The sequence below is a fragment of the Quercus robur genome, chromosome 1 (assembly GCF_932294415.1).
Source record: "Quercus robur chromosome 1, dhQueRobu3.1, whole genome shotgun sequence".
Taxonomy (NCBI): domain Eukaryota; kingdom Viridiplantae; phylum Streptophyta; class Magnoliopsida; order Fagales; family Fagaceae; genus Quercus; species Quercus robur.
The window spans coordinates 39589539-39661627 of record NC_065534.1 but is presented as its reverse complement, the minus strand read 5'-3'; the positions used below and the strand labels follow the sequence as shown (position 1 = coordinate 39661627).

General features: G+C 36.2%; 1 protein-coding gene, 1 long non-coding RNA gene and 1 pseudogene across 6 annotated transcripts; all 3 read left to right on the top strand.

Moving 5' to 3' along the window:
• Positions 1-26310: 26310 nt before the first annotated feature.
• Positions 26311-28182, top strand: LOC126689702 (uncharacterized). Its single transcript, XR_007644590.1, has 2 exons — positions 26311-27107; positions 27519-28182. It is a non-coding gene; the product is annotated as an uncharacterized LOC126689702 (long non-coding RNA).
• A 6538-nt stretch (positions 28183-34720) lies between these two features.
• Positions 34721-56364, top strand: LOC126689654 (uncharacterized). Of its 5 annotated transcripts, none has more exons than XR_007644575.1 (13): positions 34721-35313; positions 35635-35782; positions 36315-36469; positions 37419-37601; positions 40072-40147; positions 41755-41832; positions 46380-46465; positions 51252-51325; positions 52870-52915; positions 53955-54064; positions 54372-54546; positions 55485-55656; positions 55991-56364. XR_007644575.1 is itself a non-coding variant. In XM_050384882.1 (13 exons), the coding sequence occupies exons 1-12, from the start codon at positions 35050-35052 to the stop codon at positions 55628-55630; spliced, it is 1479 nt and encodes a 492-aa protein (XP_050240839.1). In that variant the 5' UTR covers positions 34722-35049; the 3' UTR covers positions 55631-55656; positions 55991-56364. The 5 variants fall into 5 exon arrangements, 3 of the variants coding, with proteins under 3 accessions (XP_050240839.1, XP_050240834.1, XP_050240846.1); XR_007644569.1 differs by having other exon boundaries at positions 55476-55656; XM_050384882.1 differs by having other exon boundaries at positions 34722-35313; positions 55547-55656.
• A 154-nt stretch (positions 56365-56518) lies between these two features.
• Positions 56519-58745, top strand: LOC126689690 (glycosyltransferase BC10-like; annotated as a pseudogene).
• Positions 58746-72089: the final 13344 nt, after the last annotated feature.

The following is a 72089-nucleotide window of genomic DNA, read 5'->3' as shown; positions in this document are numbered from 1 at the left end:
TCTTGGGCCTGATGCTTTAAGGGACTAGGCTTGGTTCACTACAACTAAATTGGGCTGATTTCAAACCAAGTGGTGCACAAAGCGCGGATCATACAACACATACATACTAACATACAGAAAACATATACGCATTAAACAACAAGGAACAATAAAGAATGAAATAATGAGGAGGAAAAGTAAAGTAAAACATTCGAGATCCTTAGGATAATTTGGGATGCTTCATTATTTTCTTAAGTTTTACTACATCATGCTCACTAGGATGTGTTACAAGGTCCAAATAAGTTCAAAAATTATAGACCTAGATAGCTCTTTAGGCTTCAAAGATTTGTGAAGTTTGAATCTCTTTGAATCCAAGTGTATTCTCTAGTGGCTGTTTCAGGATCCTGGATGGTGTTTTCCCTCTCTTCTCACTTTTTGAATTCTAAAGGAGTTTTCTAAAGGATCTTTTCCCTCTTATTCACTATTGCTAAATGCCCTTCACTGTTGGTTGCCCCTCCTTTTATAGTGCCATCCTAGGGTATCTAGGGTACCATTGATTCCTTCTATTTGCTCCCCTAGGTACCAGAACTAATGTTGTGTCAGCAATATCGGTGGCTGGTCTTTTCCTTATTCTTCACTATTTCCCTCTTTTGAGGTCCCCTCTTCAAAAGCTCCTAGCCGACTTTCCCGTTCTGAGGGTCCTAGAGGGCTGACCTTTGATCTTTCTTTTTCCAAGGCTTCTAGATTCCACCTTTTCTGACCCACCTTTTAGCTGCTTTCCCTTTTGTCATTTTTCCCAAATAGGCTGATTCCTTTCTATCAGGCTGAAACATCCCCAGCCACCTTGCTTCATGGTTCATCTTCTTGGGTTCCCCGAGGTACTAGAACTTTATTCATGAGTTATTGGTTCCCAAGTCTTCTGATCATTTTCTACATCATTGGGTGGCTGATGGGACGTATTTGCCTTCGTTCTTCGTGTTTCTGGGCTTGCCCCTCTGAACTATCTCAGTCCCAACCTAGCCTTGCTACACATCCTAAGGATCCCAGGCTCCTTGGAATCCCTAGGTATCCTGGTTCAATTTTCTCCCTAGGCTCCTCAATGATTTTCTTACTTTTGAGGGTTGGGCTAGACTTCTTCTTTCCAAAACTTGCCCATTCATAGGCTTGGGTCCCTTCCTATGGGCTCTTAATGGATTTGGGCCTTCCCTTTTTTATTGAAAGCCTGAATGTTTTCTAGATTTCAATCCTTTGTATTGTTTTGGGCTTTAATACAACATCGTGATATTTTGGACCTCAACATTTAGCCTCTTGAGCTTGTGGGTTGCCTGCAGCCCACGCATGAGTAGACGAGATTCTTGGTCTCAGTAAGGATTTTTTCATTTATTGTCTCAGTCAGCTTCGGGATCCCCTTTCTCTACTTCTTAGGATCCTACTTTTCCACATTATCGTTTGACACCCTGATTTTTCACATATCCCACTTCTTTTGTAACTCCCCCTCTTTCCACGAAATGTGGCAGTTAAGTGTCTGAGTAAATTTCCCCCTCCACTTTTTACGTTTTCCGTAACTCCTATTAATAACTGATAATAATTTCTCTTATAAAAATTGAATATTGGCAACTGGCACGTTTTCCAATACATCATCTTCTTTAGCTTTTCTCTACACCATTATTGTAGTCTCTTTAAGCCATCTTTTCACTCCTAGAGATATTTTTTTCAAACTCACTTCTTCCTTCCTGTTTTTTCCTTTGTCCCTTCTTCTTTGTCCTTCACTCCCTTAATTCTCTTTTTTACTACACTGTTATTCTATGGCTTCTTCCTCTTCACGAAAAAGGAGGGAGTGTTCTCCCACTCCTTCTGAAGGCAAGGGTTCTTCAATAGGGTCAACACAGGGTGAGGTGCAAGAGGTTGTAGATCGCGCAGCTTTCCCTTTACGAGACCCCTCGTACACCCTAGCTTATTCTTTCCTTAGGTGTCCTATGACGAAGCTCCTCTTTCCCCTCACGCTTGGGTATTTTTTGGTCAACTTAGGTTTGCCAATTCCCCCCAGATTCCAGACTAAAGGGAGAGTTTGGATTTTCAGATCAGACGGGGAACCCACGAGGCAGTTCCCATCTTCTTCGACTTTGTCCTTGGGAAGACTACTAGTTGGTCCAGTTGGGTGGACAAGGAGCTTTCTGATGGTGAGTTTGTCAGTTGCTTGAAGCATGCCAGGATCCTGAAATCAGTAGCAATTTCTAGGAATCTTGAAGGTTTTAGGGACACCAAGGGCCTTAGACACTTGGTGTGCCGTTGGTGTCCTTCTCTCCACACATTCTTCTTTTTTGTTGGTGAGCTCACCATCACTTTGGAGGATGTGGTTAATAATTTCATCCTTCCAATGTTTGGTGATAAGAATCCTTTTGATATCAGCCTTTCCAGTAAGGATCTCAAGATTGAAGACAAGCTTTTCAGTCACTTTGGCAGGCGTACTGCTTCTTCCGAGGGGAAACTGGCTAGAATGGGCAAGTGGGTAATGACCCTTTCTCAGGAAAAGGACAAGGCGGTTAAGCAAATCAGGTTCCTGACACTATGGCTCAGTAAGTTTTTGTTCAGCGAGTTCCCTAGGTATGGGATTAAATCTGTTTTCTTTCCTCTTGCAATCAAATTGGCCCGGGGTGCCCAGTATCCTTTAGCCCCCATGTTTTTAGGCCATGTTTATTCTTAGTTGGATTTACTTCATGGAGATGAGGTTTAAGGCAACTCCTGCTATACCATTACTTCATCCTTCCATTGTGCTATTCTTCAGGTGTTCATGTGGGATTGTTCTTCTATTACTTTGGCGAAATGTAGGAACTTGAAGTATGTAAAAGATAAGTTCCAAGGATCCCCAGTCGTGATCAAGGGTCTGTGTGGTAGTTCTACTAATAGTCACCCTATCATCTTCCGCTGGTTTAACTTGAAGGGTGGTAGCCTTAATCTGGTGGAGTTGTTTAATCAGGTGGGGCACTTGAATTGGCATTCTCCCCGAGAGTTTAGCCCCAGGTTCACATGTGATTCTATGTTGGTTTCTTTCCTCAACTCCCCAGGACATACCTTTGACCTTTGTTGAGGTCTGAAAAAGAAAAGGCCATAATAAAATAAGCCCAAAACAGAAGAACAAGTCAAGCCCAAAAAATTCAGGCTAAGCCCAAAGCAATAGATACGGATGACCCATGGGGGAATAAAAGGCCTAGAGGATCCTGGAGCCCAGAAAAGAAAGAAGCGTCCAAAAAAGAAAAACATGGCAGAGTGTAAAGAAGCAAGGATCCTCAATAAACGCAGATCCCTTCAAGCACAAATAAAAAGGAAGATTGGGACAAATCGATAGAAAGAAGACAGAAGAAGAAAAACAAGAAATAAAAGACGCGAGCGACCTCTCAATGGCACAGACAGAAAAGGACCTCGGGGAACCAGGACAGGGAAGAAGAATGGTAACAAATGACTTTCAAAAATGGCAGAACAGGATTCCGCCCAAAAAGGAAAGAAAGGGAAAAGAGGAAGACGCCAGAAATGGGGATGCCGAGAAGGGCATACCTCAGCACGTCCCAAAGAGGATAGCCAACCAAAAGCTTTAGAAGGAATCAAAACCAAGAGAAGGAAAGAATGAGAGAAAACGGAAAAGAGACTTACCGAGGCGATGGAGACAGAGCATGCTCTGTTTACAAAAGAACAAAACAGGGGAATCAACGGTTCCCCGGGACGCCCAGAAAACTCCACTATAAAAGGAGGGGATGGGTTGTGAAGAAGGCATCGAGTAAAAAAGAAAGAAACACAAGAAAGAAGAAATTCTCTAGGAAAAACTATTAGAAAAATCTGTGCAGAAAGAAAATACTAAGGGAAAACAAATACTGCTTCCCGATATCCTGTAAAGGCCACTATGGTACATACTCGGATTCAACGAGAATCAAACTTCGCAAGTTTTGAAGGCTGAAATAGCCATTCAAGGCTGCAATTTTTGAGCTTGATTGGACCTTGTATCACGTCCTAGTGAGCTTTCTGTAATCAAACAGATAATGTCTTAATGAAATACTGTTTCATAATTCCCAGGATCCCTACATCACTCTTTTTTTTTATCGTCTTGCTAATCCTTTTTTTTTTTTTCTTTCTTTCTGAACTTACATTGTTAATTTTTTGGCACTCTTCGATATCCTTGTTTGTCATGTTGTCAGGAGTATTCTCTGCATTCACTTGATTCTTAAACAGCTTGTTAGCTGCGGTGAATCAAGGCCCGGTCCACCAAATCCTTCCCTTTTCATTCAGGCTCGGGATCCTTGGGCCTGAGTATCCCGAAAAAGACACTCTCACAACCTTCATTAGGGAGATGAAGGCAGCTTGGCATACTTGGCCTGTACTAGCCCTTCATGGCTTCCAGTGCCTTCATCAAGTAGTCCAAGGTACACTCATTACTCAGCACACTGGGTACTCAGGCAATTTGGTTTTGATCAGGATATCCCACCAGTGTTCAAAGAGGTAATGCCTTCTCTCCCATCCTTGGATCCATTTCTAAGATTTAGGCCTTTTCTTATTGGTTACGAAGGAGCCCCTAGTTTGTGGTGCCAAACTCTTTGCGGGGAGTCTTTACTTCCAATGGCTTCGTTGGTTACTGGAAAAGGGTTCAGAAGTCCTTCTTGGACTTTTTTGGCTCTGGTAAGATTGTGAGGGTTCCTGATCCTAGTCTCTTCTCTACTCCCTCTTACAACAAGTGTTTGGCTCTCCCCATTCCTGGCATTATGTCTACTGCAATAAGCAGTAAAACAGGATTTACAGAGTGGCATGCTTCTAGGGGCGGTTGGGTGTGCTACGCCAATGACTTTCCTGATGCTTGGTCAGGGTGCGACCTCATTATGGGCTCTTCCTCTAGTGTGCCAATCAATAGATGAATGGTAGAGGCAATTGGTGCTATAACCCTTGCGGGCAAAGTCAAGGAAAAGAAGATCAAGCAGAAGGCTGTTAAGAAGGCTGAGGTTGAAGGTAGTGTTAAGGGTACTGATGCTGGCCATAATACCAAGAAGAGGAAAATTGCTAAGTCTCGCAAGCAGCTTGTTATTTCCGAAGAGCTTGATGGAGTGGACCCTTCTAAAGTTGGAAAGGAGGTTAGCCATCCTCTTATCCCAAAGATCAAAATGAAGACTAAGGTAGAGTCGTCTGTCCTTTAGGTCCCTGTGGGGGTTCCTTTAAAGGAACCTCTTCAGTAGCTATTACTTCCTTAGCCTATGGTTCTTTAGGGTCCCTTGACATCATACCCCAATCTCCCTTAGAACCCTTTAGGTGTACCCGTAGTAAGCAAAAGACTGTTGAAGAATCTGTAGAGAAAGACAGAGAGAAGGGCAAAGTCTCATTTTTTTTTTTTTTTTTGACATTTCCTTACTCACCTCTGGTTTGTTGTCCTATTGTGTCTCCCTTCTTTTTTTTCTTTACTAATGAATGGTCTTTCTTTTATTTTGTAGTCTAAGTGCAAGTCAGACCCTAAGGAAGCAAAGAGTTAGTCCTCTGGTGATGATGTGGTATGACCCTTATTCACTCATTCCCTTTTACTTTCTACTTTCCCTTTTTCTTTGGAATTGTGTATATATTTTTTCTGTTCTGCCAATTGTTTCTTCCTACTTTTCTTTCTTTCGTAGGTAGAGGTGCCTCCCCCTGTAACTAGTGGTGCCTTGGTGAAAATAGTGGTGGTAGCTCAGCCCCTAACTACCTTAGGCGTGGAGAGGGAGCCCTCTATTGGTGGCGTGGCTGAGGAAGCCAATTAGGCAGTCAAGGATGCCAAACCCATTTCATCTTCTGCTCCTTGGCTATTCAGGATCCTGAAGCCTTTCAACCTCCTGTTCCCTAGGATCCCAAACCTGTGCAAACACCCAGCCTAACTAAAATTGTAACAATTGAGCTCACAACTGAACTTGCGTTGGGTAAGGAGTCTCTAGGGGGTGCATCTTCATCTACACGAGTAGGTAAACTTTATCCTATCCTTTATTAGTGCCTATTTTCTTGTCTCCCTTATCCTTTCTTCCTAAAGGCTTTTGTTTTCTTTTCTCCTTTTTTTTTAGGCCAACCCAGTGCTTAATTTGCCCTTGAAGCTGCCCATTCCTTGGAGTTAGAGGCTTCTAAAGGTGTGTACTACTCATTATTGTTACCTCTCCCCTTTTTAGTTCATATCTTCCCTTTCTCTTTTCCTATCCTTCTTCCTAGTCTTTTTTTATTTTTTTTTTATTATTTTTTTTTATGGGGAAACCCTTGGCGTCCCTCCCCTCCTTTAGTAATTTTGTCAAGATTTCTTCGCCTTTCTTTCAACATGCATTATGTTCTTTCACAGAGTCTTTTGAGAGGTCAGAGGGACAGAAGGACAAATCTTCCATGATAACTGAAGTAGCTGCCCAGGCTCAGAAGGAAGCTCTACCACAAAAGGCTTGTACCTGTTTTTTACCTTTCCCTTTCCCTCCTCTCTTTATTTCTTTCTCTTTTCTTTTTTTTTTAATACCATGACTTTATTTGTTCTTGCAGGTGCTGACGCAGGTACCAAGGAACCTAAGCCTGTGATTTCTGAAGAAGCTAAGGGACCTGCTCCTAGTGTCTAGACTACTGAAGCTCAGATAGGGATCCCCTAAACCATCCAAATACTTGAAAGTCCTCCAATTCCTAAAGGCAGAGACACAACAATGGAGGAAGCCCCAGAGATGGCTGTCTCGTATCCTAGCTTAGGGCTCCCTGCTTTCTTGGCCCGTTTTGATTCTTTGGAGTTCAACAGCCTCCCTGCGAGCCACTTTCACCATTTTGGGCCTCCCTTTGGTAGCTTCCTGTGATTCTCTATGCCTGCTGAGGGCTTGCCACTCTTGGAGGGACCATTCAAAGCTCATAGGGACTTCACTAGTGGGTTTAAGGGAGGCGTGTTTCTGAGCAACATCTTGATGGAACTCCTTTGTGCTGTGTTGATTTCACTAGGGGACTCCTCTCTTGACTCCTTATCCGAGGAGAGGCTTTTGGGGTGGAGGAGAGTGGTGCTTATAGAGGCCAAGTTCAATTTGTCCTTTTTGCTGGAGTACCTGTGGTTTTTAGCCCACACACTATTCCAGAGGAAGGCTTCTAAGGATCTTGACACTGAAATTATTGTTGTTGAGGAAGCTTTGGCTTGTGCTCACAAGGCATTGCGAGATTTGAAAGTCAAGAAGCAACTGGTTCTTTCTTCCTCAACTGTTCATGCGATTCCCTCAGAAGGCTCTTTGTTGGCTGGCCTTACATCTTAGCTTTTTTTTTTTTTTTTTTTTTTTTTTTTTTTTTTTTTTGTGGCAATTCAAGGTGTATAAGTTTATTTCATTTTTTTTTCAAACAATTTAAGATGTATAAGTTTTATATCTCTCTTTTTTACTACTTTTGACTGCCTTTGTGTGATAAATGGATCTGTGCTTTATGTATTTTTTTTTGGGTCATATTTGCCTTTTATTTCTTTTTATTATTATTATTATTATTTTTTGAACTTAGTCCTGGGCCACGGCCCCTAAAAATTCTTGTCGTAGGTCCTGGACCAAGTACCTTAGTGATTGTGTCCCTGCGCGAGTACTGAGCTGGTACATTGGATGTTGTTTTCCTTTTTTTTTTTTTTTTTCCAAGTCCTAGGTCATGAACCAGACAGACCTATTTTGGGGCAAGTATTGGGCTAGGTACCTCGGGGTACTTATTCCTGCCCAAAGTCCCAAACCATGTACTTGGACTGATCGTGGTGTGAGTCCTGAGTCATGTGTTAAGATTTCATCTCTCTTTCTCTTTTTTTCTTTTCTTTTTTTTAGTGTTGGCCCAGGTACCTAACCCAGATTTGGCCAAATTTGGGCTGTGTCATGTAATATTATCTAAATACAGTTGTACATCTTACTTGAGGCTCCTTTTAAAAAAGATTCCATTGAAATACATCATAACCACTAGAAAGAACATAGGCTAATGACAAAAGATAGTAAGGGTCTCAACATAAAATGACCTCCTATCATAGATTCCTAAAGGAAATAGCTAAATAAAGTTCTTGGTAAAGAAAAATAACATGGCGAAAAAAAAAACATAAAGAGTGACGGGACACTTAGCTAATTGGAGAGTGACAAAAGGGATTCTCTATGTATTGGAACCTTTCTCTTTTCACGCATAGTACTGCTTCAGCCATTTTCCGTTTATGGGATCTGCTAAGGCAGTCTAATCTTTCTTCACGAGGTAATAATATCCACTATCGTGGGCTTCCTTGATGATGTAGGGCCCTTCCCATTTTGGGTCAAATTTGGAGGGTCTTGGGACATTCTTCCTTACATGCTCCGCTGCTCTTAACACCGGTTGCCCTTCTATGAAGGCTCTTGGGTGTACTATTTGCCCATATGCCTTAACCATTCTCTGCTGGTACCTCTGGCTCCTCCTTCTTGCCACTTCTCGCTCTTCTTCTAACCCTTCCAAATCTGCCAATCTTTTCTCATTATTTATGCTATCATTATCCTCTTGGATTCCTTCAAGTACTACTCTTGGTGTGGGGATAACTATCTCTACTGGACTGATGGCTTCTGTCCCATAAATAAGGGAAAATTGTGAAAATCCTGTGGCTGTTTTCAGGGAGCGTCTATATGCCCAGAGTACATCCGTCAGATGGGCACTCTATTTCCCCCTATACTCATGCTTCAACTTCTTAAGGATTTTTAGTATCACCTTGTTAGTGGCTTCCGCCTGGCCATTTCCTTGCGGGTAGTATGGTGTGGACCTCTCGTGTTTGATGTGATATGCCTTGGTTAGGTTTTTCATGTCCCTATTTATAAACAGGGTACCATTGTCGCTAATTAGTCTCTTGGGTATCCTAAACCGTGTAATGATGTGTTCCCGAATGAAGTTTGCAACAGTTGCTCTAGTGGTCTTCTTTAAGGGGATGGCTTCTACCCATTTTGTAAAATACTCAGTGGCTGCTAGGATCCATATGTGGCCATTGGAGGGAAGGTTTATGGGTCCTATAAGATCAAGCCCTCAAGTGTGGAAAGGCCATGGTTTAGTCATATCTTGCAACACGTTTGAATGAGTATGAATTGTGTCTCCAAGTACTTGGTATGCATGACACGTTTTAACTAGCTCCTTAGAGTCTCTTTTCATTGTGGGCCAGTAGTACCCCAGTTGCAATAGCTACCTGTAGAGCCTTCCTTCCTTGGGTGGCTTCCGCAATCACCAGAGTGGACTTCTCTTATTGCTTCTTTGGCTTCCCTAAATCCCAGACATCTTAAGGGTTCCCCACTATACCCCTTTTTGAACAGGATCCCATTCTATAAGAAGTACCTAACAGCGAGCTTCCTGAGTTGATGGGCCAGTGTCCTGTCAGTTGGCAAGATCCCTTGAGCCAAGTATTCCATGAATGGGGTCCTCCAATCTTCTGTTATGAACACAACATAACTATCTTCTTCGTCCACTGAAAGCCAACACTTTTGACATTCTTCCTGTACAATTGCAGCATCTTTGTTAATATTTGGCCAGTAGTAATCCATATGCTGCATTCTTCTGTATAGACTGATATTTTTTGCAATCCCACAGGCCTAGCTGTGTAATTCTTCTAACCTCATCTTCCTTTCTTTTTCATTGATACATCTAGACAGGATACCCCCAAGTAGCCTCTTGTATAGTTCTTCCTCTATCAAGGTCTAGTCTTTCAATTCTTTGATACTTCCTCCATGCTCCAACTTTCCTATCTTTCCTTTTATCTCATCTCTCCAATCTTTTTGCTTTGATTCTTTAGGGAACATCCTCTTGAGGATCCCTATGATGGAATTTTCCTGCTTGCTTATCCTTATCAAAGTGCCTTTTCCTTTAAAGGGTATCTGGGATCCCAGAGTGGCTAGTGCGTCAGCAAACCAATTTTCACTCCTTTGGACATACTCCACACTAAAGGTCTGGAATTTTTGTTCTACCTTCTGTGCCTAAGTTCTATAAGCTGCCAAACTCTATTCTCTTAATGCAAAATCTCCCTTTACTTGAGAAACCACGAGGTTAGAATTTCCTAAAACTCTAATATGCTTAACTCTTATACTGAGTGCTACAGCCAGTCTAGTCAAGTACGCCTCATATTCAGTAGCATTATTTAAGCAGGGGAACTCGAGCTTGAAGGATAATGGCATGGTATCCCCATCTTCGCAACTTAGCACAATTCCTAGGCCATTTGAAGTTGTTATTGCTGACCCATCAAACCTTATGGTCCACTTCTTTCCTGAGAGCTCTGCTGCTGCTACTTCTCCTAGGATCTTATCACTTAGTGAACACTCTTCTTCTCTTGGGAACTAGGCTAGTAGATCTGCTATGACTTGGTTTTTGACAGCCTTGGGGGTCCTCAAACTGATGTCATATTAAGAGAGCAAGATCAGCCACTATGCTATTCTTCTCGTTAGGAGAGGTTGATGGAGAAGTGCCTTTATGGGATGAGACTTGGTCACCAGAAGGATCTGATGGGCTGAAAAGTACCATTTTAGCCTTTGGGATGCATAGATAACCACTAGACACACTCTTTTTATCTTGGGGTACCTGATCTTTATATCTTTTAGTGTCCTGCTCAAATAATAAAATGGGTTGCTCATTCCCTTCATCATCTTCCTGCGCTAGTAGGGAACCTATAGCCTGGGAATTTGATGCTAAATATAGCAACAGAGATTGCCCACGTACTGGTGCTTACATGGTAGGCAGATGATTCATGATTTACTGAATCCTTTGAAAGGCTTCGTGCTGCTCAGTTCCCCAAGTGAACTCAACTCCCTTTTTCAACAGTTTGGATAATTGACTTGTGACCGAAGCTAATCCTGGCACAAACCTCTTGATGTAGGAGACCCTTTTCAAGAAACCTTTGAGCTCTTTAACCGTCGTAGGCCTTTTCATTGTTGCGATGGTTGTGGCCTTAGCTAGATTCACACTTATGTCTCTGTGATGTACTAGGAACCCAAGGAATTTCCTAGCAGACACTCCAAATGCGCACTTCATGGGATTCATGCACAATTTGTACATCTTGCACCTCTCAAAAACTCATTCCAAGTACCTTGAAGTGTCCTGCCCTAGTTTTTGACATTACCATAATGTCATCTACATAATCTTCCATTTTCTTGTGCATCATATCATGGAAGATGGTTGTCATGGTTCGCTGGTACATGGCCCCTGCATTTTTAAGACCAAAGGGCATCACAGTGTGATAAAAATTTCCAATCGGGGTCTTGAACGCTGTCTTTTCTGAATCTTTGGAAGCTATCCGAATTTGGTTATACCCACTATATCCATCCATAAACGAAAACATGGAGTTTCCTGTAGCTAAATCTACAAGGAGATCAATATTGGGCAAGGGGAACTCATCCTTTGGACATGCCCTGTTTAGATTGTGAAAATCCACACAACATCGGATTTGGCCATTCTTTTTCTCCACAAGTACTATGTTGGAGGGCCATTTAGGATGCTGGATTGGCTTAATGAACCCAACTACCAGTAATTTCCTAACTTCCTGAGTTATTTGAGCCTCTAACTCGATGTGGAAGACCTTGGCTAGTTGAACTACTAGTTTGACTCTTGGGTCCATATTAAGAGAATGGACTACTAGCCCTGGATCCAGGCCAGACATCTCATCGTATGTCTATATGAATACATCCACGTACCTCTTGAGTGATGCTACTAACTGTTCTTTTTCTTGTGCTGTTAACTGATTGCTGATAAAAACAGGTTTTGGGAATCCTAGACCAGCCTCCAAGTTTACTTCTTTCAATTCCTCTTCGAGCTAGATCTGTGCTTCCTTGTTTTGGTCCTCTAGGATCTCTTCTTGAGCCATCATACAATCTAGCGGTTTAGGACCTTCATACACAACGCATTTGGGTCCCGTGCACCTTCATAAACGATATATTAACCTTCTTTCGAATTTCCGTACTACCATGCACTCTTGGGATCCTAAGAAGTTGGTCTCCTTCTTTTTCCTTTTCAAGAGGTTCCTAAAATCATAAGTTCCCCCTCCTCCTTCTTCTTCTAAGATTGGTGCTCTAGGTGTCCTTGGCCCCAACTCGTCATAAAATATTGTTTCTATAAAGTTCACTTCTCCTTGGCTGAATGGGTTTGGGTTGGTAGGGATTCTTATGGGTCTCCCATTTAATCTCCCTTTGACACATTGATGGTATGTGGAGGGAATGAGGCGATGGGATTCCACTGTGAAACACTTTACCCTTGAATCTGCTACTGTACTCATGAGGGATTTTATGGCAATCCTTTTTGCTTCTGGCCCAAATCCCAGTTGGTTTAATAGTGATCTGAACTTAGGGCTCTTTTGAAAGGTCTTGACTGTGCTTGGATGGAAGGATTCTTTAGATTCTTTTACTTCTACTGGGTACCCATGGATCATCACAACCACTACTCCTTTTCCTTTGTGGTTGGGTAAAGGATTTCTCTACAGCTCAGATTCCCGTTAGGTGAGCTCTAGGGTCTCCTCCCTAAACTTTTTGTGAAAAAGCCTTTAAAGAGTCTAACAATCCTTAATAGAATGTTTGACATAGTTATGAATCCTACAAATCAAGGGATTCTTTCTTTCTTTCTCAGTAGGTGGCCTAGATATAGTGAATGACCTAACAATTCCGTCTCTAATTCATTTATCCAAAACATGGTTAAACTCTTTTGCAATACACGGGATTACAGGTGGTTCCTTAGTCACTTTTCCTTCAAGTCTCTTTCTTTTTTCTACTACGAACATTGTCATGGCTTGGGATACCGGTACTCTCTTTGTCTTCATGGTTAACATTGTTCTCCTGGTCCTTTGTAGTAAGTCAGCAAACTGGGTTATGCATAAATTTTCGAGATTAAGCCTATAATCAAAGAGCATGTTGGATATGCAAGTCTCTATGAGCTCTTTTCTTCGTGATCTCCATAACAATCTAGAGAAATGTCCTCAAATCTTTTGATGAACTGGATAGGATCTTCTCCATGCCTTTGCTTTATCATCTGAAGGCTCTGGAAAGTGACTTTATCTTCGCCTAGATAATACTTTGCATAGAATCTTTCCATCATCTCATCTCAAGTCTTAATGAACCCAGGCCTCAAGGTAGTGTACCATGTGTATGCTCTATCTACTAGGGACTTAGCAAACTCTATTAGACATAACTCCTTGTCTGTTGCGTAAAGGCCCATGTGTGAATGAATCTGCTCACATGTTCCACAGCGCTTTCATTCCTTCCATCAAAAGGGTGGAAATTTGGAGGTTCATATCCCTTGAAGTAGGGTTTGCCAAGGAGTTTTGGTGGGAATAGGGGATCCCGAGAGAACTGCTTGGGGATTCTAGAGAGCTTCTCCCTTTCTTGTTCAAGAAGAGCATTGACATCTGCCAATGTAAGATATTCGGGGTTGGCTCCTCCTTCTACTGCTGACCCTTCCTTCTATTGGGCCCTCTCTTGGTTGACCATAAGAGGAGCATTATCCCTAATTTCTTGGGTTCTTCCCTCTTTGAGGAGACGAATCTCCTATTGAAGGTCCTTCATCATTTCTACCATTCGAGCCATGGGGTCTAGCTTTTGCACCTCACGCCTTTGTCCTGATATAACCTCATGCTCCACTAGGGGTACTTCATTCCTTTACCTAGAAGCTACTTCATTCTCTCCCATGGGCTTAGATGCTGCGGGTGGCACATTGGTGCCCTTATTGTTCCTTGGTCTTGGAGCCATGCTTTGTGAAGGGGCTGCTTCTTCCCTTTCCTTTGCCCAGTCCCCAATGGAGTTGCCTTAATGTGTGGGTTTTTTGTTTTTTTTTTTGTTTTTTTGTTTTTTGTTTTTGTAAAACAGCACACAGGCCCAAGTAAAGAAGCAAGGATTCTAGGCTTGATGCTTTATGCTTTAAGGGACTGAGCTTGGTTCAACGCAACTAAATTGGACTGATTTCGAACCAAGTGATGCACAAAGCGCGGATCCTCCAACACATACATACTAACATATAGAAAACATATACGCATTGAATAGCAAGGAACAGTAAAGAACGAAATAATGAGGAAGAAAAGTAAAGTAAAACATTAGAGATCCTTAAGATAATATGGGATGTTTCATTATTTTCTTAAGTTTTAATACATCATGCTCATTAGGATATGTTACAAGGTCCAAATAAGTTCAAAAATCACAGACTTAGATGGCTCTTTAGGTTTCAAAGACTTGTGAAGTTTGAATCCCTTTGAATCTAAGTGTATTCTCTAGTGACTATTTTAGGATCCCAAACAGTGTTTTCTCTCTCTCTTTTCCCTTTTTGAATTCTAAAGGAGTTTTCCAAAGGATCTTTTCCCTTTAATTCATTATTGTTGAATGCCCTTCACTGTTGGCTGCCCCTCATTTTATAGTGACATCCTAGGATTTCTGGGGTACCATTGATTCCCTCTATTTGCTCCCCTGGGTACCAGAACCATTGTTGTGTTAGCAACATTGGTGGCTGGTCCATTCCTCATTCTTCACTATTTCCCTCTTTTGAGGTTCCCTCTTCAAAAGCCCCTAGTTGACTTTCCCGTTCTAAGGGGTGCTAGAGGGCTGACCTTTGATCTTTCTTTTTCCAAGACTTCTAGATTCCACCTTTTCAGACCCGCCTTTTGGTGCTTTCCCTTTTGTCATTTTTTCCAAATGGGTTGATTCTTTTCTATCAAGCTGAAAGATCCCCAGCCACCTTCCTTCATGGTTCATCTTCCTGGGTTCCCTAAGGTACCAGACCCTTATTCATAAGTTGTTAGTTCCCAAGTCTTCTAATCCTTTTCTGCATCATTGGGTGGCTGATGGGACATATCTGCCCTCGTTCTTCATATTTCTGGGCATGTCCCTTTGAACTATCTCAGTCCCAACCTAGCCTTGCTGCACATCCCGAGGATCCCAGGATCTTGGGAATCCCCAGGTATCCTGGTTCAATTTTCTCCCTGAGCTCCTCAGCGATTTTCTTACCTTTGAGGGTTAGGCTAGACTTCTTCTTTCCTTTGTTTTGTAAGGTCCAAAGCTTACCCATTCTTGGGCTTAGGTCCCTTCCTATGGGCTCTTAATGGATTTGGGCCTTCCCTTATTTATTGAAAGCCTGAATGTTTTTTAGATTTCAATCCTTTGTATTGTTTTGGGCTTTGATATAACATCGTGATATTTTGGACCTCAATAGATACTCACGTGAAAATTGAATTAACTTTGACAATAAGGGGAAGGCTGTGAAGTCATGGAGATTTCACATCACTTTAAATATCCATTGTTTTTACATCACTCTTTTTATATTTAATCAATTTTCTATCTCCATTCTTTGTGGAGTGATGTTCATTATCATGGTTTTGGATGCTCAAATCTTGGTCTCATGGCTACCTGTTGGATCTACACATATTGGAAAATAGATCTTTCAAAAAGTGAATAAGATTTTGTTAAAATTAATCTATTAGTTTTCATGGAAGATATACAATTGATTCTGAAGACCATAATAAGCATATAAATTAGATCAAAGTTAACAAAAATAACTTAAACAAAAGGCAACCTACACACAAAACATATTCAATTTGATGAAAAAAAAAATAAATAAATAAGGGAAATTTATTAAAAAAAAAGGCAAATACATACATGCAAGTTTCATAGGTACAGTAAGTATGAGAAGGAAAGAATATATCAAGAGTACGGTAGGAAAATGGAAAAATATACTAAATCGTATATATACCCCCACTTTTATATTAGATAATTTTAAGTTATGAAGAAGTTGATAACTTGATATGAACAGAAAGAAAAATGAGTTTACGTAATTAAGAAGTTTATTTTAATTACATATTATTTTTTTTATTACTTTATCCCAAAAAAATAGTTAATGTTATTAGATTTTTTTTTTAGTTTACGTTAAAGTTAATACATATATTAGCTATTTTTTGTTATTTATTCCAAAAGAAAAAAATTTTGAGAAGAAAAAAATAATAGTTTTAAATTCGTTACTTTATTATTAGGAAATAGATGATGTGGGATAAATGTTTATCCCAAAAAAAAAAAAAAAAAAATACTAACATAAGCTAGTAAAATTGTTACTTTATAAAATTAAAAAGAAGAAGAAGAAGAAGAAGAAGAAGTTCATTAGAACACTTATTCTTACTTTATCTAAAGAAGTTGATAAAGATAAATTTTTTTTATCTTTTTTTTTTTTTTCTTAATCTAAAAACTTAAGTGAATAAATTTTTTGAAAAATCTAAAAAAAATTCTTCAATTTGGTAAAGCCACTTGGTGCAACCATGGCGTCTAAACCCAACTTTTATTATATAATATATGATATGACGTGCATTGGGCAATGTTAGAGAGTAGATTGCTACTCCTTACCAAAAAAAAAAAAAGAGAGAGAGAGAGAAGAGAGTAGCCGCTTTTAAACTATAAAATTTGGATTTTGTTTAATGTAATAGTTGGGACATTTGCACCTTGCAATTGCTCTTAATTGTGAGAGGAAAAAAATTTTTAAAAAAAATTCTAATATAAGGATTGAAATTAAAAGTGGGTTATCTAACTTTTAATCTCAACCAATGATTTTCAATTACAACATGCAATTGATTTGATCTCAATCTTGACAATTGTGAAAATATTTTATATCTCTAAACATACAGAAGGTCTAATTCCATATTTAAGAATTCAACTTTTAAATAGCGTTACCTAATATATAGGCAATTTTCAAGTATGAAAGTAGCCATAGTATGAAACAGGTTCAATGTCTAATTACGGAACCCTTTTGAAAAAAAAAAAGAAAAAAGGATGAGCTGAAATTTACACCCTGGGCACAAAAGCATAACCTGTTAATATATACGCTCCAATATATTTATGTGCAGTGTGCTACTCTCTGGTCAAGAAGGGGCGATAGTATATCATGCTGATTTTCCAGTTTTTGTGTGCAGAACACATCTGTCTGCAAAAACTAGAGAATGTAATTGTAATTAAGAAAATCCAATGAACAAAGCTAAGGGCCCCCAATTTCTTATTACTTCAAGCGGCACTTTCCTATATTTTATCAATTTCATTTCCACATATCAAACTCGGTTTTAGAAATTTATCAAATTGAGAATGAAAATTGATCTTTGAAAACTAAACGGGTAATTAAAAACTAGTTTTTATTTTTATTTTTTATTTATTTTAAAAAGTTCTATTGCAGACGCATTTTTGTTTCATTAACAGTATTTGCAAGTAGAGACCTAGATTTGTACTTCGTATTTCTTCACCCCTATAGATTTTTAGGTTCTTCAAGTTTACGACATGTAAAGAGTAAAAGATCTACGGAGTCTCATTTACCCTTCAAAAAGGAAGTACCATAGAGCTACGTACTTGTGGGCATTATTGCAATTTAATTGAACTTATAGGTGTGAAACATAGCAAGGGAAGTGATACAGTATATAAATGGCTGAGCTTGATTCCAATTGCAGTTAGTCATGTCACTAGTTTCAGTGGTAGGCAAAAAATTTTCAAATGAGAAATGCGTGGCGTTCAAATCAAATGATAGATAAGGCATGCGGTATGCAGAGATGACTAGATAATGCATGTTCCAGTTAGGTGCCACTTTAGAGCATTGGAGAAACAGTGACTTTAATTTGACATTGCAGGCCATTTGGGATGCCCAAATTAGGTAAGGACAATCCTTTAAATTCCATGATCGATACTATGGCATTGGGAATCTGAAAGTACTTCATTAACAACAAAAGGACAAAAACCTTTTCAGTCAATTTAGATTGGAGACTAACCAATAATTCCCACACTTTGAAGTCATCCTATAAGAGACTGTATCGAGGGACCTCTTACTGCACATGACTTTTAATGGGATATCCGAAGACTGCCTTTTAATCTACCTCAAAACATCACTGAAACTCTTTGAGCTATAATACTTCTTCCTCAAGCTCATCATCAAACAGTGATAAAAGACTATGGCCTTCACATTTAATAAACTCAGCTTACAATTTTCTGATGTCCTAAGTCCCAATCTTTAGTGCAGGAATATTCTTAGACATGGCTATGGAAAGTTCCTGGACCACCAACAATTACTTGTTTTCATCTGGAAGTGTGTGTGTGTGTGTCCTAACAAAATAGCCACTACACCAGTAGCATTATCTTTCAGCATGCCCCAGCAAATCTTCAAGCCTGTCTTAGATGTGGGTTATTAGAATATCCTTTCCATGTTTTAAGAGACTTCTGCTTTTTGGCACAACACATATGGCTACCTTACTGCCCATGAATTTAGACTTTTTCTCCTGCCTGATACACTGCTAGTGCAAATTCAGCACTTTCACTAAGTTTAATATTTAATAGCTGTAAAGGTGTAGGTGGAGTCAAGATTTGACTTCAAAGAGGAGGAAGGGGTATTTAAATATCATAGATTTTTTTTTTTTTTAAAGAAATAAATTAACTGCTAAACACACATACTTTAAGTATATTCTTTCACTAAATTCAAACACATTACTTAACCCAAAGTACCACAACAAAATGGCCCAATTCTTACAATAATATAGTGAGATTTTAAGTAGTGGAAAAGAGAGAATTTAAATATCATAGAATTTTTTTTTTTTTTTTTGAGAATGTAAATATCATAGATCTGATTGCATATACTTGCGTATATATATAGATACACATTAATTGCATACGCACACAAAATATATATATATATATATATATGACCAATTTTGACAATAAAATGCCACTCTTAATTATGAATGTTAAATGGTATTTTAATGTCAAAAAGTACATAATTAAAAAGATAGAACATTTATTCTATTGTATTTATTTGTTAGGGCTTTTTTTTCTTCTTTTTTCTTTTTAATAAACAAGTTCCGTTGTAGCTTTTCATTGTCAAAATTTCACCTAATTCCCGTTTTAATGATTTTTTCAATAATTAGATCAACCTAAATATAGCTTATGTAGATTTTTGTTAAACTCATAATATGATTATAAAAAAATATAGTGACCATTTGTACATCTCAAATAGGGTTGTTTACGAGTCGATTCAAGTTGGGTTTGTGCTCAACCCAACACTGGCGGCTCTACATAGAGTCTAGGGTGGTCATAGGACTACCCTGACCTGGAAAAAATAACAATTATTATGTATAAATTATAAAAATTTATAATTTTTTAATCCTTAAAATTTTTTTGTGACAACCTTAAATTTTTTTATGCCCAACATAACTAAACTTTGGATAAAATTTGGCAACAAACTTTATTGTAAGTTAAGGCTACAACTCTATTCAAAAATTTTTTTTAATTAATTGTGAATTTTAACAAATCTATTATTTAATTATATCTTCTTCTTATATCCTCCATACTTGTAAAATTTCAAGAAAATCAAAGATCAATAAATACATAATAAATAAGTGTATTGAATAGTAAATAACATCTGATTGACATGAAACTTAATATGTGTTTTAAGAACATAAAGAACATGCAATTCAACGGTTAGATTTGCAAAATATGTAGCTATGTTAGTTTGTTTAGTAAGAGTTGTAGCTTTGTGCTACAACTTAGTTTGTAGCCAAACTTTGTCCTTAAACTTTAGTCTTCTTAACAACACATTAGGTTCTTACATAAAAATAAGTCAAAGAAAAATTTTATTTAACTAAAATTTTAAAAGAGATGTAGCTTGCAACATTGATAATGAGACTATTATGTAGTGATTTCAAAATAAGAAAATTCATAGAAATAAATTGTAAGACTTTAAGTGTTTGCATGTTTGTGTGTGTGTGTGTTTTGTCATTAATATATGAAGTTCTCTTTTTATTAGATCTTATATAATTTAAGTTTCTTAATGACCACCCTCAAAACCATTTCTGGAGTGGCCACTGCAACCTAGAATCGTCCCGCTCACATTGAGTGGTTGATGAAGAGACCTACCACCAACCACCACTAACCACAAGTCGAGTCAGTTTTGGTTTGGATGGACAATGTCTAGTTTCGGTCCAAACTGACAAATGAGTAGCAGTGAGACAATGGTCGTTTTGGTTGTCGGATCTAGTTGGATATCGTTGAGACCTTGCCAAATCTCAAAGAGATCTTGATGGATCTCAATGGATCTAGTTGAGATCTCTCCAAATTTAAGGTGCTGAGAGAGAGAGAGAGAGGGGGGGCGATGGTTGATGGAGATCAAAAGTTTTTGGTGAGCTTTATGCTTTTGGGTTAGTCGGATTAGTTTACTATTTCGAACTCCTAAACTACCACTTAACTTGCTACTTGTTGGATTTCAAACTCCTCAACTACTGCCGACAACTGCACTGAGTGAATTTGTTGAGTCTCGATTCTAGGCTAGATAGTTCTGGCGGGTTGGCAGATTTCGGTTGGATTTGGACAAACCTAATTTCAAACTTTAAATTATAACTTGTGTGTGGGTTTTTTTTTTTTTTTTTTTTAGGATACAGATCTAAGTAGAAACAAGGATCCTGAGCCCAATACTGATTATTTTAAGGGACTGAGCTTGGTTCACCATAGGTAATTGGGCTGATTTCGAACCAGGTGGTGCACAGAGCACGAATCCTACAACACATACATGCTAACAGACAAGAAATATATGCATTGAACAGTAAGAAATAGCAAAGGAAAGAAGTAGTAAAGAAGGACACAAAATAAAGCGTTAAGGATCCTTAAAACAATGTAAGATACATCATTACTTTCTTGATTGTGTAATACACTATGCTCACTAGGACGTGTTAAAGTCCAAATAAGTTCAAAAATTATAGACTTAGATGGCTCTTCAGGCTTCTAAAACTTGCAAAGTTTGAATCCCTTTGAATTCAAGTGTGTTCTCTAGTGGCTGCTGAGGATACCGGGCGGTATTTCCTTCTCTTTTCTCTCATTTTTTGAATTTTGATAGAGTTTTCTCAAGGATTTTACTCTAATTCACTGTTGCTGAATGTTCTTTCATTGTTGGCTGCTTCCCCTTTTATAGAGCCATCCTAGGGTTTCCGGGATACCACTGATTCCCTCAATTTGCTCCCTTGGGTACCAAAACCAATGTTGTGCTAGCAATATTGGTGGCTGGTCCTTTCCTCTTTCTTCATTATTTTCTTCTTTTGAGGTTCCTTCTTCAAAAAGCCTCTTGCTAACTTTCCTGTTCTGGGGGGGTCCTAGAAAGCTGGCTTTTTATTCTTTCTTTCTCCAAGGCTTCTAGATCCCACAAATTTTTTTTTTTTTTAGACCCACCTTTTGGCTGCTTTCCCTTTTGTCATTTTTCCCAGGTGAGCTGATTCTTTTCTACTAGGCCGAAAGATCCTAAGCCTCCTTCCTTCCTAGTTCTTCTTTCTGGGTTCCCTGAGTTACCAGGCACTTGCCCATGAGTTGTTGGTTCCCAGGCCCTCTGACCCCTTTAGCTCCCCAGCAATTTTTTGACCTTGGCGGGTTGGGCTTCCTTCTTCCCTTTGTTTCATGGGATTTGAAACTTGCTTATTCATGGATTTGGGTTCCTCCCTATGATCCTTAATGGGTTTGGGCTTCTCCCCCCTTTTCTTTATTGAAGGCCCAAATATTTTATTTTTTCTATACTTCAATCTTTTGTGTTGTTTTGAGCCTTGGTGCAATATTGTAATTGTTTAGACCTCAACATTTAGCCCCTCGAGCTCATGGGTTGCCTGCAACCTACGCATGAGTAGACCAGACTCTTGACTTCTATAGGAGTTCCTTCCTTACTGTTTCAATTGGCTTCAGGGTCCCTTTTCTCCTTCCCTTAGGATCCTGCTTTTCCATACTATCCCTTTTTTTTTTTTTTTTTTTTACGCGTTACACTTCTTTAACAACTCCCCCTCTTTGTATGGAACGTGGTAGTTGAATGTTTGAGTAAAACTTCCCCATCCACCTTTTTCGTTCCCCTTAACTCCCATTAATAACTACCAATAACTCTCTTTTATAAAAAATTAAATATTGGCAACTGGCGTGTCTTGCTATACATCATTTTCTCTAACTATCCCTGTGCCATTATTGTCGTTACATCAAACCGTCTTTTCATTTTCAGAGATTTTATTTTCAACCTTATCTTCCTTCTTCTAGCTTCTGTTTCTCTGTTCCTTCTCCTTTGTCCTTCACTTCTTCAACTTCCATGTTTCTTATTGCATTACCATTCCATGGCCTCTTCTTCCTCAGGAAAAAGGAGGGAGTGTACTCCCAGCCCTTCTGAAAGTGAAAGCTCTTCTGGGTCTGCACAGAGCGAGGTGCAGGAGGTTGTGGAGTGCCCAACCTTCCCTTTATAGGATCTCTGGTACACCCCTAGCCTATTCTTTCCTCAAGTATCTCATGGCGAGGCCTTTCCTTCCCCTCATACCTAGGTGTTCTTTGCCAGTTTGGGTTTGCTAGTTCCGCTTAGGTTCCAAATCCAAGGGAGATTTTAGATTCGCAAATTAGGTGAGGATCTCATGAGGCAGTTCCTATTTTCTTCGACTTCGTCCCAGGTAAGATTACTAGTTGGCCCATTTGGGTGGATAGAGAGCTTTTTGATGGTGAATTCGTCAGCTGTTTGGAGTGTGCTAGGATCCTAAAATCAGTACCGATTTTCAGGAACCTTAAAGGCTTTAGGGATGCCAAGGGCCTTAGACATTTGGTGCGCCATTGGTGCCCTTCTCTCCACACATTCTTCTTTTTGGTTGGTGAGCTCACTATCACTTTGGAGGATGTGGTCAGTAATTTTCTTCTCCTAGTGTTTGGTGATAAGAATCAAGAGAGGGGTGGTAATGGCAACACCAATTGCCTTTACCACCCCTATCTTGATTGGTGTGAAAGTCCTTTTTCTCTAGCACTCAGGCCCAAGGATCCTGGGCCGAGTACCTGTAGTTTGGTGGACTGGGTTTTGATTCACCGCAGCTAAAGGGCTGTTTAAGAATCAAGTGGTGCACAGGGCATGCTTCCTACAATACATATAAACTAACAAACAAGGATATTTGTATTGAACAACAATCAAAACATTCAAGTAATGCAGAGAACAAAATAGTAAAAGCACAAAGTAATGGTTAGGGATCCTCAAATCAGTAGAGAATATTTCATTGATTTTTTTTTATTATGATTACAGTATGCTCACTAAGACGTGATACAAGGTTCAAGCAAGCTCAAAAATTACAGTCTTAAATGGTTATTCTAACCTTTAAGACTTGCAAAGTTTGATTCTTTTTGAATCCGAGTATGTGTTATAATGGCTTTCTCTAGGATATCGGGAAGTAATTTTACTAATTTTCTCTGAGTTTTTTCTTCTCGATAGAATTTTCACAATGATTCTCCCATCCACAAATCTCTGCCTCTCTTCGCAATCCTTTCCCCCTTTTTATAGTGTTATTCTGGAGTCCCAGGGGAACTATTGATTCCCATGTTTTGCCTTCTAGGTACCAGAGTATGTGTTGTGCCCATCGCCCAATAGGTTTAGTTTCCCTGTTCTTCATTCTTCCCTTCCTTTTAGTTTTGTTTCTTTGAAAGACCATGGCTGACTACCTATTTCGGAATATGCTGAGGTCACGTTCTTCACGATCCAACTTTTGGTCGTCCTTCTTCTTTATCTTTTTCTCAAACGGGCAAAATCCCACTCTGCCAGTTTGAAAGTCTTTTGCTGCTACTCCTTTTTTTATACTTCTTCATTCTGGTTCCTCGAGGTGCTACCCATTTGCGCTATGAGAAGTCGTTGATTTTTCTCTTCTTTTTCTTGCTGGGTCATTTGACACTTGAGAAGGACGTGCCCTCTCCTCTGTTTCTTGTGTTCCTTTTTGTCATTTTCTTTTGAACTGTCTTAATCTTTTCTTGACTGTATTTACACGCCTGGGGGATCCCGAGCCTTTTTGGCAGTCTCTGAGGATCCCGGCTCAGCTTTCTTCTTCAATCCTCTAACATGGGCTTCTTTTCTTTTTTTCTTTCTTCTTTTCTCATAAGCTTCTGGGTTTGCCCTTTTTTCTTCTTGATGTTTTTTGGGCTCCAAGCCTCTTGGACTTACCATTTCTTCTTTTTTTCCGTAGCTCCTTGCGCCTATTTCTTTGGGCCTAGGTATTGTGACTTTTTAGACCTCAACAATTGGCACACCAGAAGAAGTGCCCGCAATAAGGTCACACCTTGACCAAGCATCAAGAAAATCATTTCTGTAACATACCCACCCACCCCTAGAGGCATGCCACTCCGCAAATCCTGTTTTGCTACTTATGGCAATAGACACAATGCCAACAGTAGGGAGGACCGGATGTTTGTTGAAGGTAGGAGCAGAGAAAAGACTAGGATCAGGAACCCTCCCAATCTTTCCAAAACCAACAAAATCTGAGAAAGACTTCTGGAGTCTTCTCCAGTAGCCAGCAAAGCCACTAGAAGCAAAGACTCCCTATTAGGAGTTTGGCACCACAAATTAAGGGCTCCTCCATGACTGATAAGAAAAAGCTTGGGACCTTAGAAATAGATCCATGGAAGGGAGAGAAGGAACTACCTCCTTGAACATCGACGGGATGTCCTGGTCAAAACCGAACTGCCTAAGAACTCGGTGTGCTGAGTAGTGGGTGTACCTGGGACCACTTGATGAAGGTACTAGAAGCCATGAGGGACTGATGCAAGCCAAATACACTAAGCTGCCTTCATCTCCCCTATGTAGATCAAAGGTATTCCCCAGGGAGCTAAGGAAAAAAGCCAACACAGAATCGCAGGCGAACTCGGGATTGAACTCTCAAGGAGAACACCAACTTAGGTGCCCTGTCTGATTAAATAGTTCTACCAAATTGAGGTTGCCACCATACCCTAGTCTCCCTTAGGACCTTTTGGGTGTACCCGTAGGAGACATAAGACCATTGAAAAGCTTATAGAGAGAGAGAAGGGCAAGGCCTCTTTCCTTTTCTTTTTTTTTTGACATCTGCCTATCCTAGTTTGTTGTTCTTGTTATGTCTCTCCCTTTTTTTTTTAACTGATGGATGGTCACTCCCCTTTTGCAGTCCAAGCGCAAGTCGGACCCTAAGGGAGGTAAAAGTCAATCCTCTGGTGATGATATGGTATGGCCTTCTTCCCCTTGTGCCTTTTATTGTTTGCTTTCTCTGTTCCTTTGGTGCTGTGTATATACTTTTTTTTTTTTTTGATGTCTTTCCACTTACTTCTTCTTACTCTTCTTTTCTTTGATAGGTCGAGGTGCCTCCTTTTGTGACCGGTGGTGCTATGGCGAAAGAAGTGGTGACAAATTAATTTGCTACTGCCTTAGGTGTGGAGAAGAAGCCCCTTAGTGGTGGCGTGGTTGAGGAAGTCAGGCAGGCAGTAAAGGATGCCCAGCCTATTCCGCCTTCTGTTTCCTCAGTAGTCCAGGATCCTGAAACTCTCCAACCTCTTACTGCCTAAGATCCCAAGCCCATGCAGACTCCTAGTTCTACTAAAACTATGACACTTAAGCCCATAACTGAGTTTGCATTGGGCAAGGAGTCTTTGGGAGGTGCATCCTCACCTACCCGAGCAGGTAAGCCTCATCCGTCCTTTATTAGCATATGTTCCTATTTCGCTTATCCTTTCTCCCTAAAAGTTCTTCTCCTTTTTCCCCTTTGCTTCTTTTAGGTCAAGCCAGCACCCAGTCCACCCCTGAAATAGCCCCTTCCTTGGAGTCAGAGACTTCTGAAGGTGTGTATTGCTTAGTTATCCTTCTCCCCCTTTTTTAGTTCACATCTTTCCCTTTTCTCTTTCCATACTCTTCCCTTGCCTTTCCCTTTTATGGCAAAGCCCCTGGCGTCCTTCCCTTCCTTTAACAATTTTGCCAAGGTTTCTTCACCTTTTCTCCAACGTGCTTTAGGGTGAGTTTGGTTCAGCTTTTTGAAAAAGTGCATAATGAAAAAGTGGAGTTTTGTAAAAGTGCATAATGAAAAAGTGGAGTTTCAAAAAGCTGTTAAAAAGTACATAATGAAAACGCTGAGTGTTTGGCTAGCACTTATAAAAGTGGTTTTTTGAGGAGTAAATGACCAAAAAGGACAATGTATATATAAGGGAATTTATTTCATACTTTTTTTTTTATGTGAGTTTGTTTCATACTTAAATCAATTACTTCATCATACTTAAATCAATTTTTCTCTTTCTAAAAAAATTATTTTTTTTTTACCAATATTAGCTAATAATAACCTACCACTTCAGATTTATTGTGAAAGTATTGTAAAAATATTGTAATAAAAATTGATAATAATTTTAATTTTAACATACTATTAAAATTATTTTTTTCTCTTTCTAAAAAAATTGTTTTTTTCTCACCAATATTAGCTAATAATAGCCTACCTTAAAATTTATTGTAAAAATATTGTGAAAATATTATGATATAATTTCTTTTTTCTCCCTTTTTTTTCTCTCCACACACGTGGCTCTACTTCCTTTTTTTTTTCTTTTTTTTTTCTCCTCTTTTTTTCTCATCCACCCACGTAACCACACTCTTTTCTTTTCCTTTTTCCTTCTTTTCTCTATCAGTCCAGAACATTCCCATCTCTCTTTCTTTCCCATCTCTCTTTCTTTTCTTTTTTTTCTTTTGCCTCTTAGCACTTCGGTCCAGAGCTGCTCTGCTTCTTCTTCTTTTTTTCATTTTTTTTCCTCTTAGCAGTTCGGTCCAGAACACAGCTCTGCTTCTTCTTCTTCTTTTTCTTTTTTTTTTTTTTCCTCTTAGCAGTTCGGTCCAGAACACAGCTCTGCTTCTTCTTCTTCTTCTTTTTTTTTTTTTTTTCCTCTTAGCAGTTCGGTCCAGAACACAGCTTTGCTTCTTCTTCTTTTTTTTTTCTTTTTTCTTTTCCTCTTAGCACTTCAAATCGGAACACATCGGAACCATCGCCAGAACTCATCCTTTATTCTTTTTTTTTCACACTCCAGAGAAGAAGATGATGATGATGATGATGATGATGATGAAGATGAAGATGATTGAAACATAAGGATTTTGGGATTTTGGTTTTTTTTTTCTATGGATTTTGGGTTGATTTTGAGTTGGGTTTGGGATGAGTTTTCCGGATTTGAGTTGATTTTCAGTTGTTTTTGTGTTGATTTTGAGTTATTTTTGGTTTGGTTTTGTTCATTCTGTGTTCGGAATATCAAAGGTTGAAATGGGTTTTGTTGATTGTGGGGGTAGATCGGTGAAGAAGCAGAGGAAGACGAAGAGGAAGAAGACGAAGAAAAAAGACACAGATGAGAGATGAGGGCGTGAGAGAATTGATGGGTATTTCGGTCTTTTTGGTTATTGCAACGGTAATATACAAAACGCGCATAGCGTGTTTTGATTTATGGACCCCTGAGGGTCCATATTCCTTCCGCGTTTTGCACTCAATTTTTATAAAAGTTCAAAACGCAACTTTTATAAAAAAGCTGCGTTTTTGAGCTTACCAAACGCAAGTGTTGGTTGAGCTTTTTTGAAAACGCCCTTTTTGGGCTCAAAAAGTGGAACCAAACGGGCACTTATGCTCTTCCGCAGAGTCTTTTGAGAAGTCAGAGGGGCAAGAGGAGGAGCCTCCCATAATAGCTAACATGGCTGCCCCTATCATGAGGAGGCTCTATCACAGGGAATTGATACTAGTTTTTTAGCTTTCTCTTTCCCTTCCATCTTTATTTCTTCCTCTTTTCTCTCCTCCTCCCTTTTTTTGACTTTATCTGCTTTTGCAGGTGCTGACATAGGTGCTAAGGATCTTGAGCCCATAGTTATTGAAGTAGTTGTGGAACCTGCTCTCAATGTCCAGGTTGTTGAATCTCAGGCAGGGATCCCCTAGACTATCCAAAGGGTTGAAAGGGTCGCAACATTGGTGTGGGAATGCTGTAAGCCCTGGGCCCGAGGAAGAAAGCCGCCTGAGGAAGGGAAGAAATGGATCAAGGTACTCTGTAGTATTCTAAGAGGGAGCTAGAGTCTGGAGAGAATGGAAGTTAGTGGACAGTAAGGAAGCTTCTGGTTTGGTGTAGCTTGTTGCATTCGCATTAAATGGTAGACAACAGCTTTATCAGCTGCATTTATGAGAAAGTGACCTGAACAGTGTAAGCCACAACTAAGCAGATTCCTTCCACCATCTTCTTCAGATGTTAAAAGCAACAAGTGTCAAAAAAGGAGAGAGGTTAGGTGAGAATGGATGGTGGAGATATGTTGGAGGGAGAAGTATATAAGGAAAGGAGAGAGCACTGAAAAAGGTATCGAGAAAAAAAAGAAAAAAGAAGAAGGAAGAACATTGAGAGAAGAGAATGAACAATATTACTTTTTATGCAAACTTAGTTTCCTCGGGAGAACTTGTGGAGAGCTTGATACTCATTTATTTCTTAATACAAATCTTATTTTTCCCTACACCTGTCCTCGGGCAAAGCCCTCTGTTGTTCGTTTCCTCCTCTTACAAATTTTATTGATTTGGGCCAGGGTTGAATTGCACAACCCACTACTCTAAGTGGGCTTGGCCCACCAAATTTTCTGGTCCTTACACTTAGGCTGTGTTTGAATTGGGTGAAAACCGTTTCCAGAAATCATTTTCCGTAAAACCCACGTGTTTGCTCGCGATCGTCGATCGCGCCACTCGATCGACGAGCGGTGCACGTCCGACGAGCGTGCTCGTCGATCGACGAGCGGCGCGATCACGATCGTCGATCGCGCCGCTCGTCGGACGCTCGTCGGACGAGCGTTTTGTTTCTCTTGTCGGATTTGATGCATTTTCTGTAAAAATGTTTGAATGAACCAAACACCAAAATTAATTTTCCGTAAAATGAATTTTGTGACAGCCAAACACATGAAAACGTTTTCTTTTTCCGGAAAATAGCATTTCCGGAAAATATGTATTTTTCGGAAAACGTTTTACAGCAACCAAACACAGCCTTAGTATTTTTTATTATTATTAAATTCTACAATATGTTTGATTCATGCTTTTGGTCCCAAAGATAAAACATTTATCCATAGGACATTTTTTTTTTATCAAAATTATAATTTGAAGAGCCACTTGCTAAGGCTCTTTCTGGCATTAGTGATGGAGAGTCCCAGGACAGATTCACTGTGAATGATTCAAGTGGATTTCATATTATGGGTTTGAGAAAAGCTAGCATATTTTGGACACATGAAAAGCTTGGAATGCCTTTCCCATAATGGTACTATTCTTATTCTTTTATTTTATTAGAAGTAAAATACCCATCACTAAGTATTCTGAAAAATGAGAGAATTGGATAAGGTTTATCAATGATAATCTTAAGTTCATCTCAAGAAAATTATGTAGTTTAGATAATGGGTAAGGATTTGCTGCAAACTAAGTTGCAGCAACTTTTGTAAATATGCACATGTGTCTAAGGATGTCCAAACAACCTGCAGAACGACCCACCTAGCCGACCAGACCTAAACCATCTGCCACCTAATCCGACTACTCCGGTGGTCGACGGCGGGTCCTTACTTTCCAAAATTGATTCCGGCAAGTTGGCAGCGGGTCTCTTCTTCCAAAACTTAAGCCACCTGACCTGACCGGACTATAAAGTCTCACTCTCTCCTCTAACGATCTCTACTCTTCACTGATCTCTGCTCGTCGCCAATCTTTGCTCATTGTTGTCAATCTTTGCTAATATTGCCTACTCACCCTCACCAATTCAGATCTATGATTCTCTCTCTCTCTCTCTCTCTCTCTCTTAGGTTCAAGCTCTCAAGTTTGATTTCTCTATTCTCTGTTATTTGGGTTTGTAGATTTGTTATTTTATTTGTGTCTATTAATCTATTCTTTGGGTTTTTAGTTGTAGATCTTTTGAATCATTGGTTTTGTTCTTTAGGTTTGTGTTTGATCTTTGTATTTTCGGTCGAAATGGAAGCCAACCGCCGTCCACTCGAGCTCGATCCGACTTGATCGGTGCCTTTTTGCGGTTGACAGCGGGTTTGGAACTTCTCCACCTGATCTGATTGGGTCGGTTGTGGGTTGGGCACAAACCTAACCTAGACCAACTCGTGGACAGCCCTACATGTGCCAATGCCTCAGATAAATACCTATCCAGGTTTATATTTAAATGAAAACTTTCTTGTCAATATTGAATTTTTCACCAAATAGCCACTTGATACGTGTGCATTTTGCAACTTAGTTTGCAGCAAATCCTTACCATTAGATAACAAACTTACCATCATCCTTGTTCCCAATGCTTAGACTCATCAGTCATCCCCTTCAAGGTACTTGAAAAAAAAAAAGAAAAAAAAAAAAACCTGTGCTTAATATGGTATGTTGGGCCCAAGTTTGGAAGATCTAAATCCTAAAAGGTTTTTCTCTTGGGAAGCTTGTGTTGTCTGCCATCATTTCAAGCCCAACCCGAAGCTATTCCAAATAGGAAATAGCACAAGATAATAATAATAATAATAATAATTAATAGTGGGTTTGCTAAGCCCAAAAATAAGTCCATTTCTGTCTTTTATTATAGGGATTTTTCAGAAAATAACTACAAAACCCAAACAATATCATTAGTTAGGAAACGTTTGAAACTAATTTGGAATATAACAACTCGAGTTCAGAGAGGACGATTTCCTGGGTTTTTATTTTATTATTGCGAGAAATCGAGTTGAAAGAACTCGACTTCTAAGCCTGGAAAACAAGTACAGTGTACTCGTTTTCCAGGCTTAGAAGTCGAGTTCTTTCAACTCGATTTCTTTGTATGCAAAACCAGTCCAATTCTCACTCCCATCCCACAGGCGAAGTAGAATTTGTACAACAGAACTCATATAATGCATCCCCTTCTAAGAGTGAGAGAGAGAATGACGGCGACGGTGCCGACGAAGGAGCGACAGGCTCAGAATCTCGTGTGAGAGTGAGAGAGAGACATCTCGTGAGAGAGAGAGACTGAGAGTGAGAGAGGGCAGAGACTGAGAGTGCAGTCAGGAGTGAGAGGGAATGAGAGTTTGAACTTAGTTTTTTTTTTTTGTGTTTGGGTTCCTGCGATGGTTGTGGGTGCTTTTTTTGAAAACAAACCGAGTTCAATGAACTCGGTTTGCAAGAATGGAAACCGAGTTCATTGAACTCGTTTTCCAGTCATACAAAACGAGTTAATTGAACTCGTTTTCTAGTCTTACAAAACAACTCCTACGAACTCGATTTCTGGCATATCAGACCCACCTGGGAGACAGTGCAAAATAGGAAAATCGAGTACACCATACTCGATTTTATAGCATACAAATTGTGGATTCTGAACTCGAGTTGTTATATTCCAAATTAGTTTCAAACGTTTCCTAATTAATGATATTGTTTGAATTTTATTGTTATTTTCTAAAAAAATCCTTTATCTATATATATATATAAAAGCGAAACCTCTGCTGGCACCACAATTTTCCACGTCAGCACAATATTTAAAAAATAAAAAATAAAAATAAAAATAAAAATATTATAACACCTCAAAACCCTAGCAACCTTACCTCTCTCTCAAGTTAAGAAATAAAACCCTAGCAACCTTACCCCTCTCTCAAGTTAAGAAATATAAAGCCATAATTTCTGCAAACTCTCTCTCTCCAAACGTAAATATCAAATTCAACCCTTTTAATTTCTCTTTATATTTTTTTGGCTTCTATAGAGTTATAGTGAGTTATGCTGATTTTGTTTTTTGTGTATGTGTGTATAGATGGTCATAATACTCCGGTATTTCAAGAGAAGTTTGTGTTTTCGTTAATTGAAGGTCTTAGAAAGATAAGTGCTACAGTTTGGAAAAGCAATACAAAAGACGATTTCATTGGCAGCGAAAAGTAATTACTTTGTCTCATATTTTTGTTTTTTGAATTGATTTTGTGTGCTTTTTAGACCCTTTTGGATCAATTTTGTTAATTGGGTGTTTTTTTTTTTTTTTTTTTGATAGGGTCCAATTGGGGAAGGTTCTTTCGAAGGGCTATGACGACCGCACTTGGTGTCTATATACTAATAGTGGGGGGTAAGTACTATAAATTACTAACCCTTTTAAGTGTATTAGTTAGAATTATTTTCAAATGATTGTATCAATAAAAGTGAATGTGTATAAATTTTGTTTAAACCTTACCCCTCTCTCAAGTTAAGAAATATAAAGCCATAGTTTCTGCAAACTCTCTCTCTCCAAACGTAAATATCAAATTCAACCCTTTTAATTTCTCTTTATATTTTTTTGGCTTCTATAGAGTTACAGTGAGTTATGCTGATTTTGTTTTTTGTGTATGTGTGTATAGATGGTCATAATACTCCGGTATTCCAAGAGAAGTTTGTGTTTTCGTTAATTGAAGGCCTTAGAGAGATAAGTGCTGCAGTTTGGAAAAGCAATACAAAAGACGATTTCATTGGCAGCGGAAAGTAATTACTTTGTCTCATATTTTTGTTTTTTGAATTGATTTTGTGTGCTTTTTAGACCCTTTTGGATCAATTTTGTTAATTGGGTGTTTTTTTTTTTTTTTTTTTTTTGATAGGGTCCAATTGGGGAAGGTTCTTTCAAAGGGCTACGACGACCGCACTTGGTGTCTATATACTAATAGTGGGGGGTAAGTACTATAAATTACTAACCCTTTTAAGTGTATTAGTTAGAATTATTTTCAAATGATTGTATCAATAAAAGTAAATGTGTATAAATTTTGTTTAACTATCCCGTGCATCGCACAGGTTAGCGACTAGTTATATATAAAAGGTTTTAATTAGGAGCTCATTCTGACGAGTCCTACACCAAGAAAAATACATCCTCATTTTTTACCGTAATTGCAACAAAAAAGCCATTAATTCTGGATTGCAGATGACTCCTAGCCAAACCTTGGGCGGTTCGTGTTGAGAACATATGGAGGGAAGCCAACAAATATTGCGCATATATGTTGGCAAAAAAGGGAGGTTCTTACTTCTTAGTCTGAGAGAGATATTCTATGATAATGATACATACCCCACATTTTTGCTACAATGCTTCTTTTGGGATTTCATGGGTTTTGTTTCAATCTGTGCGGTGTGCTGCAAATAAGCTTGGCTTACTTTTTGGTGTGGTGAAGTGTATGTCTGTAGTCTCTTGGTCAGCTTGTGTTGTTTAACTTTGTTTTTTGTTGTGTGTTTATTTCTTTTTAGTTTATTTCTTTAAATCAAGGGTCACTCTTGTTTTGTCGTTTAAACTTTGTTTTGTGTTTGTAAGTTTATTTCCCTTCAATAAAATTTCCTTTTTATGAAAAAAAAAAGAAAAAAGAAAAGAAAAAAGAAAAGCCTTTAGCAAAACGCATCTAAACGCATATGTAACATTATAGGAGAGGTTAGTGTTTTCTTAAAAAAGATTATAGGAGAGATCTTTTAAAGCGCGAGAGCGCGCACAGTAGCAAGTTTTCTTTTTGGAAAAAAAGTTAATTAATGTCTTAAAAGTAGGGGGTGTTCATCAAGCTGCATAAACTGCCCATAAAATAGTATAATCGCACTGCATCACAAGTAACAGTGCACTACATCGCATTATATGGTGCAATGCAATTTGCGGTTTTATAATAAGAAAATCACACAAACTACACCGTACTCTCTCTATATATTAATATATTTATTTTTTTAATATTAAATATATTATTAATAGTTCAATAACCCTAGTTTTCAAATAATAATAATAATAATAATAATAATAATAATAATAGTAACCCTAACAAGTGTTGATTAGAAAATTCAGTTCAAAATAAAGAAAAATTAACTCAATAGTTTAAAACTTGGCCCAAAACAAAGAGAAAAATCAGTTTTGAATTGAGCAAGAAAATCCAAAAATTTGAAAAATATACCAGTTTCAAATCGTTTAAACAGTATTTTAAATACCATGATCACAAAAATGAGGTGTAGTACGGTTTTGGTTTTAACTAAACTCTAAACTACACCGCACAACATATGTGACTGCAAAAATAAGGTGTGACACGATTAGGGTTTTGGCTAAACCGCTCTGCAAAGTACGATGCTAAAAATGGTCCAAAATCACATTGCACTACACCGCGAACACTTTTACTTTAAAGTATTGGTTTATGCGAGATTTTTAGAAATTTTTTATTGGAAAAATAAACTAACAATTTATTCTTTTTTTAATTTCCACATAAAAATTATATCAAAATTTTTCTAAATGGTCCAATAATAAATACCTTAAAAATACTCATTAACCAGACTTTATTTATTTTTTGTGGTAAATCAACATCACAAATATATGAACTATATGTTTTTTTTGATAAACCACCGCCTGTGTAATTATTTGGTGTCACATGTCCAACTTTTATTCTAAAAACTAATCAGTACATGTCCGATTATTTAATACTAAAAATTATTCCACCTGACCTCATCATTTCATTAAATCACATAGGATTAAAATTAGAGTAACGCTAATACTACCAAAATTGGCACAATTTTGTGCCACAACTCACCACTAGACGAGTTGTGATCAGTGAATGTGTGCCATTTTGATAGTATTAATTACTCTAAAAATTAACAAAGGTTGACAAAATGGCATAATCTGAAACATCTTCAAAAGTTTGGGAACAAGAAAAATCAACTTTTTGAAATTTAAGATGAAAAACAAATTTTCACCAAAAATTTTATTTTATAATATATGTTATAAATTTTTAAAAGGTTTTACTAAAATATGCCATAAGGTCATATATTAATAAACTATTTTAAAAAAAATTTTCTTGAAAATTGAAAAAATTCTCAAACTTTGGCGGTTTTTCGAAAATTTTTTCATTAAAAATATATAGTTAATATATGTCCTAAATGCATATATATTAACCGAACCCATTTTTAAAACATAAAATAAAAATTTTATTTTAACTTTCTCCTGGAATTGATCCCGACTCTTGTCCCTCCATACACTTATATTTTGGATTATCGCACCCAGAATAATAGAAAGAAAGAATGAAGAATAACATCCTCAACTCAACTGAAAGAGAAATTTGAAGAATAACATTCCTCAACATTTCCTCAAAAAAAAAAAAAAAAAATCCTCAACTGTTTTTGGCACCTAAATTAACATCCTTATCCCTTTTTCCCGCGCAAGGCCAGCGATTTCTTCGGCAAATAATTAACCGCGATGCTTTCTTCAACTGTTCCTGCCCTCCCTACATTACATATTAACGCTCGCTCAGGATGAGTTTTAGTGCCGAAAGCTCATAAAACTCCCGTACGGTGGTACAACCACCCTCTTATTTACCTACCCTTCCCACCTAACCCTTCACTTAAAGTTATAAACCCCATTTTTCCATATCTCTCTCTCCAATTCTCCAATGGCAGAAGCAATTCACAACCTGGCGTTGATCCTGAAAAACCACCCGCAACCACAAAACGACGCCGAATTCCTTCTCGTCAAACAGACGCGCCCGCCCAAGTTCAACGACGAGGAGTACGATTCCTACGTGGATTCTGATCTCTGGGACTTGCCCTCCACGCAATTAAACCTTCTTCACGGAAATTCTGAGTCTCCCATCGTCGTCGAAGGCGCCCAATCCATCAATTTGACCAACTTCGATATCCATTCTGCTCTCACAAAGGTAAACCCTTTTTCCTTTTCTTTTTTTTTTTTTTTTTTTTTTTTTTAAATTTTTTTTTAATTTTTTATTTGGAAACTGTGTTCAAAATGTTTTATTTTCACCATAATGTGATTCAGATTGTAACCATGTAATTTTTGTATTTTGAGTTTACGTTTCTAATAAAGCCATTTAAGCGCTCAATTTTTATTTTTATTTTAAATTTTTTTATAAGGATTTTGGGTTAGTATTTAGTGAGAAGTGTGTAAAATTTAGCTGTATTTGATTTTTTAACAATGCAGAGTTGCTTTGAATTTTACAATTGTGAATTTGGGATATTTATAGGTATTGGAACAAGTGGGGTTTGAGGTAACTGATGGTGGAGAGTGGAAGTTCTGGAAGTATGTGGAGGAAGCTGAGTTTGGACCAGGGCTGCCGGTTCATACTGTTTTCATTATGGGAAAATTGCTGGCAGGGGATCGAAATTTACAAGGTTTGGTTATATATATATATATATATATATATATATCTATGCTTTATTAATTTTTTTAATTATCAGATACAAGTTTAATATTTTTTGCAATGCTAAATATGAGGGATGTCTTCATCGGGTCTGACATTAAACACATTTGAGAAACAAACTAATTTTTTTAGTGCTTGTGCTTTAAGAGCTCGTCTATTCATGTGGATGCTGGGCCTTTGACACTTTTACATCTTAATTTAATTGGGAGAATTTCTTAATCACATGAAGAATTTTGGAGCTGAGTAAAGATTTGTAGAAATTAAGTGAGAAATTATGTCATCTGTTCCGTGTTATCGGACTTTTCTGACAAAATTTTATTGCTTATCTAAAGAAGAAACAAGTTAGCATGTTTTGCTGATCACAATCTTGGTATTTCTAATAAATAATCGTCATCCTTCCTTGATGTGAATATTTGAATCTCATTTTAAGCAGTTTATTACTTTTATAGCAAATGCTATGTCTTGCATGTGATATGGAACTAATATGAAGTATACATTAGCAGAGCGGTGCAAGTGGATGTCAGTCCAAAGCTGTCTAAGCTGGCTTCTGGAAGTGAAACCAAGCAGTGATCGTGTGGGGCCTCTGACAGTTGTTGGTCTTGTAAATGACTCAATTCAACCTGCAGATCAGAAAGTCCCATCCATCTTACGGCATCAGGTTTGCCTTCTTGTGAATTAGTGCCATTTCTAGATGGAGCAAAAATAAAACATTCAGTTGCAAGGAAAGATCTGCTGTCAAATCACTGGGTGTTAAAAATTCAGGGATAATCTGGAAGGCGGAAGCAGTGATATGACCCTGACTTTTGAGGGTCATTAGAATGATTTTGAATGGCCCATAAATTTACTTTTTTCTTTCAGTAATTTTTTTGGAGGCAGAAATATGAAAAGGAAATTTGGTGCTTAGACAATTAAATTCCAACAGAATCATGTTTGAAACCCCTTGGTAGTTCTTTTTATATTTTAGGGGTATCTACATTCTACACCCCTTTGCCATTACGTAAAGAATTGCCCCCCTTCCCCCTTTCCGACAAAGGATGATTTCATATTGCTTCTTGGTATTCTAATTGTAAGTTAGAATTCTTATACTAACGTTCAATATAAAAGTTCTTGACTAGAGCTTTATTGCAAGTCCTATTCCATAAAGTTGCTTCTATTTTTGCCTAAATCTAATACCTGTCTGTCTAAACTTTGAAGATGATGTTCAAGAAACAGATTCTGAATCAAGATGTGTACCATATTCATATACTGATAGTGTTGTCATTTTTAACATTTAGACTTCTACTCAAACATAAGGTTGCATTTGGAAACTTGAATTTGGATTGGATTTTGATTCTAAATCAATATATTTGAAATGCCATGATTTCAAATCCATTTATTTTAGATATCATTTCAAATCCAAGAATTTTAAATGTTTAAAATCTTTGTTGGATTTGTCAAATCCAAATCCTTGACTTTTTTTAAAGCATCCAAACAAGTTATTTGGATTTTAATTACCCAAATCCAAATCCTGTCATCCAAATGCATTGTAAGGGGATTTTCTGTATAGTTGTCCACATGCATCATGTTAATATATCTTCCTTTTTTTTTTTTTTTTTTTTTTTTTTCAGGAGTATCCTCCCGGTGTTAAACTTGTACCAATTGGAAGTAAGACAGCAAAGCCTTTTCGTACAACAAACTTGATCATATTTGCACCTGAAAATGTTTCAAATGAAAGTGAGAACAATAGTTTTGTTGCATGTGGGGATGCATTGATAGTGGATCCAGGATGTAGGTCTGAATTCCATGAAGAGGTATAATTTCTTTTGTTATGCTGAGACGCTGCTGCCTTTTTGACAGATGATTTTTAGTATTTTATTCTGCTTGACATTCTCATTCTCAAATACCATCTATGGATTTAGTGAACTCAATAATGTTTGAAATAGGATATTTTATTGTTGTCCCGTAATGTGGGCTTCTTACATACTTGTGGATTTCCTACTTGAATACATTTTATGGGAAAAACTTGTGTCACTTTCAAATTATAAAATGGGAAAAAAGAAACATGAGGCTAATTTTCTAACCATTGTTTTCTATTTATATGAAAGTAAGAATCCTATTCTCGTTCTTGTGGATTACCTGCTTGGCAGAGTTCCACCATTTTCCCTGTCCTTGGAAGCTATCTTTGCTCTTTCTTGATTAACAGTGCTGTATTATAAAAGAAAGTAAGAATCCTGTTCTCGTTCTTGTGGATTACGTGCTTGGCAGAGTTCCAACATTTTCCCTGTCCTTGGAAGCTATCTTTGCTCTTTCTTAAGTAACAGTGCTGTCTTATAAAATGGAAGCGTCAAAGAAAAGTAGTGGCTTTTAGATAAGTTCCTCCACCTCTGAACCAAATTATAGCTCTGTGTTTGGCACACTTTTGATGTGTCCCTTCAAAAATGGGAGTGCCTAAAAAAGGGAAGTAAGAATCCTGTTCTCGTTCTTGTGGATTATCTGCTTGGCAGAGTTTCACCATTTTCCCTGTCCTTGGAAGCTATCTTTGCTCTTTCTTGAGTAACAATGCTGTATTATAAAAGAAAGTAAGAATCCTGTTCTCGTTCTTATGGATTACTTGCTTGGTAGAGTTCCAACATTTTCCCTATCCTTGGAAGCTATCTTTGCTCTTTCCTAAGTAACAGTGCTGTCTTATAAAATGGAAGCGTCAAAGAAAAGTAGTGGCTTTTGGATAAGTTCCTCCACCTCTGAACCAAATTATAGCTCTGTGTCTGGCATGCTTTTGATGTGTCCCTTTAAAAATGGGAGTGCCTAAGAAAAGGAAGGGTATTGGATAAATTCTGACGGTTTTGATCCAATACAACTCTTCATGTAGGGCTGTCAATAAGCTCCTTTACTAGAGCTCCATCCAATAGAGGATTCCTTTTGTGATCAATTGCCCTTTCTAATAATCCATATAGCCTTTATTTTGTCTGATGTATGGATAGACTGCACTTCCTCTTTTAATTGGCAGACATTTGGTTGTTCGAAAATTAATCCTGACATTCCATCACAACTTTGTTTTATGGAGCCGAAGGCTCATTTTTGTGGCTTTCAGGCCATTAGTGGGTCTTGGAGGATCAATTGGTCTCACATCAGCTGGATGCCATCTGGCTATTGGATATTTGGGAGCTCCAATTGGTCTTATATTAATATTAGCCATCAACAGAATCTATTGGTCCTTTTCAAGAGGTCATGTGGCTTCCCATGGAGTTTGTGTATCTGTCCTTCAGCACATTTTGGTTGATTTGTAACCATAAACTGGGATATGGAGCTCTCCTGGGAAGGATCCTATTTAAAACTTGTCAGCTGTCAAGGCTGTGAACAATAAGAGATCAGTAATCAAATCCTTGGTAGTTTCCATGCTTTCTAAGGTTTTCTTTACTTCTTGTCTTTTTATATTTTGTTATATTTGACAAAATTAAGGATTTAACTAACAGAAATGTTGGTTCTCTTCTGCTATGCATTTAAACTTTTTAATATGAATAATCATTTAATCAGACATAGTTTTGATGATGTATGTTGCTGTTGATTAATTCATATTTATTTTATTTAATTTACATTCATTAGTTAAAATGATCAGTATTCTTACAGTGTTTTGGAGGGGAAGGGGAGTAGAGGGTATGGGGGGTAAATAGAGGAGAGGGAAGGGGAATGGTTATCCCTTCCCTTGTTTGGATGTTTTACAAATTAAGAGGGGGATGGATATCTATACCCCTCCTCTTTGTTTGGATGTATTAAAAATTGAATGGGAAGGAGAACATGATAAACATCATATAAATTAACAATTATAGCCCTCCATGTTCATTAAAAGAAGTAGATATAAATTCTTAAAAAAATAACAGAAAAGAAATAGGTATAAATTGACATTTTAACTTTTTTTTTAAATCTAAGTGGTTACCTTCCCGTCCCCTTGCCCTCCAAGTTCCCCCAGTTTGGGGGAATTAAAAACTGAGGGGTTTGGAGGGGTATCTTACCCCTCCAAAATCCCCACAAACCCCTTCCTACTCCCTTTGAAAAAAAATCCAAGCAAGGTTTATTAAACACCTCCCATCCCCTCCCCTATACTCCCTGCAACTTTCCCCCCATCCAAACGACCCATTAGAGATGTGTCCTTGTACGTGCCTATGAAATGATATGCAGTCACCCTTACAACAGATGATGCTTACTTTCTAATTTTTTTTAAAAAAATATTTTTTCTTGTGGGTTTTGTAATGGTGTTGATAAAATTGTTGTTTACATGATCAGCTCCAAAAAATAGTTGCTGCTTTGCCACGGAAGTTAGTTGTCTTTGTTACCCATCATCATCGGGATCATGTGGATGGTAAGTTTTTATAGTATTAAGTAACATAACTGAGAGGAAAGGTTTATTTTTTGTTTAATTCAGTGTTTTTAAATGCCAATTACAATAGTCTTACACATAAGTAAGGAGATATATTCTTCTCAAAAAAAAAAGAAAAAAGGAGATATGATATATCACACACATGTTAAACACCTGATTATTTTTGCATGTATAACTGTGAAAATTGGGAGATGACTACAAAATTTAGTTCCAAATGGTTTACTAAAAAATAGTTTATGTATAAAATGCTATTAATCTGATAAAGAATAAATAATTCTTGTGATTCTGTGGAGGATGTACCATGTTTTGTTCCTTTGAAAACAAGGTGTATTTTGTTTTCATTTGCTGTTTTCTGTGGGACTCACCAGTGAAAAACTTGTTTGAGTTTGTTTTTTTGTTCTTAGTTTTCACTTTTAAGATCCAAAAATGTGGGTATGATTACAAAAAATGAAAACAACTTTTTGGCATTTTCATTTTCAGCAAATATGAAGTCAGTAGAATTCTCGTAATAAAATGGATAAGAGTGGGACCCATCTGTCACTATCAAGACCCGTGTAAAATACTAAAATAAATCACACCCAACGGCTCGCTCTCATTTTCCTTCACCCCCCCTCTCTCTCACTCACTCCTCTCTGACTCCCTGTTTGTCAGCTCTCTCTCTCTCTCACTTGATTGCTAATTCATATTTTTTAGCTAATTTATGGGGACATTCAAATTGGGAATGTTTTCTTTTCAAGTTTGAAATTTTGGTTTTATTCTGATTTGTGATGATCAATGGGTGGAACTTTTGTTTTGGTTAATGTTTTGAGTAAATTGTTTTAATTGATGAGTTGGGTCATTGGGAATTGTTTGTAATCCTAGTGTTGCCTTTTCACTACTGTTAACTAAGGAAGATGAAATTGAAAGGATGGTGCTAGTGGGAAGCCACACCCTTTTGGCAAATTTCACTGAGCACTTATTGCGGTTTAGTTGTGGTGGGGGATGTGGTGGTGATGGAGGTGGTTGCTGATGGATTTGGTTTTTAGTTTTGTTTTACCATTGGTGTAGTTGTGGTGGTGAATTTTTAGTTGAAAAGATATAAGTGGGGAAAAAAAAAAAAAAAACTAGACCCAAAAATTGGTGCCAAACTGAAAATGAGTACAGGATTTGAGAAGAGAAAATGAGAATAGAAATGAAAACAAACCAAACAAGAACCAAGTAGGGCCATAATAATCATACTTATTTTGTTTTGGGGAGGGATGGACCATTGGTGGCCAGGTAATTGAGTCAGTAAACAAGAAATCTTAGCTTTTCTTCTGAAAAGAAAAAGTAGAAAACGAAGACAGTGAGTTAAAGTTGTGTTTACCTATCAAAGCAAACAAAAAGAGAAGAAAAGGGGGAAAGCAACTAAAGAAAATAGCCTCCCCTTAATCTCTTAGAGTAAATTCTACTCTAATAAAACTTCTCTACTCTATAAAGCTTATTTGATGCTCTCTCAGACTATTACTTTTAGCTGGATATCTGCATTCTAAAATTCTGATTAATGTGTTTTTTTTAAAAAACCGGATGCTATACTGGGTAGTAATTCTCTGTTTCTTGGCTTGTTTCAGGCCTTTCAATTGTCCAAAAGTGCAACCCCAATGCTACTTTATTAGTGCATGAAAATACAATGCGGCGCATTGGAAAAGGTTATGATTCCTAACATTATAGTTTTGTGTCTAATGGTTGAGATTACTGATTGTTTAAAGATATAATGTTATTTCTTAGATCTTGTCTTTACTCATTATTTTGGTGTATTAAATTGATGACCAGTGTTCATAGAATCTTAAACTGCATCTATCAATTAAAAAAGAAGTAGATGCCATGCCCAAGCATTACGGCTCCTGGAAAGATTCTTTTCAAATATTGAAGCTCTTTGAGCAGTGTGGATTTGCAGTAATAATCCTAAAATAATCTCATAACTTAAAGAAAGCCTGTATCAACCTTTCAGGGTCCAATACATGAGGTCTTAGTTAAGAATTGTGTAAGAGGTAAAGTTTTATTAAATTCGTGGATTTAAAACATGAACCCGGCTTCAATTTTGCTAGGATTAAGGCTTAGTTGAGATAAGTTGTATGTAATAAATAATGTTCTTTGCACAGGTAAACTCAAACCAGCTACAGTGAGAAGCTTAAGTTGAATATACTTGACTTAGATGCTAATTATGCAGCTGTATCTCCTTTAAGGAATTTGACTGAACAAACTGTGTTTGCTGCAACTGCCAGCTGCCAGTGCACCTTGCTTGATTGAATTTTCCTGCATTTTTCCAGTTAGTAATCTTCCTGTCCTTTATTGCTTTTAATTTGGGACACACAATTGAAAGATATTTCTGCAATAGAATGGTGACATACTAACATTCAAGTAAGGAAATTTTTCAATCAAAATTAATGACATGCCAGAATGCTCCTAGCTCAATTATGTAAAGAACAAACATGAAAGCATTGTTTTTTTTTTGATAGGTAATAACAAACTTTATTGATAATAGAAGTACAATGAATTTACGATAGTAAACTCACCGCACTGGAAAAAACACAAACCAATCAAATAGAAAGACTAACAAAATTAAGAAATTCAAACAAAGAATGACAATGCGTAAACCCCCAAATACGGGACCACTCAAACAAAGTTCTAAGCAGCAAAGACTTCACACAATCTACAAGTCTCTCATTTTCCTCAAAAGTTCGGGCATTATGCTCCTTCCAAATTAACACATAAGACACACTGGAACCATATTCCACACATTTGAAGTGTGACTCCCCAACCAATTCCACCATGCAGAGAGAAGAGAAACAACGTTCTTCGGCATCACCCATTGAACCCCAAACAAACGAAGCATTGTCTTTTCATGATATTACACCAAAGCCAAAGTGAGAAATTTTTGAGAAGACTTCCTTTTAGAATTTTGGTTTGATGGTGACACAATGGAATGTAAGCTTAGTAAAAGAAAAAATAAAGATGAAGGGGCTGAAAGACTTAATGGTCAAGAGATACCACGGAGTGAGAGCTTTCGATAACTTATATCAATAATTTGTAAGGATGGAAAGATTGAAGAAGATGTGAATCATAGGATAGAGCAGGGTGGATAAAATGGAGAATCTCATTAGAAGTATTATGTGATCATAGAATACTTGTTAAGACTATGAGACTCGCTATGCTCTATGGTACTGAATGTTGGACTATTAAGAAGGAACGTTCATAAAAAAAGTGTAGTTGACATGAGAGCAATAAGATGGATAAGTGGAAATACAAGGAAAGATATAATTTGAAATAAAGGAATTTGCTTAAAGATGGGAGTGACTCCCATTGATAAAAAATGAGGGAGAGTCGCTTGAGGTGGTTTGGTTATGTGTAAAAGTGGGCGATTAATGCACTAGTAAGAAAGAGTGAGTTGATTCGAGTTGAGGGAACAAAAAACCCTAGAGGAAGACCTAAAGTATCATTAGTATAAGTAGTAAAAAATAAGAAACTCTTATTAGTAGAAGTAATTAAAAGGAACATGTTAATTAAGGAGGTAATTGAGAGTATGTCTTAATATTGGATATAATGGTGGAAATAAATACATGTGACCTTGATTAGTCTGTTGTGGATGTATAGTTGATCCTAAATTTTTTAGGTTAAGACTTGATTTTTGTAGTGGTCGAGCCTTCGTGCGATGGCGCCTTTTACCAAAAGTGACAAGTTGTGGGTTTGAGTCTAGGAATCAACCTCTCCAAGCTACCTACCATGCCTCTTCCAAACCTAACAAAAGTGGGAGATTTGTGCACTGGGTAAGACCTTAAGGCTTTGATTGTAGTTGCTGTTGTTGTTGTTTGAGGGTGAGGTTAGCAACTAGAAGGCTATGGAAAAACAAACTATTTATTTATTATTATTATTTATTTATCATTCTTCGTAATAGTAAATTTCTGGCCTTTTTTTATTTCTGTTCTTAAAAGTTTTTGGTATTGAGGCAATTTTTGTAATTCCGAGAAATTCTGGACCTGGGCTGTGTTTTTGTGGCTCATGGGTCTTATTTTTGAGTCAAGTTGTGCTTTTTTGTCCTTATCATGGTACTTAGTGGTTTACAACTCTGTTTGTTTATACTTTCTAATCTGAACTATATGCCCTATTAGAATTTAGATTTACTAGAAATATATATATATATATATATATTAGTTTAATTCAAGGGAGAATATGTTTGGGAGGATATTTTATGAAGCCACAAGGCTTTTTTTTTTTAATATTTTTTTCGAATTGTATGATGTAGTCTTAAACTTGGCCGTGAAACCTAAGGAATCTTGATAGAATGCCTAGAAATTCATCCCCTTTTCTTTTTCTTATATTTAATTCTCTGCACTCTTGTATCATTATTAACCCTTTTTGTCTCTAGAATTTCATTGCAAACCATAAACTCTAACCAACCATAAATATTTTTAAATTAATCCTAAAAGCTTCGAGCACTAAAGTTTGCTAAGTGTGGAGATTCTTGTGTCATACAATGAATGCGGTAATTCACTTAAGTGGATGGTTAGTTAATGTGTGGCAAATATGCTTGTTTTGGATGACAAATTTCTATATCATTCTCCTTAGTATATAGCAAGGGCAAAATCAGTCTGTTTCTCAAAAGCCAAAAGAAATGATTTTGATTTAAGAGAACTTTAACTTAAGGGCATGGTCAGTTAAAGTATGGAAAAAGATGGTTGTTTTGGATGACAAACCTCTTCATCATTTTCTTGAGTATATATCAAGCACAAAAGCAGTCCATTTCTCTAAAACCAAAAGAAGTAATTTTGATTTAAGAACCCAGTGCTTGTGAGTCTATTTCCTAGCTCTTTAATATCTTTGGTGTTGCTGTTGCCTTTTTAAAATATTTTTACTATATTAACAGTCTAATGGTTTGGTTTTTGACTGTGTAGCTTATATTTTAACCAATTTAGCGCTTTGTTCTTTTGGATGACAACCTGGATTCCGTTTATATAGCTTAGAGCATGTGTGTCTTTGAATACCAATGCAATAATGATGTTTATATTAATTTGTAAAACTAAAAATATGATTTAGCATTTTATTACCTTTAAGTAAAAAATATATGTTATGGTCTCTGTTTCCTTCTTGTTAAGGTCTATTTGTAAAAATTTATTACCTCAAAAAATGGAGAAACTCTTAGGGCACGTTTGGTACACTGTAATAGATGTTGTAATGTAATAGCTATTCCTAAGGAGTAGCTATTCAATTGTTTGGTTATGCTTTTATTATAGGAATACTCATTTCTAATGAATAGCTATTTTTTAAAATGAGGAATAACTATTCCTTAACCTATTCAGTACTCTTTTAAAAGAAAATTCCTAAAATGCCCACACAAAAAACTGCCGCTGCTTCTTGCCAAATTAGGTTCTCTTTATATAGAAATTAAAAGGTATGTAAAATTATGTGGCTTATTTTCCACCTATTAACTTAAAATTTCCAACAAAATATGTTCATTTTGCAAAGATCACCCACAGTGGATTAACATCCATGAATTTCTAGAATAAAACCCATATATTTCAATCAAAATTCAAGTCTCCAAAATGCTTTAAAACTATCCATATTCGTATGATAAGCAATTGTTCTTGGTAGATTCTAGAGCTCTTATTTGCCAAACCCTCTATAAAATCAAAACCCAATCCTATAAAATAGTTCAAGACTATTATAGTTCCATGTCGAATAAAAAAATAATATTCTGAAACTTTGTTATCATATCATGAACATCATGCTATTTAAACATTTATTGAGTTACAAATTTTGAACAAAGAAGACGTATATTATTTAATATATATATATATATATATATATTTTTTCAATTTTCACATAATAAATTGTTAAGCTAGAGCTATAAAAAGTGTAAATATAAATTTATAAATAAGGGTAATTTAGTAAATTGGGCTTAAATATAATTTCATTTAAGGTTTTATTCATATGTTGTCACCAAACAAATGAATAGTAATAGTCATTCTATTACAGCTTATTGTATTCCTTGTAATACTAATTCCTAATATATTGTATCATTACATTGTACCAAATGTGTCCTTAGTCCTACAATGCAAAACTGCCACTTGGCTACAAGGGTTGGTAAATTTTTACTTCATTAGGACATGGTTGTTTAGACCTTTAGTTGATTCACCCATCATAATTAGAGATCAATTTTATTATCTATAAAACTTTAACTGATGTTATATAACCACAGGTGACTGGTCTCTTGGCTATACCTCAGTTTCTGGAGCAGAAGACATTTGCATTGGTGGTCAGCGATTAAGGGTCATTTTTGCACCGGTATTCCTCATCTTTTTTACTACACAAATATAAATGATAGTTTTCTTTTTGTTGGAAGCTTAAGTAACATTTGGTGTAAGCCATTACAAACTTGCATGTTCTTACTCATGGGCGACGCTAGCCATGGTCCAGGGGGTTCAAATGAACCCCCTGATTTGGCAAGAAAGAATATATATAATATATTTATTTTATTTTGACCCTCTAAAATAAAATTTTGAACACTTTAGCCCTAATTTATTTTAATCACAACTAAAATAACCTTAAATATAATCCTTTTACCAATATTTTGGCATTTTTAAACCCAAAAAAAGAATCCAACAACAAGCTAATTTAATCTAAAACCTTGAAAATAAAAATTAGTAACTAAATCTGAAGTGCTTTTAATTTGTTATTTGTTGAGTAGGGATTAGGGGTGTGGGACAGGCCAAGAGTGATTGAATGAAAATAAGCAAATGTTAACACAACAAAAATTTTCTTAACATCTATTTGAGAATAGTTTATCTAACTTTTTGCTTAAAGTATAAAATAAGTAGGAAATCATATAAGACCTGCAAATAGTAGGAAAAAAGATGAAGTAATAAGTTGGTTTACGACTCAAACACACTTAATACAGTTACAAAGAACAATAGTTGTCAAAGTTGAGTTGAATTGTTAAATACAAGAATTGTAAAGAGTTAAAACAAACTAATAGATAGAAGTATTCTGAGCAATGATAATTAAAGTTCACTTAGCAATAATAATTAATAATTTTATTGTATTTGAAAACTATGGATGATTTTCAAGATTTCATCTTAGCAATAATAATTACTCTGTTCATTGTATTATGAAACTATATGCCAAATGAACTAATAGTTTATATTTTATTTTCTTGCTAGAATTATGAACAAATTTGTAATAAAGAAACATTGTAGACTACAAGATTCATTTTCAATCTAAGATTTATCTTCTTATTGAACCCCTTAGAAAAAAATCCTAGAGCTGCCACTGTTCTTACTCTAGATGTGCTCAGGCTAATTATCCGTCCATATTTGTTGACAAATTGATAGCTGTCAGAATTGAGGATAGGATTATGGGTGAGACAGAGAAGACATACGTCGGTGGTTGGTAATGAATGGTTGCTATGCCTGGATGATGGTTGCACTGGTGGTTGGAATGATGACATTAGAAATGAAAGTGTCATGAATGGCAAGATGATATTGACAACCAGAATGATGATGTTGACTGTGGTCATCATCACTGGTGATTGATGACGATTGGTTCATGGGGTGTGTCTATCCATAAGAGGTTCATGAGTGAGTTGGCAGTCTTTGGGAATTTTTTTGCATAAATTGGGCCCTTAAATACTGAGTGATAGGTCATTCGGGTTATTTGGGAGCCTCAAATGGGGAAACAAACCCAAAAATTGGAATCTAGGCAGAAAAGGCCTGTTAGAGTACAAATGGTTGCCACAAGACAATTGATGTGGTCAATGTTGGTCAACAATCAAAGTCAACAATGTGGTATGGTGATGTAGCTGTTGATTTTTAGGGTAGACGTGGACTATTTTGACATGTTATCTTTAGATAAGGATACGTCTTTAGCATTAATTAAGATGAGTGACATAATTTGATTTAGGCATGTTTCGGACACTAATACGTGGTAGATGAAGGAGAAGACATGTGGCGGAGTCTTGTGATGACATGGCAATTGCTGCTTGGGACTACATGGCTGTAATGTATGCAGGCTTGTGGCTGGTGCATATATCACACATTCTAGCCCATGGCATGTAAGGTAGTATGACTGATAGCACATTGGGACGCATGAGAGTTTGTGGAAACCTATTGTCGTTGCGTGTGGGTGCGTGAAGGCTGGAGAAGGTGAGTGGGAACATATGTAAAACCTTTGGACAATGCTTGAGGGCGCATGTAGTGGTTGTTAGAGCTGATTCTGATGGTGTTTTGGAGAGTGGCATTCGATTTTTAAATGATGTGGTTTTTGGTTTTAAGAGTTCTTGGAAGGCTTATACGTGAAGAACATAGTGCTAAAGTGTGGTGAAATTGTTGGAAAGCACTGCTTTAGGTAAAGGATGTTAGAGTGAGAGAGGGGAACCGGATAGTGGGTTGGCTCTGATACCATGTTAAAAATGTTGTTGGGTTTGTGAGTGAGAGAGAGAAGAGAGAGAAATAGAGACTTGAAGAAAGGAAAACCTATTTTGGCATGATAGCTTACGTTCACAACAATAAGTTCTGAATGGCTACATCTTTATTATATTGAATCATTTGTACAAAAAAAAAAAAAAAAAAAAAAACTCATTGAAGGGCATTTATAGGAGCATATATTAGGCATATTATGGTAACCCTAAAATCACAGTATCTTGTCGTACTATAAAACTATGGTAGCCTATGGTATTCTACAAAACCATGGTTTATGATATCTATGGTATAGGGTATTGTATTCTAACAAAGGCAAATGATGTGGTTTTTGGTTTTAAGAGTTCTTGGAAGGCTTATACGTGAAGAACATAGTGCTAAAGTGTGGTGAAATTGTTGGAAAGCACTGCTTTAGGTAAAGGATGTTAGAGTGAGAGAGGGGAACCGGATAGTGGGTTGGCTCTGATACCATGTTAAAAATGTTGTTGGGTTTGTGAGTGAGAGAGAGAAGAGAGAGAAATAGAGACTTGAAGAAAGGAAAACCTATTTTGGCATGATAGCTTACGTTCACAACAATAAGTTCTGAATGGCTACATCTTTATTATATTGAATCATTTGTACAAAAAAAAAAAAAAAAAAAAACTCATTGAAGGGCATTTATAGGAGCATATATTAGGCATATTATGGTAACCCTAAAATCACAGTATCTTGTCGTACTATAAAACTATGGTAGCCTATGGTATTCTACAAAACCATGGTTTATGATATCTATGGTATAGGGTATTGTATTCTAACAAAGGCAAATGATGTGGTTTTTGGTTTTAAGAGTTCTTGGAAGGCTTATACGTGAAGAACATAGTGCTAAAGTGTGGTGAAATTGTTGGAAAGCACTGCTTTAGGTAAAGGATGTTAGAGTGAGAGAGGGGAACCGGATAGTGGGTTGGCTCTGATACCATGTTAAAAATGTTGTTGGGTTTGTGAGTGAGAGAGAGAAGAGAGAGAAATAGAGACTTGAAGAAAGGAAAACCTATTTTGGCATGATAGCTTACGTTCACAACAATAAGTTCTGAATGGCTACATCTTTATTATATTGAATCATTTGTACAAAAAAAAAAAAAAAAACTCATTGAAGGGCATTTATAGGAGCATATATTAGGCATAGTATGGTAACCCTAAAACCACAGTATCTTGTCGTACTATAAAACTATGGTAGCCTATGGTATTCTACAAAACCATGGTTTATGATATCTATGGTATAGGGTATTGTATTCTAACAAAGGGAAATTATTGTGTACTTCCGGAGTACTATAAATGCGTATTCCCTCTTCTCACATGAGTGGTGGGTCCCACAATGAATTTAATTAGTAGGACCCACCATTCATGTGAGAGGAGAGAGTATGCATTTATGGTACTCCGGAAGTACCTAATAATTTTCCTCTAACAAGGGTCATTAATTATTCATTTTAGGAAATTTTTTATAGGAAATTGAAAAAGTTATCAAAAAAGTTAGTCACTTTTTCATTTTCCCATAAAAAGTTTCCTAAAATGATTTATTAATGGATGCCCTAAGGGTATACATTAATGAAACCCTCCTAACAATTACTATTTTAATAATTTTTTCCTACATGAAAAAGTTATGTTTAATTTTTTGAGGGGGATTCCGTCATATGGACTTATTCCTTTTAGTACGAGAAATCTTGAATACTTTATCCTTCTAAGAATCTTGCAAATACCATTTTCCTTTTAATTTTGGTTGTCCAACCTAATTGTGGGTTCAAGTTCTTAGGTCTAACAATCCCTAAACTGAGCAATAACTTGATAAGAATTCATGAATTGAATTCTCATGAGTTTGGGTAACTCTAAATAACAAATTGATTTCAAAAGAGTTTGAGCATCACTAAGCACATTGGTGCTTTATAGAATGATATAGATATTTTAAGTTTTTGCTTGCATGTGGCTTTATGCAGCATTTATGACTGTTTGATCATGACCAAAATGTCATGTTTGCTTCTTCCATACTATTATGCACCTTTTAAGTTATTGGTCATGGGTCTTGCAAATTCAAGAAGTGATTTAAACAAAAAATGACTTTGTTATTCCTTACAGACATCATTATCATCATCCATCATGATACATTTAAACCATAGCAATGAGATAATAGGAAAAAAATTAAGGAACAATTTCCCAGTAGGTTCTTTAGTTAGTATAGTGTTACAGCCTACAGGCTAGTGAACCAATATCATAAAGGGAGACCTATCACTGTCAGTTCTGAAGGATGTGTTGATTTTATGGCTTATTTTGATTTTCTTGGTCTTGGTGTTGCTTCCTTAATCAGCTTGCTGCTTATGTCTCCAAGTCACATTAACATTATTGATTCTCAAATTACCCTATCAACTGGTAGTTCACTACAGCCAAGAGCCAGTTCTCAATGTGCTTAAGCAAAAAAGAGGAGGGGAGAGAGACAGAAAGAGGGGCGGGGTGGGGGGAGCTTGCATAGAGTGCTTGGAGAAACAAACACATGAATTTTGATAGTTCATCATCTTATACTAATTTAATTTTAGCCTTTCGTTTCTTTAAATGAAGTTCTAAATGTAGTTTTCCATATAAACCAGCATTATATTGTTGTGTCTGAATATGAAAGATTCTTCTTAATACAGGGTCATACTGATGGCCACATGGCACTGCTTCATATGAGTTCTCACTCATTGATTGTCGGTGATCATTGTGTTGGGTAAGATTCTTAATATAGCTACTCTACTATATTATGGCATCTTTACATGTAATCTGATTGGCAAAATTTTGCAAACAGGACTACGCTCTATTATTATCCAGATTTCTTAATTATATTTAAGAAGAAATGGCTAGAGGGAGAAACACAACAGTTTGGTGTGTCCTGGCAACAATGTTAAGACCTTTACTTTCTAGAGGTTTTTGAGAAAAAGAAGGGGGCAGGGTGTTGGCTCATGGACTAACAACTTAAGCTACCAAATTAAATGATTGAAATTTTTGGAGATTGCAGTCTGACTTCCAAATTAAATGAGTACAACTATATGTTTATACATTGCAGAGTTTTTAAGTTGAATAGTTTAAATTCGTGTTGGCACGTGTCTGATGAAGAAGTGAGTTTTTTTTTTTTTTTTTTCAGCTAATTTACTATTTTGTTTGATTTAGTACAAGGTGAAATATTGTAACAAGATTTTAGAACCTCCAAATGCATACAGTGCTAATTCTATAGCACGTATATTTAAGATCCAACCATTACCATGATACAAGCATTCATTTAAGATGATTAGAAAAACTTCTTCCACGTCTGCGTGAAGCGGTTGGGGGAAGGGGGGTTAAGTGTGTGGAGAAAACTGATTAGTTACTCTGTTATATCCCAATGTACACTTTCCAGTAAGTCAATTTGAATACTATTCAGAGAACCACTCTTTCAAATGAGTCAAGTTGAGTGCAGTTCAAAGAACCACAACACGCTATGATGTTCACTAGGAAATTGTTGATAGGAGGCTTAATGGATGTAGATCGACTTAAATGCATGAAAGAAGCAGCCTCTTTTTTCCAACAGTAAATTTTATTTTGGATTATGGACAAAGCCCTGCTTTTGGCTGGAGGAAAATTTAAAGCACTTAGTTTTAACTTCCTCTTCTTAACTCAGTTATTAACCATCAATTTTGGTTTTGTTCTTGGTATTTATTTTGTATTTATTTTGTTGAAGCAAAAGGGCTTTACTTCAAACTTTGTGCTTGAAATCCCTAGGATCCCAAACCAATAGCTTTTTTACCAATTTTTTGTGATAGTGGAGATGCTAGTACCAATTTATTGTGAAAAACATGCAAAATAATAGAAGAAAAACAATACAAGACACAAAGTTTAATATGGTTTGGCAAACTCTATGCTATAGTCACAGGCAATGCCAACCAGAAAAAAAATCCACTATCAATGATAAAGCTTACAATTACACTCACTAACTCTCACGGACCTCACAAACATAGAAAAACTGAAATCAAAGCTTAGTCTCTAATTCTCTTATTGGAAAAAGTTTTCTAATTCTCATGCACCCTACAAAGGCTATACCACTCTATTTATTGGGGCTATCACACCTCCCTACTTCTTTTCTTATCAGTGTGGTAACACTCCTAATATGGATTAATGCATCTGCTTATTATTCTTCTAGTTAATGTTGGTTCCAAAATCAGCAGGAAAGCTCCAAACTAATTCCTCTTGTGGGCTGGACTTAAAATGCTCTGCTAATTTATCTGTGCTTTGTTTCAGTCAAGGAAGTGCCATCTTGGACATTACTTCTGGTGGAAATATGACTGTAAGTTCATGTGAAAGTCCTAATAATGATATATAATTACTCTCCTTTCCATTATGGACTACTCTTATGAACCAATATTGTTGTGCTATACATTTAAGTTTAAAGTGTTCTCATTGCTATTGCATTTCTTTTTTATTTCCTATTCACTAAATATGGCTAAAGTTGGACCTTCCATAATCAGATTTACATATTATGCCATAATCAATAAAATACAATTGACAAATATCGGTAATACCATTTGATATTTTTCCATCTTTTTAAAAGGTCTGAGTTGGTCTATCTTAGGTTTTGTATTGTCACCCTTCCTCTGCCTCATATAAAGTGGCATTATATGTTGGGGTTTGCCAAATTAATGATCCTTGCACCCTGTAAGAGATTTTAATTTCTTAGAGATCAATGGTTTTGAAGAAATTATTTGTGTATTAATTTCTGTGCCCCAATGTATCAATTTAGTATTAAAGATGTTTTCTTTTTGGAGATGTTAAATTATCTGTTTTAATTTCTTCCAATTATCATAGCCTGGTAGTTGGATTTCATTTTGGCTATATGATGACAATATTATTAGCATAGATTAGGTCCGTGTTTCAGTTTCTATTTGCATTAAGCAGCACTATTTTGAGTGCAGTTCCTGTGTCTTATTGACACTGAAACAAGGTTTGGTAAAAAAAAGGAAAGAAAGTCATTACTGCATCCTTCACATTTGTACATGGTAGGTCATAGAAAATTATCAGTTTCCCCCACCCCCTTCTGTCTAAAACTCATGAAGTGGATTTGCAAACTCCATATGTACTAAATCTATTATATGGAGTAACTATTTCGGCTATTCTCCTAGAAACTAGCATACCTTAATTACCAAAAATGGCACAACTAACACATGCTAAATTAATACATAAATCAATCAGACATATAGATACTCATACTTTACCAATAATGATAATACAATGGTTTAATTATTTGAGTGTTTCTATACATGTAATTATAATTTCTGTTTCTAAAAACCTTAAAGATTGCTGAGTATTTTGTTTGCTTGTTTATGCAGCAATACTTCCAAACAACTTACAAATTCATGGAGCTTTCCCCACACACTTTGATTCCCATGCATGGGAGAGTTAACCTGTGGCCAAAGCACATGCTTTGTGGATATCTCAAGTATGCATGTGTCATTTTCTCTATTTCTCGCTTTCCTAATTTAAGCTAAATTTTCTACAAACTTTTTACCCATCATGGGATCTTAGACAATGACTCCTTTGCAGGTAAACAAAACTTTTCCCCCCCACCCCCCCAAAAAAAAAAAAAAATCCCCCATCACCTTTATCTGCAATAACTCTTTTATTATTGGTATTGTTGGGTCCTAGAGTTTGACTTCTGCCAGCTTTGTCTTCTTACATCTAAGATTTACACTATATGTAACAATATTGTCTACCAAATCCTGACATGGCATTGTTCCTATATTCAGAAACCGCAGAAGTAGAGAAACGTCCATCTTGAAAGCTATAGAAAATGGAGCTGAAACTTTGTTTGACATAGTTGCAGAAGTATACTCTGAATTTGATCGTAGTGTATGGATTCCTGCTGCATCAAATGTGAGGCTTCATGTGGAGCATCTGGCTGAGCAAGATAAGCTACCAAAGGTAACTTTTGCTTGTTTCAACACAGCATTTCCCATGGCTATACATCAACACATATTAGCTTGAATATAAATGTTTTAGTTAGGTAGTTCCCATATATTACTCTTGAAAGGGGTAAAGTTAATTTCCCCTCTCTCTCTCTCTCTCTCTCTCTCTCTTAACAAAAGAAAAAGATAAAGTCATTATAATATCGTATTATCTCCTTATCGGAAAAATGCTAGATTTGCTTAAAGATACCCTTTTTTCTAGGAATTGATCTTTATCTTGAGCCAACTTTTAAAAGGATCAGTCAACCCTTGCCATGAAAAAGTCTTGCCATTAAATGTTGTAATTTTCACTTAATAGAAAGAAGGAATCAAGTTTTCCCTTACATTTAAGGACCCTGCCATGTAAGAGTGTACTGGAATATTAGTAAATGAAGCACATATGATTACCTTGCTTGTGTTATCTTCCCTGCATATTTGCATTTGCTTTATAATTGATTATTCTCTCCTCCCCTTTCTCTTGTGGATAAAATTTTCCTCCGGTTTGGAAGAATCTTCTTCAACTCATTGCAATTATAATAATTATCCATATATACTTTAATTACATGACCCATTAAGTCATTTAAACAAGTTACATAACTATTAAATATTAATAGTTATATGAGTAAAAGCACATGACGATATTCATTTGCATAGCCTTGTAGTGGGTTGGAGGATGGGAAAATTTTGTCCATTCTCACTTGGTGCCTGGGCGCCCTGCATCCTGTGATCCATGGAGCTGCTGTTGTACCTTCTGTCTTAGGCAATTTTGAAATGACTTATACCCTCTAGTGGAATAATTTGAAGGGCCTCTGAATAATTCACTATCTATGTTTGAAATGATTACAAATTGTTTGGCAAGCATACATATTTTAGTGACAAAAAGTGAAATTCCAAAAATTTATCTAGAGTGTGCAGGGCTTCTCTTTAGAAACTTTTAATAGCAGTTTGGATGCATTTGCTGACAAGGTGGGTGAAAGAGTGTGCAGGGCTTCTCTTTAGAAACTTTTAGTTGCAGTTTGGCTGCATTTGCTGGCAAGGTGGGTAGATTTGAAACCAAGTGAGGAAAGCTTCTTTGGCCACTCGTTAGGTTTGGACTCACTTCCCTTGCAATTTCCCTGGAATTTATAAAAGCTCTATATGTAATCTTATTGAATCAGTGAACCATACCATGTCAAAATGAAAGAAAAAAAAACTAATGAGCTCTAGGTCAAATGGCACCTCCTTTGCTGCACTGTGGAGAGAGAGAGAGAGAGAGAGAGAGAAAAAACTAATTACAAAGACCCCAGAACATAAAACTTTAATTCTATTATAATATATTCATTGTAGATCCAGGTATACATTTTCTAAGAACAAATAAGTGTTTGTGATTGTGATTTTTAATTTCTAGTAATGCTGATAGAGCCTGCTGAATTGTTGTGTAGGCATTTTCGATTCAGAAGTTCCAGAAAACTTGTGGGCTGTATTTCCTTGCCCGATGGATTTGGGCATACCTCAGTAAGGGTCTCCAGTTAAATTATCAGAAGCTATGGACATCTAAATTATTTGTATTTGGTGCAGTGGCTAGCTTTGCTGTTCTGTACTCAGTTAATAAGTTCAGTGCTAAATAAGACCCCATAAGGGCATAAAATCTGGAATTCGGTTTCAGATGTAATCTAAGTATATATCAGTAATTACTAATTAGTCTATTCATATTGTATTGTAGAGGATTTTCCAGAAGTTAGTGGAACAGGGTCTAAATGGTTGGTTTATACTTGATATGATGCTATGGTAAAGGTCATTGGTGTTTACAAGTTTAGACGACCTTCATTGTTTTGCTGTGTTGTGAAGCATATACGAAGAGTGAGTCCGTAGATGATATAAATAAGATTGTGAAAATTTATATGTAATTGGTTTGGTGGTAAATTTTAGAGCTCCTTAAAATGGCCTGACACCCGTCTCATAATAAAGGAGTGTTGCTCATTGATAATAAGACTAGATTGTGAAAAGTCAAGAATAGAACTGAGCAGTCTCTCTCTCTCTCTCTCTAAGAAAAGAAAAAGAAAAGAACAGAAAAAGAAAAGAGGTAAAAATCAACACGTAAAACGGCTCTGTTTTTTCTCTTCTAGACTCGTGTTTTATGTTAAACGGGTTCCAAGCTTGATCTTTAATTCTTGGAAGTTATCCAATTGTCTCTTTAACCTGCGTTTCTGCAACCAAACTCGTGATGTTTGTGATCTCTCTCCCCCCTACTTCTCTCGTGTATGTGAGCTTGTGAACTCCAAGGCCCATTATTTCCTCCATACCATAACGTTTAAGGCTTTACCATTCACGCTATTCCTGGCACTTCCCATGTGCCCTTGCTTAACCTTGCTCGAATCAAGCCTTTTTTAGACCCTGTCCATTGTCTAGCTTCATAGCTTAAAAACACTTCTGAAGACTTCCTCTTGCATAAATGAAGAAAACTATTTCCGAGCTTTTGCTTATACTGTAAGCTAGAGAAAGAGATGAAGCAGTGTAAGATCAGTGTTTGTAGAACAACTTTCCACAAGTATTAAAAGAGTTAGGGGAAGGAGTTTAAATATCACAACCACCCATATTCTTATGTTTGTCACTGGCGTTTTTCATAATGATACTAGGAATGTTCATCAACAATCGTGCTAGGAAATTCCTATCCTCAGATGAGATTTACTTCCCCCAACTGTTTGCATTTTATCCAAAGTAGCCCAGGCTTTCATATTCTTATTTTCTTTGCAATTCTTCATCTGATCTTTCCTTGCACCCATTTCAATTATCAAATGGGAGTAGAGGTTTGAGAGATTGGACTGCTCCCAATCAGCCATCACATTTAATGAGCGATAAGGAGCTAATGTGGCTAGCCTCAATGGTGCCAAATATCAAAAAATACCCTTAGAATCGGACGCGAAAGGTGGCATTCATGTTCTTAACTAGAGGAAAATTGCCCTTGGGACCATTATGGGAAAAGTTCTTTAAGGGACATGCAGGGCTCTACTCAATTTACCTCCATACTTCACCAGAGTTCACTGAAGAACCACCAGAATCCTCAGTGTTCTACAAGCGCAGGATACCAAGCGAGGTTAGAAATTTATATTGCCCTATCTCAAATTAAAAACCTACCAAGACATGAACCAAGCCAAGTTTTTTCCTCCATTCATTTTAACTGAAACTGTATTTTGCAGCAAGTGGAATGGGGACAAGCCACAATGGCAGATGCAGAGAGGCGCCTATTAGCTAATGCCCTACTTGATTTCTCCAACGAGAGATTTGTGTTACTCTCTGAAACATGCATTCCTTTATTCAATTTTACAACAATTTACAACTACCTGATCAACTCTAACCATAGTTCTGTTGGCTCAATTGATGATCCAAGAAAGATGGGCCACGGCCGTTACAATAAACATATGTGGCCAATGATATCATTGTTAGATTGGCGTAAAGGCAACCAATGGTTTGAAGTTCACCGGAAGCTAGCCATAGAGATAGTGTCAGATGTCACATATTACCCCATTTTTGAAAACCATTGCAAGCCTCCATGTTACATGGATGAGCACTACTTGGCAACCCTTGTGACCAAAATTCAACCGAGCATGAATTCCAACAGGAGCATTACTTGGGTTGATTGGTCCAGAGGTGGCTCGCATCCAACAAAGTTTGGGAGGAAGGATGTCTCTGAAGCGTTTTTGAATCGGGTGAGACAAGGTTTTAATTGTACTTATAATGGCATCACAACTACAGTTTGCTTTCTTTTCACGAGGAAGTTTCAACCAAGAACCCTAGAGCCTTTGCTAAGAATAGCCCCAGTATTGCTTGGGTTTAATCCATAGAAGAATTTGTACCTTTTTTAGCTTTTTAGTACTAGTAGTTAGTTGTCTAGCCATAACATTTGGATTTAATTGATAGAAGAATTTGTACTTTTTAGTGCTTGTAGTAAGTTGTCTGGCCAAAACATTAAAGAAAAAAATGAAGAATATGGTTACCGCAAGGATATAAAATAATTTGGCTGTACCATGGCATTGAGAGCATGTACAGGTGATGGAAAGGTTTCGTTGGTGTGCCTTGAAGAAATCATTGGCCACAAGAATAAATAGTTTGTTTTTGTTTTTTGGGGAAACAAACAAGGTATAGAACCAAATGAGAAAGAAAATCGTCGGTTGTATCCTTGTAATGTCTTGAAAATCAGGGTTTGTCCCTTACCTTTGAAGAATTTATTTACTCTTACCGGAGGAGTTCTTATTCTCATAGGAGGTGTGGGCTTGATGTAACGACCCAAGGAAAAGCGCTAACCATATCTGCGCTATATCTCAAAAGGACTAGTTACAATTGAAACTCCTTGCAGTTGTTAATAAAACCCAGTTCAACCCAGTAAATACCCGATGTAGGACTCATCACTAACGTTCTCGTTAGTGCCCACTTTGTGGGGTAGTGTCTTTGAGCCCACACGGGGTTATTGGGTTGGCTCTGATACCATATGTAACGACCCAAGGAAAAGCGCTAGTCATATTTGCTCTATACTTCAAAAGGACTAGTTACAATTGAAACTCCTTGCAGTTGTTAATAAAGCCCAGTTCAACCTAGTAAATACCCGATGTGGGACTCATCACACATCCACACACATCACACAATCAATCATATTGGGGCATCACAATATACTATATGTGTGTGCATGGTAAGATGGGAGTAAACAATTTTATGGAGCTACAAATAGGTGAAAAAATTAAAATTTTAGTGCATACAATTTAGTGAGGCAATTAAAATAAATAAATAAAAAGAAAAGAGGAAGATGTTTTATGGGCCTCTTAGAGACTAAAGAGATAAGTTTAAGTGAGTTTTAATCTACAGCCCACTACTCCACTAAGCCCACATTTCAGATGCGTCAAATATAAGATAAATGAAGAGATAAATTAGGGTTTTTCATAGAAAGGGTTTCATCGCTTAGGAGGTCTACTTTTCCCTTGGAGTTTAGAGCACATATAATTGAAGAAGCAATCAGATTGTTCAAGGTATGATTTCTCACCGTTAGAAATAAGAATTAAGGAGTTAGAATTTTTATCATGGAAAACTTTAGTGATGTGTAGACTGTGAGATTGGTAATTTCTTATATTACGATTTTTACACTATATCAATTATTCTTGAATCTTAGAATGCCACTGTTCGGAGTCTGAAAGAACAGCCGAAATTAATTAAAGCATGAATAAGGCTGCATCGTTTTATAGGACTATAAGGGCTTTAAGGTCTATAGGAACTTTTGGGCTATTGATCTATGCCGTAGGGTTAATTATGAATTGCTGGAGAAATTGCAACCGACCCCACACATGAAATCTCATCTTGTCAAAGTCCAAGTCCTCTTAGGGATGATTAATGGCCTTGGTAGTCTTTGCCTAGACTTTGACTAGTCCAAACAAAATGAACCATTCAGTTTCAACACTACTACAATTGTATTGAAGGATATTGATAGACTTGATTTTTATCCGAATTGTAATTGCATCCCAAAATATTGTGATATTAAATCCATTAGGGTCAATGATATTAAGTCCATGAACAAAGTCATATTAGATTCGGCCCACAGTTTTCATTGGGGTTATATATTAAATCCTAAAGTATTGGCTATTGCCTCTAAGTTTTGATAAATTTGAGGAAACACACTTTTGGGTAGAAATGCTTTGCATTAGTGCTATCATTTAGTTCAGCAAAATATTTTACTAGTGAGTCAGTTTGTATAGTTTAATAAGATTCATATTTTATGGAGGATATTAAGTAATTTCCATGATTGATTCTAGGTCCTATCTAAGAGTATTTTGAGACAATTGGAGGGTGTTTCAGCTGGACTTTCAGAGTGATTCAAGTGCTGTAAGTAATTATGCATAATATGCACAAGTTTTGTCCATTAGGTTCTTAGAAGTTAAAAGTTTTCAAAAGTTTTGTTTTTCAAACTTGTATTTCCTAAAGTTCATCAAAGTATTTTTGTATCATTGAAAGAGAAATTTTGACTATTAAATAAAGAGATACTTCGAATTTTAAATAAGTTTTGAATGTCCAAATCTCATTTAAAAGATGATTTCTAAACTAAACTATTTTCCGCAAATAATTGAGTTTCAATGTAAGTTTTCTAAAAAGGTTTTTGTTCTTTAAATTTGTTAAAACCAAGTGATTTCAAGGTCATATTCCTATTCTCCAAATGGTATTTAAAATGTTTCTTTTAGCAAATTTAATTTTCAAATTTACTCAAGAATTGTAATATATTTACATAAACTCCTCAGTCTCTATTCGTTCCCTAAGAGAGTTAAGCATCCTTTGATTTATGTTCAATTCGATATTGTGACCTTTGATATGCCTCTGTATTTGGAATAATTGTTAATATCAAGTAAATTATTATATTTTGTATAAACTTTACTTTTGTGATATGAGACTCAAAAATGAATGTTTTTAGAATTGATTAGATAAATGTGTAAATCCACTCACAGGATTGTATGTGAGAATATGTGTTGATCCCTCACCAGCAGGGATTAGATGTTGGTATCCACTCACAGGATTGTATGTGAAAATATGTGATGTGTATATGTGACACTGTGCTCTGATCAATTATGTGTATGTGTTCTCTAATGATTTTAAGATGTGATTACATATGTATTAAGTGATTCATTATATGTTTTGGAATAATTATTTTTGATATCATTGAATGAGTTTGTGAAAAAAATCAAAATACCCGTGCTTTGCTTGGCTCTATTCTGTTGTGTATTCTGTATAATTACTTACTGGATGTGTGGCTCACCCCATCAATTACAATTTTCAGATTAAAGTTTAGTTGGGGAACAGAACCTTTGGATTGCTTAGTAAGGTGCAAGGTAGAGCGTGGGAGTTTTAGGCGAAGTCAATAATACTTGAAGTCTTAAAATATTATTAGTTATTTCTTTTTATTCCGCTTTAGATTTCATTGTATTTTGGAGATTATTCTAAATTTGTGGAGTTTGGATTTTTGTAAGAGGTTTTTAAGAGTATTGTTTCTTTGGAGTTTTAATTTATTTTGGATTAATTATGTTTAGTAAGTTATATAAGTTCAGCAAGTTAGTCATGTATCTAAATTCATGTTCCATGGATTTGGGTTCCATGGAACATGAATTTAGATGCATGACTAACTTGCTAAACTTATATAATTCTATAAACAATTCCATGGAACATGAATTTAGATGCATGACTAACTTGCTAAACTTATATAATTCTATAAACATAATTAATCCAAAATAAATTAATACTCCAAAGAAATAGTACTCTTAAAAACCTCTTACAAAAATCTAAACTCCACAAATGGGAAATTAATCTCCACCGTAAAAAAAAAAAAAAAAAAAAAAAAAAAAAAAAAAAAAAAAACATGAATCACAAAATAAAGGTAACTAAATTCTATAAGTCTTCAATTTCTATTGAAGTCGCCTATAACTTCCATGCTCTACCTTGCACCTTACAAAGCGACCCAATGGTCTATATTCCCAACTATACTTTAATCTGAAAAAATAGTAATTGATGGGGTGAGCCACACATCTAGTAAGTAATTATACAGAATACACAACGGAATAGAGTCAAGCCAAGCACGAGTATTTTGATTTTTCACAAAATCATTCAATGATACCAAAAATAATTATTCCAAAACATATAATGGATCACTTAATATAATTGTAATCACATCTTAAAATCATTAGAAAACACATACATATAATTGATCAGAGCACAATGTCACATATACACATCACATATTCTCACATACAATCCTGTGAGCGGATACCAACATCTAACCCCTACTGGTGAGGGATCAACACATATTCTCACATACAATCTTGTGAGCGGATTTACACATATATTTGATCAATTCTAAAGACAATTATTTTGAGTCACACATCACAAAGCAAAGTTTATACAAAATATAATAATTTACTTGATATTAGCAATTTCTTTTCAAATACAGAGGCATATCAAAGATCACAATATCGAATAGAACATAAATCAAAGGATGCTTGACTCTCTTAGGGAATGAATAAGAACTGAAGAGTTTATATAAATATATTACAATTCTTAAGTAAATCTAAAAATTCAATTTGCTAAAAGAAACATTTTAAATATCATTTGGAGAATAGGAATATGACTTTAAAATCACTTGGTTTTAACAAATTTAAAGAACAAGAACCTTTTTAAAAAGCTTACATTGAAACTCAATTATTTACGGAAAAATAGTTTAGTTTAGAAATCATCTTTTAAATGAGATTTGGACATTTAAAACTTATTTAAAATTCGAAGTATCTCTTTAAAACATTATTCAATAGTCGAAATTTCTCTTTCAATGATACAAAAATACTTTTGACAAACTTTAGAAAATATAAGTTTGAAATACAAAACTTTTGAAAACTTTTAACTTCTAAGAACCTAATGGACAAAACTTGTGCATATTATGCATAATTACTTACAACACTTGAATCACTCTGATAGTCCAGCTGAAACAACCTCCAAAAAGCCTCAAAACACTCTTAAATAGGACCTATCATCAATCATAAAAATTACTTAATATCCTCCACAAAATATAAAGCTTATAGAACTATACAAATGGACTCACTAGGATTATACTTTGCTGAACTAATAACAATTTCAACACTAAATTAACGTTTCTCTAACCAATAATATTTCTTGCATTAATCGAAACTCATATTGCCATGAGGAAGGCAGTAGCCAAAATATCATTGACCTAGGGTTTAATATAAAACCCCAATAAAAAAGTAAGAGCCATATACCTGAATAGAGATTTGTAATCCATGGCTTGTTCTAGAGACACAATGGCCAACCTAGGATTTAATTAAATAACTCTGATGAAAACGTGAAGGCCATATTCATGAATAATATTTGATCCATTACTATGTTCTTGGATACATACGGTGGCCTAAAATTAGGATTATATATATATATATATATATATCTATATATATTCCAACGAAACAACCTTAAAGTCATCCTAACGTAAACCATCCTCTAATATATATAACCCAAGAAACACGATAAAGCTACCTAATATACAAACATCTTTCTGCCAAAACCATAAATATATCTCAAGGTTTATAACAGTATAGTAATATTAAGATGGAGTTTTCACCTTGATTTTGTTGTCAAACCTTGTGCCCCTAACAATTTTGTCTCCTCCTACTATCACGCCACCTCTCTCTCTCCCTCTCAAATTTTCTTTGGCATCCACTTTTACTAAGAAACCCTTCTAATGAAAACCCTAATTTATCTTTTCCTCTACCTTATATTTTAATGCATCAAAGATGTGAGCTTGGTGGGATAGTGGGCTGGAGTTTAAAATCCACTTGAGCTTATCTCTTTAGTCTCCAAGAAGCCCATAAAACATCTTCATCTTTTATTTATTTATTTATTATTTTAATTGCCGCACCAAATTGTATGCACTAAAACTTAATTTTCTCATCTATTTGTAGCACCACAAAATTGTCCACTTCCATCTTATTGTGCACACACATATAGCACCTCAACTCTATATTAAAAATGACAAGATGCACTGATAATCATAAAAACAAAATTGGGGTATTACACTCTTCCCCCCTTAAAATAAGTTTAGTCCTCTAAACTTGACATACCTTAGTCCTTGAACAAGGAGGGATATTAGTCAACCAAGTTAGCATCACTAAAACTTAGTACTGTCCATAACATGTATGAATGGAAATCTTAAGAATATCTTCCTTCTTAACTTTGAGTTGATGGTAGCCTGATCTATGGACAATATTGGGTAATAGACATTTTTATTTATTTTTTTTATTTTTTTTTATTTTTTTACAATCATCCTATTCGATTGCCTATTGTCTATGCATAATATCCTTTCCACATGAAAATAAATTATGAAATACAACCCTTATCTAGAATCAAAAATATCATGATAACCAATCTACATTATATCATATCAAAATCTCAAATCTTACAGAGAATTAAGTCAGCCATTACTTCCTTGTCTACTATCATAACCATAAAATACTTACATGAACTCAGCAACCATTGCTTCACTTAATAAGAGAAAATAAGGAGATGATACCTGACTTAGTTTCCTCATCACTTTGCCTAGTAATGGCAAACACCCGTCCTTGGATTTTTGGCCTCTGATTCATATCATTAGGCTTAACCATTGGCTCACTCTTCAAAGCTGGGCAATCTTTGATACGATGACCCATTTTTCCACACTTAAAACATGCCCCACTTTCACGATAGCAAACACCGTTATGTTTTTTACCACACTTTGAACAATTCTCTATTACTTGTTGCACCACCGTAGGCTCTAGTTCTATTGTCGTCTTCTATTGTGATGTCCCAATTTGATTGATTATGTGATGTGTGTGGGTGTGTGATGAGTCCCACATCAAGTATTTACTGGGTAGATCTGGGCTTTATTAACAACTACAAGGAGCCTCAATTGTGACTAGTCCTTTTGAGGTATAGCGCAGATGTGACTAGTGCTTTTCCTTGGGTCGTTATATATGGTATTAGAGCCAGCCCAATAACCTCGTGTGGGCTCAAAGACACTACCTCACAAAGTGGGCCTTAACGAGGACATTAGGGATTTAAGTGGGGGAGATTGTGATGCCCCAATATGATTGATTGTGTCATGTGTGTGGGTGTGTGATGAGTCCCACATCGGGTATTTACTGGGTTGAATTGGGTTTTATTAACAACTGCAAAGAGCTTTAATTTTGACTAGTCCTTTTGAGGTATAGTGCAGATGTGGCTAGCGCTTTTCCTTGGGTCGTTACACTTGATGTCGAACCAAATTTGAAAAAATCTTTCCATCCAAGGGTGAGAAAAATCCAAGAGACCATCCAACAATTTACAACTAAACAAAAGCCGAAAATTCCAATGAGGTTTTTTTTTTTTTTTTTTTTTTTTTTTTTAAATTTATTTTTACGGTTACACTTTTGGAAATGATGTTTGAAGGAATTCAAATCCTCCAGATTTCCTAGAGTACTCTACCAAATAGATTTCCTTAAATCTTAACAATTCTTTAATGATTTAATGTTCTGGATTTTGTCATGTCAACATTCCATTAACGATAATCTTAATTGTTTTGTTTATAACATTATTTTATTATTTTAAGAATATTGTTAGTAGAATGCTGACATGGTAGAATCTAGACTCTTAAATCATAAAAGAGTGGTTATGATTTAAAGAAATCTATTAGTAGAGTACCCTAGGAAATCTAGAAGATTTAAATCCTGTTTGAAGATTGTTCAAATTAATTAACAAAATACAAAATAGATTAGAGATATAAGGTGAGTGTGGAGAGATAAATTTATCAATTTGAACTGAGGCACGGAACTTAATCCGTTGTCCTAAAGAAGCGATTTCGCCCCCATTGGAATAACTTCGTCGATCTAAATGGCTCAGGCAGTCACTCTCCAGGATACAATGGCAGCTCTATTAGTGTGCACTCACAAATAAAACTTCGAACTTGTCATGTGATGCCCAATATAAAGATTGAAGAAAAATAGAAGAAATAGTATATTAAATGAACTCTATTTTTTTTTTCTCGCCCGTTTGAAAAGAGGAATGGCTTTTTGGTTATATGGAAGAGCTAATAAAAAAGGATTCAGATCCTCAAGATTTCCTAGGGTACTATAACAGTAGATTTCCTTAAATCCTAACCACTCTTTTATGATTTAAAGGTCTAGATTTCTAGAGGATCTAAATCCAATAAAAAATTAACCAAACTTACACAATTGGCTGGCTTCATTTGTGATTTACTTTCCATAGAGAATTCCCCAATTGCAGCGAGTAGTTTTATGGATGTTGAAAGTAATGAATTTTGCAAGAGTGAATAAGGAAAGAAAATGGATGGTGGACTTAGGAAATTCTACCAACAAAGGATTGATTTGAGGGATTTCATTCCTTTGACACCGAAGCTACCCAAATCAGAAGTTATGAAAGGGAATAGAAGATATTAGGGATTTGTTTCTGCTAAGTCTTCACGTGTTGGCTGACTTGCTTTATCATGGGCTTGGGCTAGTTAAACACATACTTGGGATTCTAAAAAAAGGGTTTAAAATTTTTAAACATATCCAACAATCCCCTACATGTTTAAAAATTTATATTTTATAAAAAATGGGCAGTCACGAGATGAATTAGTGCTGATGTCTTGTGGACTTGAATCAACACTTGGAGTTTATATTTTAGAGTTTACAAATTCTTGGGGATACAAGATCTTGAACTAGATTCATAAACTACCGAATATAAACTCCTTTTTCTTGTGAATCTTTTGACAAGTTCTCGATTTGGCGCGTTTCGGCCATTCACCCTACCTGGATTTTCATGAGTTCTCTAGAAAGTTTTCTCTCACTCTCATAGGAGGCAGCCCCACCTCCATACTCACATAGTTGAATTCATCAAGTGTGTACTACCACACACCACCCTTAAAGGCTAAGAATTCATTAAGAGTTATAAAACTCAAACTCATTAGTTTGGTAGTGAGCACCATCTACACCATAGGGAGGGACAATGAGATCTCATTCTCACTAATAGTTCAATCTTGAATATCTCCATAATGCCCATTGAACCTTTTAAACAAAGGTTAGGTTGTCATCATGGGTGATTCACTTAATGGGCTTAGGTCCCATCCCACTTGATGTATCATAGTCTAATTGTATAGTTATCCCTTTTGGTAAAAGGATCTGCAAATTCTTTTCTAACCACACAAACTCCATGGCAATTACACCATTATTTATAAGTTGTCACACTATGTTATGCCTTAGGCGCATATGCCTCTTCTTCCCATTATAAAGCTTAATTTTTCCACACATATTTATAGGTTGTAAATCAAAATACAATAATATGGCGATATTAGTATTTCTGCAAGTAGATATCTCAACTTTAATAACTGTCTTTTCTTAGGTAAAAAACTCAAATTCCATAGTTGATCAAGCATCATAGGTTTGTTTAGAAGACTTACAAAGTATAGCTACCTCACCTAGGGTGAAAACATAGCCACTAGTGGAGTGTGTCTTATCATTATTTGATAATCAATTTGTATCACAATAGTCTTCTAATATTGTTGGACACCTTGTAGATGTAAGGCCCAAGTTCATGGTGCCCTTCATATATCTCAAGAGAAGAGTTGGAGCATTCAAATGTTCATAGGCAAGATATCTACAAGGTTTCACCAACAACATATGCAATGTTAGGATGTATACAGTTTATTAAAAATATCAAACCACCAATAATTTAGCATGTTCAGATTGTGCAACGGAATATTCCCAATTTTATTATTATTTTTCCCTTTATTCAAAGTTACATCTGTCTATACATGGTTTTTCATATCAAAGAATGAAAGGTCTTTAGTAATTCATATCAACTCTCAAAATAGCAAGTCATCCACATATAGGCACATGAAAACATCACTATCACCAAAAAGTTTTAATTTTTATTCATACATCTATCAAGTTTGTTCACAACAATTTTGTCAAAAACCAAAGCTTTATTAAGCTTTTTATGCCATTATTTAAGAGCTTGTTGTAATCCTTTTTTTTTTTTTTCAAAGACCACTATAGATGACCTCTAACAGTCCAAGACTCCTTTCAACCATTTGAAAGTTTTTAAAGTGTTTTGCCTCTACACATATTTCACCTTTTATGTATTCTTAATTAGTTAAGTTGGAGTTGAACTCATTTGTTTCATTCCGCCATGCCAAGTACCCAAAGATTCAACAATACAATCAAAGAAGTACTACTCAGCAATATAATCAAAAGAAGTACTAGCTTTATTCCATGTTCTCATAATCATAATCAAGTACAAATAAGCAAAAGAAGTACTAGACTTATTTCATGTTCTCACAGTCAGCATCAAGTACAAATAAGCCCCTGTGACAGAAACCCTTGCCCACAAAATCCCTATTGTGACTAAGGACAAGCTTGTTAGATTCAAGTACAAGTTTTAGTCCTGCTTTATTGAGCAAGAACCCAGATACTATGGCCTTGTTTGGATTTTTTTTTTTTTGATCACTCATCACTCCTCACTCAATTTCCGTCACTCGTCACTCATCACTAATCACCCATCACTAATCACTCATCACTCATTACTTAAAACACCCCACCCTGTTTGGCACTATCACTCACTTGTCATCACTTAATATTTTTCAACTGTTTGTGGGACCCACCCACTGACCCAATGTCAGTTGACTTTTCTCTCTCTTTTATTATTTTTTTTCCTGCCTCTCCCCTTCGTTTTTCTCTTCATTTTCCCCTATTTTTCTCTGCTTTTCTCTTCATCCATGTTAACACATATTTTAATCAAGCCCACCATAATCCTTATTTTCATACTTTTCCCAGATCTACAATATAACCAAATGGCTATCTAGTATTTTTCTTTTCCAAAAACCCAAAAAAAAAAAAAAAAAACCACCGTCGTAGCCGCCGCTACAACCCACAGTGACAACAGCAACAACAGCAACATCAATAGTGGTGACAACTTCGACATCAACAGCGGCGACAACTTCGACGAACTCGAGAAGAAAAAAAAAGGAATGGAAACCCAGTGAAAAAAAAAAAAAAAAGAAAAAAAAAAACCCAAGTCCAGAAACCAACGTGAAAAGAAAAGAAAAGAAGAAAAAAAAAAAAAAAGAACCAAACCCAGAAAGTGAAAAGAAAAAGAAAGAAGAAGAAAAAAAAAAAGACCAAGCCCAAAAACCAAGGTGAAAAAAAAAAGAAAAAAAAGAAAAGAAAAGGAGAATAGAAAAAAAAAGAAGATAAAAAAAAAAAAAAAAAAAAAAAAAAAAAAAAAAAAAAACCAAACCCAGAAAGTGAAAAGAAGAAAAAAAGAAGAAGACGAAGAAGAGGGGGAATAGAGAGAGCCAGACTCGTGAAAGACAAAAAAAAAAAAAAAGAGAAAAGAAGATAAAGTCAGTGCAAAAAGTCTGACCGTGGGACCCATATGTAATTTTAATTACAAAAATGCCATTGAGTGATGGAAACAGAGTTATGGAAACAAAGTTATTGAAATCCAAACAACCTTTTGAGTCATGGGTCCCACCATTTTTAAGTTATGAGTTATGGAAACAGCAAATCCAAACACCTCCTAAGTTTCTACGCATGTCAGGAACATGAAGGACAACATTAAGAGCAAGAATTTTTCTAGATGTCAATTTGAGAACAACTTTTCCTTTCCCACTACCTTGGCAATGCATGCATCACCTAGGAAGACATTTTCACCATCATTCACTTCCTCATATTCGGCAAACATGTTTCTGTTGGTATAGATATGCCTAATGGCCCAATATCCAACACCCATTCAGAAAGGTTGCTAACAAGATTCACCTCTGAAACAACATCAACTATAATCTCTAACTTAGTCAAGTTTGCTTGGGGTTTAGAGTGAAGAGGATCCTCCTTCCTAAACTTACATCGTGCTGCATTATGCCTAACTTTCCCACACACAAATTTCCCACACACAAAGCATGGTCCCCTTTTCTTTTTATGCACCCTATCATACTTTTTAAATTTGTTGTCATTTTTCTCAAATTTCTTATTAAGGCCCTTCCCATTAGCATATTTCTAAAAGTTTTTAGATTTTCTAGGTTGTTTTTGTTCAACCAGATTGGCCTTAGAAGAGAATTCACTTGCCAAGTTGTTTTTGTCCTGTTCCTAGTTTGATTCCTCAATTTGAATATGGACAATTAAGTCTTCTAAAGACATATCACACTTCTTATGTTTCAAATAATTTCTGTATTCTTTCCATGAGGGTGGCAGCTTTTCAATAAGAGTAGCTGCTTGGAATGTATCATCAATGACCATTCCTTCAGCAAGAATTTCAAGAACAATATTCTGATACTCATGGACTTGTTCCATGATGGGTTTGTCATCACTCATCTTATAGTCTAGAAACCTACCCACCACATATTTCTTAGTTCCAGCATCTTCAATTGAATATTTCTTTTTCAAAGCTTCCCAAATTTCTTTTGCAGACTTATAAGAGTGGTAAATATCAAATAAAGAGTTTGACAGATAATGCAAAATATGACCATGACATATGCGATTATCTTTTTCATAAATCAAAGCAGATGCAGAACATGCAGGTTCAGCCATATCAGCAAGGACACAATCATCAAACAACACATAATTCACACAGATTGCTTCCAAATAAAATAACATATGTTCAGACCACCTCTTATAGTGATTTCCATCAAAAGGCTCAAGTTTTGACATATTCGGAACAACAGACATTTCGTTAATTAATAAGAGCAAAAATCACTTCTTTAGATTGTTGGAAATGATGTTTGAAGATTGCTCAAATTAATTAACAAAATACAAAACAAATTAGAGATATAAGATGAGTGTGGAGAGAGATAAACTTTTCAATTTGAGCTAAGGCACAAAACTTAATCTGCTATTCTAAAGAAGCCATTTCGCCCCCACTGGAATAACTTTGTTGGTGCAAATGGCTTAGGTGATTGCTCTCCAGGATACAATGGTGGCTCTATTAGTGTGCACTCACAAATAGAATTTCAAACTTGTCATTTGTTGCCCAATATAAAGATTGAAGAAAGATAGAGGAAATAGTATATTAGATGAACTCTATTTTTTTTTTCTCACCCATTTAAAAAGAGGAATGGCCTTTTGGTTATATAGAAGAGCTAATAAAAAATTAACCAAACTTATACAATTGGCTGGCTTCATTTGCGATTTACTTTCCATAGGGAATTCCCCAATTGCAGCGAGTAGTTTTCTAGATGTTGAAAGTAATGAATTTTGCAAGAGTGAACAAGGAAAGAAAAAGGATGGTGGACTTAGGAAATTCTACCAACAAAGGAGTGATTTGAGGGATTTCATTCCTTTGACACCGGAGCTGCCCAAATCAGAAGTTTTATCAAAGATGATATTAGGGATTTGTTTCTGCTAAGTCTCCACGTGTTGGTTGACTTGCTTTATCATGGGCTTGGGATAGTTAATCACATACTTTGGCTTCTAAGAAAAAGGTTTAAAAATTTTAAACATATCCAACATACACAACAAAATTTCATAAAATTTAAAATGACAAGTTGAGATGTTAGGTCATTGTCGGGGACGTTTTTGCGACCAGGGTCAAATATGTAAGAATGACCAAAATCTTCCCTTGGGTTCTTTAGAAATGTTTATGTGTAGAGAATAATGCCCAAAATTCCAAATGTATATAATAAACAAAAGGCTAATGGTGCTTTAACAAAAAAGAAATCAAAATGTCAAAATTGAAATACAAGAAAATGCAAAAGAAAAGTACACAACAGGTCCGAAACTTCAACCCATAGTCAGCGAGAAGAGAAAATTGAGAGAGGTTGTGAGGAAGAGAGGGAAGGTTCCCCCGTACCCATATTTCCACCCCTAAACTTTAGAATTGTGAGGATGTTAACTGACTGAATGGGATTTTGCTCTAAAGTTTCAACTTTGTGAGGAAAACGTGGTTGGTTGATTTTTGAGTTGAAGAGAGAGTTTCATATAAAGTTTGGAGTGTTGCTAATTACTGGTTTTT

What these genes read in the sequence shown, in the direction of transcription:
- LOC126689654 (XM_050384877.1), top strand. Translation starts at nt 35,050, where the DNA reads ATGGCAGAAGCAATTCACAACCTGGCGTTGATCCTGAAAAACCACCCG. An exon ending in AGGGGATCGAAATTTACAAG is followed by an intron (nt 35,783 to 36,314) that starts GTTTGGTTATAT and finishes ATACATTAGCAG; the next exon opens with AGCGGTGCAAGTGGATGTCA. An exon ending in ATGCTTTGTGGATATCTCAA is followed by an intron (nt 54,065 to 54,371) that starts GTATGCATGTGT and finishes TCCTATATTCAG; the next exon opens with AAACCGCAGAAGTAGAGAAA.